Source organism: Brienomyrus brachyistius, chromosome 6, assembly GCF_023856365.1.
Source record: "Brienomyrus brachyistius isolate T26 chromosome 6, BBRACH_0.4, whole genome shotgun sequence".
NCBI lineage: Eukaryota > Metazoa > Chordata > Actinopteri > Osteoglossiformes > Mormyridae > Brienomyrus > Brienomyrus brachyistius.
This window is the reverse complement of record NC_064538.1, coordinates 12,327,752-12,389,946: the sequence shown is the minus strand read 5'-3', so window position 1 is coordinate 12,389,946 and position 62,195 is coordinate 12,327,752. Positions and strand designations below refer to the sequence as shown.

Genomic DNA, 62,195 nt, shown 5'->3' with positions numbered 1-62,195 from the left:
TCACAAACTTTCTGACAGCCAGGAAGCAGCCTGTGAGGCTGGAGAAAATCAGCCGATCAGCACTGGCACCTCCCAGGGGTGGGTCCTCTCCCCTCTGCTCTTCCCCCTCTACAAAAATGATCGCATCTCAGGGACCCATTTCCTAAAGTTTTCAGACGACATGACAGTCATCTGCCTCATCAGGGACGGTGGCAAGTCTGCATACAGACCAGAGGCCGAACAGCTGACCCTGGTGCAGTGGGAAGAACATGTTTGAAATGATGGAGATGATAGTAGGCATCTGGAAGTGCCCCCCAGCACTGCCCTGCCCTCATCTGACGCAATAGCACTGTGTCTACTGTGGAAACCTTCTGGTTAATGGGATCCACGATCTCCCAGGACCTAAAGTGGACAACCAACATAAATTGTTAAAAGGGCCCAACAGGGGGTGCGCTTCCTGCACCAGCTCAGGAAGTTCAACCTGCCTCAGAAGCTGCTGATCCCTTTCTACTCTGCAATAATCCAGTCTGTTGTCCATCTCGGTCTGGTTCCGGTCCAAACAGGACAGGAAGAGACTACAACAGACAGTCAGGACTACAGAAAAAATGATTGCCGTCGACCTGCTCTCCATTCGCCGTCGACCTGCTCTCCGTACATGGCCAGAGTGAGGAAACAGGCAGAATCACTGCAGATCCATCACACCCTGGTCACACCCTTTTCACACTACTCCCCTCTGGCAGGCGCTACAGAGCACTGTATGCCAAACAACCAGACACATGAACAGGTTTCTCTCCACAGCTCGTCATTCTGATGAGCACTTATAGCTGTCACACAATGTCAGAGGCAATATTTGTACAATAAATCTGTCAACCCTAACCATCCACTGTACCTACAAACTGGAATCTGAGTAAGCTGTATATATGCCGTATATTCTGTATGTGGTGCATATGTATAGACTGTGAAATTCACTGACCTCATGTATATATAGTAACCAGCATCTTTGCACACTGCACCATTGCAATATGGTCCTTTGGTTAAAGTCTTTACTGTACATATTGTACTTCATTTTAACACATGTATCTGTACATATGTTTTTTTTTGTAATCTCGTGTTTGCTGTATGTCTGTCCTGTGTAAGTAGATTGAGAGCAACAAAAAAAACGGAGACAAATTCCTTGTATATGGAAACATACTAAGCCAATAACGCTGATTCCATTATATTCAATTGTATGTATCACAATCCACCCATGTAAAGCACCCGGAGGGGACTGTTGCGAAAGGCGCTATATAAAAATTAATTTCATTGAATAGTAGCGTTATGCATTGCACACAGCACTGTCTTGAGAATTCGGTGCTGAGCACTGTATTTGATTTGTCCCGTTTCCATTTACAACAAATCTTGATCAAAATTAGGACGTCTTAACAACGACGTGGTTTGTCACTGTTATATTAACCCCAAATTTATACCTTTAAAGTCGTTATCGCCAAATTTAAACTATTATCTTATATAATGAGTTGCTTAAAATCTGAATTAATATTAAAGACTGGCCACGCACCCTTTTCTTGGCTATTGCACGTCTGTATTTTTGAGTGTATTCTCCTCAGAATTCCCTTAGGGGGAAACCTTGCTTCATCTATTCTTTTGTCTGAAGAGCCCTTTGCCTCGTACTCTTCCCGGGATGCACTCCAAGTTCACAGTGACCCAACACTGGATAAACGGTTATGGGAATGTATGACTTTCTGTATGTCTCCTTCTGAAAGCATCCAAGATTTAAAATTGTTTTACGTGATCCGACGCTGCAGGTAAAACACACATTTTTCACGGCCGGTTCTGTCTTCTGAGATCGCATGAAATGTAAATTTGCAGTCTGCCTCTGTATTACAGCCGAAAGAGCAAAGCTGCACTGCGATTAAAAATCATCCCCCCACTTTGGAATCCCTGACGGTAAATTTCGTCTGGGGGAGGGGGGTTCCCAGATTACGTTATATGCTCCATATATAAGACAGGACCCGAAAATATCCGGTATTCCAGATCATACCAAGTGCCTGCGGGCACCTGTAGGGGCCGCTGTTTGAACGCGCTTCTGGAAGACTGACCGATTTCTTTAACGGCGATAAGCGTCTTTTTTTCTTTTTCTGTCCTATAATCAACCGCAATTGTGCATCTCTGGAAAACCAATAGAAATAAAAATCATGTAAAATGGTTGTCAATAGTTAAAAAAATTTTAAGTGAAAATGATGGGGTCAAAGTTTGCAAATGAGTCAACATGTTTGCTATTCGGTCAATTATTTTAAAAATCTATTAAATCAGGTGTAGATATTTCTAAGAATATCTAAGAATATATAGCATCTACTGTATGTTATCCTGGGTGAAAAGTTAAGATAACAACCATTCTATTTGTTCTTAGATATTCTTCTTAAAAAAAATGTTATTTGAGGATTGTGTCTCTAGGATCATAACTCGCACTAACAACCTACCCTGTCATCACAAGGACAAGTGTTTTTCAAACATCCACAATCATTAAACTGGAGACAGACGGTTGAGCAAATCTCTGCAAAACATGGTGTTTTTGTCCTCTCCGTCAATCCCTGTCATAAAATGAGTGGCTCTTTCTTCATGATAGTCATTTCCCGTTTATTGCGTTGTGTTAGTTTTGGATTCAGCCTACAGTTTCCCCGCTGGGTTCTGTTAGCTTAACCCAGGGCTTGGCTGCTGGTTAAATTGGGTGGATGCGGCTTTAATAAATGACCTGGGATGCTTTTTCTTGCAATGTTGGCTGTATAAATACAAAATTTAGAGCCTTGGTGTGTTTCTCTTTTGTCACTGGCGAGAGAAGGGGGGCAGATGTCTTCCAAAATTGTCTTAAAATATGGTGAAGAGCTGTGTTGTGTTTTGTCTGTACTAATTTTCTCTTGCTACTGGAAATCTATTCTCTTTCTGTTGTCCTGCACACCTCTTTTCTGTGTGAAAGTGGGATTAGAAAAAAAGATTATATGTGAAAGAATTGTGTTATGCTCTTCTTTGCTATAAGCTGGATTCATTTTGGTAATGCTGTATCTACTCTTGTGCCATCCTGCACGCACTAACAAATAATCCTACACAACAAAGCATTAAGCATAAACATTTCATTTGAGCCATTTCCTTATATAATGGCAACATTTATTACAGCGTGAGCCATTACTTCCAAAAATTTCCAACAGGAAATATCCTCTCATTTTCTGTGTGCAGGTTTGGCCTGGGTGTCAAATATTTGCTCTGAAATGTAACACTGTTTTAGAGAATTATTTCTCGACGGAATGAAAGGCCGCGCTCCTAGCATTACAGGTGACTGTGTGCATTACAACTGTTTCTACATAAATAAGTTTGTTTACATACATTTGTTTGATCATTTATTGTGTTTCAGCAGTTATACCAGAAGGAACCCAGGAAAAAAATCTGACATCCACAGATCTTAGCATGGAAATGTGTCAATAAAAACTGAAACCTGTAGGCCTGCATCCCATCCGCAGATCGCAAATGATCAGCTTTTGTTCTCTGTGAAGTCTACAGCTCTCAGTGACAAAGCATCAGCACAAATGAGGGTGTGAGGGACAGGAGAAACTGCGCAGTGATTGATCAGCTGAGCTCTCCTGACATCACCGCATTACAGTGGAGTGGCACTATGAAAAGCTGTTTCCTCTCTGGACAGTCGGCTGTGCATTTGAAGCCCACCGGACCAAGGTTGGGGGTCACTAGTTCAGGGCTGGGCTGAGTCTCTGTGGACCATGTGGTCACCGCTGTCCTGCTTGGCTCACTTTTCTCCTTCCTGTCCTTCCTGTTGACTCTGGCTTGGCACACAACTACAATAAACTAGCCTTTCCTGCCTTGCTTCAGCCTGTTAAGGTCGTCTTTTGTCTCTGATTATCTTTTTCTGGGCAGAGTTTGAACAAACAGCCTTTCTTGTTGAAAACATTCCTCTGCTCTTTCCCTGTTCTTATGAAACAAAACAATAGAAGATGGGGTTTCTTATACCTAGGTAACTTTCTTAAGGTATTTCTGTCAGCTTGATCAGTTACCTGACCACTCTTCCCCATCTCTCCCCCTCTCTCTTTCCACATCCCCCACTCCAATGTTATACTAGGCATTAACACCAGTAGAAATAAAAAAATAGAAACTGACAAGTTGGCATTATTTTAAATTTTTTTTATTCACAACTATCCATCTTCTTACTGCTTTTCTAATACACATGTGATGTTATAGCCCTCTGTTCGTCCGTCCACCCATCCATCCACTCATCCATCCGTCCATCCATCCATCCATCGTGTGGATGGGTGGAGAGACACATGCTTCCGCAACAAAACACCTGGCTTGTTTATAACTTAATGCTTGGTCCTTAGCATACCCTCATTTTTTCCATTCAGTCACTGTACCATACAGATCACACTTGGCGAATGGGTTTTGGGCGCAAGGAAGAGCAGAAATCTGTTTGACACCCTCCAAAGATGGAATGCATCCTCTCCAGTATAACCAGTGCTGCTGCAGTTATTGAAAGCTGTTCCAAACTAGACTGTGCAGCTTGTTTTCATCTGGAAGCCTCCACATACACCATGTAGGCCCACAAATGCAAGTGGAGGTGCTGTCCTGCTTTTGGCTGTGGAAACCCCCCCCCCCCCCCCCCCCCCGGCAGAAATTCAAACCATTTAATGCGATAATTCCTCATTTTCTTCCAGTACTTCTTCACTAGTGCAGCGCCAGTGTAGCATCTAACAGTATCATATGTGGTTTTTTTAATGTGGACCTCAGATGAATCCACCTGGGAGTTGATCTCTGTCCCAAGCTGAACGATGGACCTGGTCCCCAAAGGTAATACAGTCCAGCCACCTACACATCAGAAAAACAAGGACCAATTTGTATCTTTGAAGGTACAATTACTTGTCATTGGGACTGTACCCTCAAGGGTCTGCCAGTTGTACCCTTAGCTGTAGGTAAATGTACCTTTTAAGGTAGAGAAATGAAGGGACATTTTTGTACCATTGAGGGTACTTTATTGTTGTTTGTACCCTGGCGATGTTCCTCAGAGTCCATTTCTGTACCTTAAATTAGACTAAATGGTACATTTACCTACAGCTAGGGTACAACTAGCAGACCCTGTATGGTACAGCCCAGTGACAAGTAATTGTACCTAAAGAGGTATAAATCGGTGCTCTTTCTTGTAGTCTGCCCCAGTTCGGAAGGTGCCTTGTGCTGACATGGGTGTGAATGCATTTGGTCGGCAGCGGATGAAGGCAGAGTGTGAGTCGCATTTTCCATTCAGATGAGAGCCCTAGATGAGAAGGTCAGGCTTTCGTCCGTTTGCCTCCTGCTTTTATTTCCTGTCTGTAGAATCAAATTCACTGCTGACTGTTTTCTTTTTTTGTGTGTGGAATGTAATGTTTTGCCCTGGAATGTTGAATAGGAGTAAAATAGCAGACAGGTAGGATGATTTATCTTTTTTCTTGTAGTCTACTTCAGGTTGGCCTTTATGAACTGCTGTTCTTAGTTTAAGCATAACATATTAGACACCTTCTAATTGCCACGACATTTTGTGCAATCAGTTGCATTTCATTGATTCCATCATAATCCATTCACTTGCAAGTAATATGGATGTGCAACATCTCATTATTAATTATAATGAACTTTTTAAAAATTGATTTTATATGTTATTGATGTAGATTTATTATTGATATATTTAGAGAAAAACCTGTCTTTGGAGTGTAATGGTTTCTGGTGTCCCAATACCAACATCTTATTGGAACCTGCCACACCTAGAACATAAGTAATACATGTAGTAATTAAGCGAGAAGGATGGACAAAATGAAAAGGACACCATGCTGTTTTTGGCGGGAATGGATCACAAATATTATGCCAGCCTGGGCGAGGTTGGAGGGGTAGAACATTTCCAAAACAGGAACCGTGTTTTTTGGTACAGCGGAAAATCATGCCTGCCACTTATGGTGATGGGATGAAAAATACTTTATTATTTTGACATTACATAAAATAAAAGGCCTGCAGACCCAAAGTAACCTATAACATATATTTTTTTTGTTTTTTTTTAATGCACATTGACTGAGGACTGGAAGTCCTGCAAAACGGGCCCGAGGAGGGGGGAGAGTGAGACAACGACTCTTTATATTGCTTGACTCTGACATTCAGCATCACCTCAGTAAAGCCCCCAAACACTGACAGATGTGTAATAACTACAGACACTGTAATGCACACGCGGGCATACAAAACCCCCATTTAAACATATAAAAATATTTTTAATTGTGGATCGTAATTGTTAATATATTTACGATCTTCACATTTAAATTGATTTTTAACGATGAAAAAATTACATTTAATAGTCTGGGGATAACTAGAAAGAAAGAACCACACGAAAGAAACGTATAAAAATAATGGTCACCACATTCACTTCACTGAAACTACAGCAAACGATACTTAAACATTCTGGGAAAAACTAAGAAATACTTCGTTTCCTGGCTTTTGGTTCACAGTTTGATGCAAGTCTCAGTGAGAAGTTTAGCATCATTTGAGCATCATTTTTCAGTGCACCAAGGATTCATGCAAGACTTAAAAAAACTGGGATCCGAGTTTGGCTGGTTGCTGTTGTGACTCCATGTCTGATTAAAGCTTGTATGATTAATATATCATAAATTATAACTGTTGTCCAGATATGCTGGACTCGTGTGACATGACAAACAGCACCACAATCAATTTACCTGAAATCATCATTTGGGATATGAAACACAAACAATCTCATTTCTCATGTTGGATCCGTTTTTTCCGTAAAATGTCAGTCACAGAAATGGGAGCACAGAACTGGTCACTATTAACTTTATAATTTGTTTGGCATCCTACACTTGTGAAGCGTCCTCAATAATCATATCTAACCATGGAATTCAGATCAAATGCCTTGATCCAGTGCATTCAGCACTTCTGTAATTAAAGGATCTCCACATGACAGAAAGCAAAAAACTTCACAGAATGCTGTCTACTGATAGCATTTAACATCTAACTGACCAATGAAAAGGCGTATGAAGTCATCTATTTTACTAGTATTTATGTTTGTATTCGTTTGTATAAATGATGAGTTTTTTATGGATTCTTCATTATATCACTCATTTTAACAACGTAACGTTAATAGCTAGATAACTAGCTAACTAAGAATTTTTAATTGAAATATAGAGCAAGATTAGTTTGTTTCTGTGTGATTATAATATCAGATGAAATGGACAACAGAGTTGGCAGCATGGGCACGTTGCTGATGTCCCATGTCAGTAGGTTCCCCCAGGCCTGGATACATGCAGTGATATAATGCTGAAGGGAGTCCTACAGCCATTGTATCCTCTCCTGTGGCAAGTCGGCCCACAGCTGTTGTAAATGGCCTGGCCCTCGAGATCCTGCAGACTGGCATTGAGTCTGCCTATGCATGGGGTGGTGAACCCAGAGTCCGGCTGATGCCAGGCACCGAGACACAGTGCAGGATGACGCGGGGTGTTGTAGAGAGTCCAATACCTGTGTCTGGATGGCAGACGCTGATGTCATGGGGTTCAGTCATGCTTGGCGACGATCCTCCCTTGGTGTGGTCTGTCTTGGGCGACCTGAACCATCACGACGTGTGTGGGTGCCTCACGTGCCCATTGGTTCCAACATCGGGTGACTGTGACATCTGCATCCCCCACATGCCGGGCAGTCGCATGATACGACCCCCCAGCCTCATGCAAATCCACAACACGACCCCTGTTAAACTCTGTCAAGTGCTGGTAATGCTGTCTACTTCATCTATGAGGGGTCATCTGTGTCTGGTCACTAGCCACTAGCAGTTCCAGTTCTTTGCAAATCAAGTAATTTGCATACCCATCGCTGGTCTGCACACGTACCAAATCACATTTCAATCACCAAATCAGACCATTTCTTCTGGGTGCTTAACTATTTTTGTCAGTGAGTATATTTGCCTCACTATCAATCATCCAAGTGAGTCCATTTAAAACATTGAAGAGTTCACTGATGGGTGTGTAATGATAATCTATTTCTGTCACTAAGTTGTGTTCTTTTAGGTTTATGTTGCAAAGTAATTTCTGTGAGAATGTGTTTTTTCTCCAGAAATAATGGATTATTGGAGATATGTGTCTCATTTGACAGTGACGAGTTGCTAGGTTGAGTGTTAAGGTAAAGCTAAAGTCTATCCATCCATCAATCCAATCAGTTATCCTTGTCAGGGTCACTGGGGGCCCCAAAAGCCTATCCCAGACAGCACAGGAACCCTGGATGAAACGTCACTCACAGGGTAAAATAATTAAATTATATTTAATAGTCTAGCAAAAATGAAATTTCATTTTTTTAATTATGTATTTTCGGGACCTGTGTAGCAATAGTTAATGTTCACGATGGGTCACAGCTAAGCTGGGAAGCAAATGGAGCAACACTCGAGACAGATCTCCAGACAGTCAGAGGACTCACAGCAGTCCTCCAATATCCCACAATCCAATGCATCGCAGCACGCATCCTCTCCACATGCCATGTCTCCTGTGGCTTCGCTCCCACAGCAGCACAGCGCTTCACAGCCTTGTCCACAGGCCAGGCACTGCACCATCACGGAGCACAGAGACCACAGCTCACAGAACAGGCAGGCCAGAACACAGTGCACGCAGCAATCTGCAGAGAGACACACACCGTCGTGACATAGCTTCCGGAGAATCCCACACACAGCCACACACTTATCTCATTCAGGACCTCACTCCAAAAATGTTACAAAAATCTGTTATAAATGTTTATTAGGTCTGACATATTTAGAGCTTAATTCCCTTTACTGAGTCTTGAATCTTAACATTAATTAATGACCTAAGTAGACTGTATGTAATTAAATAGGATAAACAAATTCAGTGTCTGTGTTAAAAGATCACTAGAAGAGCATAAGGCCCGGTCACCATACCATGTAGGTTCCCAAGCCATAATACTGTAATTTTATAATAATAATGATAATAATGATAACAATAATAATGATGCTAATAATAATAATAATAATTCTGTGTGTTACAGTATTGTGATAATATACTGTGCATATACTGTATATATAAATAAATGTAATATTGGCCAATATTGTACATGCTTGGTTAAAGTAACTGACGAAATTTCAGTTCTGGAGGGACACATTCACCCATCTGCCACCCACTATAATTGCTAATTCCGTGCCTTGCTGTTATTTCTGAGTGTACAGCCATGGCTGTTCCTGGAAGCCTCTCCTGTAAGTGCTCTCAGAGTCCGGCGGAAAGGAGCTTAATGGCTGCCTTCTGTTTATTTACCGTGAGAATGTAGAATGAGATTATCGAAATAACAGAACGAAGAGCAAATAGCGAATTCAGAGGAAGCGGCTTGCAAAGTAAAATGGGTGTTAGCTTCATGTTGACGCCAGGGGCGCCGCTAAGGGGGGGAAAGTTGGGACAATTCTAAGGGCCCACGCCCTTTAGGGGCCCCCAGAGATCTGAATGGGTGTGGTAGGGGGGCCCAACCTCATATTTTGTCATAGGGCCCAAAATTGCTAGCGGCGCCCCTGGTTGACGCGCACAGCAATTTGTGAAGCGTTAAGTAATACTAACCATTTTGACTGCATGAGCTGAATGACATTTGATCTGTTTAAAAACCTCTTTGTTCTGGCTTGAGCAGACAGACAGACAGACAGACAGACAGGTGTGTTAAGGGCAGGACGAAGCATCTGGGGAGTCAGTGGACAATAGGGTGACCATCGCCTGGATTCCGTCTGCACAGTCCAGTTTTCCAGCCCTCTGCCTGGACTGCTGCTGGTGTCCTCCTTTTAGCCTCCTGGTTCTCCTTCTTCCCTCCCTCCTACCTGCCTCCCCATCAGCAACTAGCACTCTCTGCAACCCCAGATCAACCCCCGACGGAAGGCAAGAACGGCCGTGCCTGTGATTATTTGTCTATGTTGTTCTCTTGACGTGGCAATATAATAATCACCACAATAGGTATACCGCTCTCTGCTTCCGTAGCATGCATGCTCAACAACATTTTATGGGTGTCCTTTTTCTTAATCCTTAATCCTCCTTTTTAAACACCCGCCACTCTAGCGTAGAAGCAGCTGTGAAATCTCCATTCCCAGCTCCAGGCACTCTATGGTGCAAAGACAGGGATCCCAGCTTGGGCAGGTGGGCTGTAAGGTGCAGGACGCACAGGGCGAGGCTTCCACCAGGAGGGGGTCCAGAGGCGGGGATTCACAGCAGCACATGCAGGAGCAGAAGGAGAAAACGCAGCGACGGCAGAACTCCCCAAGTGCTAGGAAGCAGTCCGACAGACGGCAGAAAAGGCAATTCAGCACGATAGAGGCACACGGCTCTGAGAGAAAGAGGGAGCGAGAGACAGAGAGAGAAAGAGGAAAAGACAACGAGGAACCAAGTTCAGGGCAAGGCGGTAAGTGCTGATTAGATGATGATGAAGGAACAGCTGAAGGAAGGAGCGTAACACTGTAAAAAGGGGAGGAGGATGCAGAGTATCAGAGGGTAAAGAAGTTCCGGAAGTGTGTAGGAGTGACTTTAATTAAAAGTAATAAGTAAATACATATGACAGATAAGTACAAACAAACATAAAATGTAACAAAGGTTTGGATGGCCGGGTGAGAAAGGGGATGCAAGGAGGATAAACGTGAGAATCAGAAGTCAGCAGAGGATGAAAAACAAAACATAGAATCAGGAAAAAACCACGGAAACGGGAAGCACAGAGCAGGTGGGGAGGATCAGACCGGGACGAAGGAAGAATCAAATGAATAGCGGAGGAATATTTACTTTGCAGGGAGGGGGGAGGGTGGAAGTGAACAAGACGGAAAAAATACGAACGGCAGAGGAGGAAGTGGCAGAAATGCAGGCTGTGTGTGTTATAACACATGGGCGTAAATTATGAGGGGGTGGGCGGGGCGTAACCCTCAAAGACCGGCTAATACAACCCCCCAATAATCCTGTCTCCCCCTAAATTAGCAGAAGCTTCAATGCCCCAATGTTCAAACCAAAGTTATGCCCTTGTAACACCAAATGTATAAAGATCCACTTCTCTTCATATTCATAGATTGGCTGTGATATTAGTGGATTGTAACTGATTATAATTGATTATTGATTATTTGTAGATCTGGTTTAAAGGATCTATAGAGGGGGAAACATTTTTTATAAATACCAATTAAATGGGTACTGCTTAATGTTAAAATAATTAAATAAAACATTTTAACACTTGAGGTACGATGGAAATCTTAATAGCACTTGATACCATTAAAATGTTAAAAACTGTACAACATGTAAAATAAGAAAATGAGAATGCATTAACGTTTAGCGATGACCCTGAAAGACATCAGCGCCTAAGGGGAAGAGTACTTCTGTGTTATACATTCTTGCACTTAAAATGAAAATAACGTGTCTAGGAGATGTGATGCATCTGAATTCACTCACATCCCCATTACTATATAGCCTGTTCTCTTTTTATATTAACTCACAGTATGAAGTGATTTGGCTTACAGGCATGAACTTATAAAAGCAGATTCTGTCTATTATCACTTTATTAGTATTTTCACTGTCATCCCCAATCCTAATAATTACATGGATATATACAGTTCAGCCCTTTAAATACAAACCTTAAATAAATCTTTTTTTTTTATTTAAAGAAGATTTATTCTAGCTAATAAACAGTGAGAAGTAGTGCAACATGTTGCCAAATTCCCTTGAATGAATAGATTCCTTCTGAGCTTGCAAAACGAAGTGTAATGAAGTGCATGAAGGCAAAGGTTATAATTCACTGCAGCCAGTGGGAATGTGCTCTGGATAGACACATGAATTTAATTACTGCAGTTTGCACGCTGTCATGTAGAAATGACACGAGTGTGAGTTCATGTATATGTCAAGGGTCCCTCTCTTACCATCTCCAGGCGCCTGCTGAATCTGGGATGTGGTCTTCAGGCTGTGCTGGCTGTTGGCTGTGGAGGTGGATGGCAAGTGCTTCTTGTCCAGATGGACCTGCCCGTTGTTTTTGGTGGACTGTGGTGGGGACCAGCTCAGCCGACCGGTTGACAGAGATGGTGAGGTGCGGATAGGTGGGGCCCCATTGGTTACCTGCCCGGACTGGATGCTGCTGTGCTTAAGGCGCTTCTCACAGGTGGTAAATTCTGGGTGAGAGAAGCCGGACAGGACATCATTACTGCTGGATCCTATTATCATAAATCTGCATACCAAAATCTGTATGAATTGGCACTAAGGATAAATGGCCATAATGCTGTGATTTCCAGCAAAGAGGATCAGTGACCAACTGAACTACAAAACATCCTGTGATGGACATTTTGCACCATAAATGCAGAGAAGGTATAGATCTTACTTGACATCTACAGCTTGAGCTGAAACATCTTTAGATGTTTATGAATACATAAGCACCGCATCGTAGCAGTAAATCAAATACTGGAGTACAAATCATGAAGACATATATTAGCTACTTCAGAAAAAGGATGCGTCACAATTCATTAAAGATGAACAAATGTGAGATCAGTGTTTCACTTGTGTTATTCATTTCCGGTTCCTTCAGTAGTTCCTTCAGTAGTTCCTTCAGTAGTTCACAAAGATTTCCAAAATGATCAGATATAATAACAAATATAGTAACTCCTTGGGATAAAACATGCGTTACAACTCATTAATGATGAACAAACATGAGATCAGAATGTAACTAAGACTTAGTTTGAGGGTAATTAATACAAACGTAATAACATAATATTACATTATTTGTGCCCCATCAAGTCAATTATTTACTTAAAGGAACATAAGTAACTTAGTAAATCAGTTACTACTCATGTATGAATCATGAACAAATATAGTACAATACTTGAAATACACATACCAATATGATTGATTAATGTACGTAGCTAACACTTACTTTCTGGTTAATTGATACATTAAGTAAGAGTGTACTACTATACACAGGAAGCTGCTCCCCAAACTCTGACAAAGATGAAGATCTCATGGAATCAGTAGAAGCTAAACGTGTAAACATTTAACACAATCCTGTTACCTGTTCTTTGTGTGAGGTCAGATGCACCATGAGGGATGGGACTGGTGTCCTCACTGGTGGTGACCTCACCAGTCAAATGGGAATCACAACTCATTTGATTTGTTCTATCCAAACTTGGGGCCTCCTCAGAAGTCGCCTCTGTTACACAGACATTGCACACCAGATATGGACCTTTTAAAACAGACAGCTCATTTGAATAGTTACAACAATGCAACAGCTACAGCATGAAAACCATATCAAAGTTTCAACCAAATGAAACAAAAATACATCATATTTGTCTGTTTCAGTTGAGAGAAAAGTACCTGGTAACCATAAACACAGGCAGAGAACAGCAAAGACTCACCTGAATGGTCCACCGTGGCGCTGCTGTGGTCTGCTTGTGTGTTGTGGTCCCCTCTGCTTGCATGGTCATTAAGCCCATCCAGGCCCATGTCTCCAGTATCTGCCTCCAGCTGCACATCCATGACTCCAGTCTCCTGCTGAGACAGCCGCTGTGCACTCTGACCAGAAAAGAACAGATGTATTATACATTCAAGTCTATGAACTTTCCTGAAATACAGTACTGGAGTACAGTACACAGAAGAGAAGAGAGTAATATTGAATTACGGGTAAGAGGTCACTTATCTGACACACTGAAAAAAAAAAAAGAAAATTGCATCCATTCTGCCAGTTCGCAGTCCTGAAAGTGATCGGATCACGAATAAAATTTGAAACAAAATAAATATGTTAAAATTTAAAAAGGCTGAATGCATTTTACCCAAATCCTTGAGAAATTAATGTCTATGGGGAATGAGCGAACTGTGATGGGAAATGAGATTAAATAAGGGAAAGGCTACATAACCCCTTCATGAAATAAAATGCTCACTTTCCACCCAGCATGCATAGCAGCTTGTCCAGCAGTAAGTTACAGTGAGCCTGAGTCCTACCCAGGAAAGCAGGGTGTGGGACACAAATATATTACAGACAACTTCTGCTGTTTGTAAACGCCTCCACTTTGTTATAATACCACTAATAGTTCACTTTGGAATATCTAGCAGGGAAGAAATTTCATGTACTGAATATTGCAAAGGGGGCATCCTATGACAGTACCATGTTTGAATTCACTCTTTGGAACAATCAAATTTTTCGCAAATGTTTGTAAACCAGATTGTGTGGTTAAGTGCTTGGTTTTATACACCTGTAGCAATAGGTTGGAATGAAACTCCTGAATTCAATAATTAAGAGGTGTGTCCCAGCACTTTTACCCATATAGTGTGTCTATCCATCTATCCATCTTCTAACCACTCATGCAAGTCAAGGTCATGTGGAGGCCTGGAGCCTAGAATTCTTTTCTTGGTACATTACTTTCTCATCAAACAGAATAAAATAACATATTTCAATAATATTGTGCTAGACATTTGTCCAACATTAGCTTGTCCAATAATATGATCCTGGGATGTCTAAAGGAAGGCTCTCTACACTACACTACACTCAGAAACACAGCCAATAAATTATCACCTACTACATACAGTAAACAGAGGAAGAGGCAATAAAATAATCACCTACTATATAAGCATTTCAATCACGGGCTGCTGATTAAGTTTCTACTGAGGTACTGGCTATAGTAAAAGTTTAATCGCTCATGGTTATCCTTTACCTTCGCTTAATTGGGTTTGTTGTTGGCTAACATGACGCTGACTGATTTAATGTGAATACGTGTGAATGAGCGATGAGCTATGATACCATTTCTCACTTTTCATCTAAACTGCTGTTTTTGGTGCCCGTCAAAAAGGTCCATGTCTCATCCTATTTTTAATAATGCAGCCCCTTCACAGTTGAATGAGTTTTATCGGTACAGATTTTACCGAAGTTAATAGAGATTATAGCATTCATCTTAGATGAACCTGTGAATGGTTGAGAAAATACATAGGACCTTTCCTTTATACCATTTGTATAAATGCACTCATTACTTTTGCCGATCTGCGAGAGACAAATGGTGTTTTTCCCATTTGGAAAAAGGTGGATACATCAAGCATCTCTAAAACTTCCTCTAATCTCATCAAACCATTTTCCCCCAGCATTTCAAAGCTAAATAATTTTATGTTATTCAGGGAAATTATAAACAACACACTTTAAGAAGGTCATCAAAACAATTAAACATACAATTTTATTCGTAGGAAGAATATATGGGGTATTCACATAACGTTCCGTGTAAATGTCCGAAATTGAATTAAGTGCTTTTATGTTGACAATGTGTTTCTCAGTAAATAAATTCACCAAAATATATGCCCTGATTTTTAAAACCATGCAAACAGCGCAAAGCAAATGCAAATATTACAAATTCATGGCACATGCAGACAAAACGATTCGCATGGGTTAGTAGTATTAACAGAAGAAAGTTATGAAGAGACACAAATCCAACACTAAAAACACTTGACTTCTCAGATGAAAAAAAACTCTACACTTCTTACCGTAGCGTAATTAAAGCCAGTCTTAGACCGTGGAAATGTGAAATTCAAGGGGAAGCGTTATAGAATAAACTGCGCCGAATTCCTGTCAGAGGCACACAGTTTCTAGCTGCGATCCAGCAGTAATTGCTTGGATGAACTTCTACGTTGTAACCATCTAGCTCATCAAAGGGGTAGCACCCCACACCCAACTGACATAAAAATGAAAGATAATTGCAGACACGTAGAAGCAAAAACCTTTGTAAAATGTTTTGCACACTACATGTAGGCTATTTCGTAGTTCTCTATAAAACATTTTTCATGTTTAATGACATCTAAAATGTATGGGAATACGTTTATTTAATCAAATTGCACGTTGTATGTCGAGTGTTTAGCTCCATCTACAGGACAATTTAGGAACGCCGCTTCACCTAAATTTAATCGCCTTGGTATCATGGGGATAGAACCGGAGCGCACACAAAAAGCCTCAAGCAACATAGAAGAACATGGAAACTTCACACACAGATCAGGGGCGGGATTTAAATCTGTATTTATTTTGTTGTTATATTTATATATAAATATTAGGATATCTCATGTTAATTGTATTCTTCAAATGGGGAAAACATATGGTTTTGGGACTGGTCCATTGCTGTCGCTATTAAGCATGTTAAAAAATATATGCATACTGTGTATGTCACCCAATACGAAACCGCACCCCCTAACAGAAAATATTAGAATTACTGTATAAGTAGAAAAATGTATGCCATATGTGTCTATCCATACATCTTTCAACATCTTAGGGCTGAGAAAGAGCTGAAACCAATTCCATGCAGCACAGGACAGGAGGCAGGGATATGCCTTGCACAGGATGCCAGTCAGTCACAGGGCACAGATTTTCACATTCACACACAATCTACTACACAATCTATATGCAGTACACAAATATTTTGTCAGATGAGGCAAAATAATGTCATAACAGCGCTGTCTGGTGGTAGATTTTTAAATACTTCGAAAGGGTGATGGATTATAAATTTACCACCTTTCCTGGGATGAAAAATAACAAATTTAACCACCAAAGAGTATTCTGCTATATAGACAAGATACCAAAAAATGACCAATATATTTCAAGTTCTATTATTTAACTTTTCATTGAAAACTCAATTGTGATACTTGGATGTTAAGAAATCATTACGGCGAAGTCACATATAAATATGTAACGAAACACCGTCGGGAGGGCGCCATTCCTTTTACAACAAACCAAAATGCTTTAGAAAAAATGTGGCCCGGAAACGGAAGTATAACCCTGTAAATGCTATTGTTGAACCGCTGATGTTTTTTCTTGAATTAAATTATTTAGGGTGCTTTTCCAGGTACCGTACTTTTCTTTCTTCAAGAAAGTACCGAAAGTATGCTGACGTTTCCGCTGACGTAACAACTGATACCGGCGTAGAATGACGTCACAACGCGAGGCGGGGTATTTTGGATATTTGAAACTGGGCGTTCGATGGACTTTAAAAAACCCCGAAAAGCTGTAAAAATTATTAAGGCCCTGAAAAATCTTTTTAAAATAACAAAGAATATGTACCTCTCTTAAAAATGTGATTTGTATTTGTTATGTTTTTTACATTATGTTTGTATACTGTTAAAAAAGGCAATAAAAATAAATAAATATTTGAAACAGGGCTGTAGCAGACGTCCCAACTCTCCAGGATGTTCCGTAGTCTCCTGCGTGTTGATAGCGGTCCCCTGTCTCCCGCAAATGATATACTTGGATACTTGTGTTTTTTAATGCGAAAGCGAGACCCTGGAGCTTATGTAGAATCTTTGGAGAAAGAGAGCGCGCGTTAGGGAGCCGATGTCAATATATGGGGGACTCCGGGAAATTCCGGAGAGGTACATTGGATGTCTGCTGTAGGTACCATACGGCTGGATGATGTGCGATGTTAGTACCGACATCGCATGTTATGAACTAGTCCACTACATTAAAAATGAAATGGAAAAAGGAAAGTACCCAAAAGTACGGTGCCTGGTGTGGTTATTGTCATCATGCTTATATTCGGTACTTTGTTAGAATTTCGCACACCAGGCAACGTGAAATATTTCTCGATGTACCCAGGCATGGTATGTATTTCGTAACATTAGTACTTAGATGTTCCTTTTATGTTTAAAATGTATGTGGTTGTAGCTAACGTCGTTGTGCAGTAACAGGCACGTCAATGACTTATGCATTGGTTGGGTGATATTAGCTCGTTCAGTTTTCTTTTATTGTCATTGAAACGCTGCACTGAAGAGCTTCAGTGTGAAATGACTGCCTAAACAATTAGCCCGACAGTTATATTTCGCCAGCTTAATAGATACGAATTACTTTATTTAACACCGCATTAGCTGGAAAAACAAAGTTTGTTAGCTTAATAGATTGTAATAACATTCTTAGCGACAACGGTGAGATGTTTTCAGTGTTTGTATGTGTTTGTGATTGATTTGTAATGGCTGGCGATGTTTCCTCACGAATTACATAATTGTGCGGTTAAATCCTTCTTCCTGTAAATGCCTTAAACTTATGCCCAAGCGTATGTTTTCTTCCTTATCCAAGTGAACCTAATTTTTGCTGTGTAATGTATATAATAAAAATATTGATGCTGTGGTTTTATTATGGTATTAAAGTGACCACCTTGAAGATTTCAGGTGGTAAAGTAATGCCCCTAAGATTTATCGTTAATAAACGATGTATATTTTTGAATGATTACATTATGTGTGTGTGGTTTATTTTAGTTTTAGTCTAATTAACTGCTCTTTCTTCGGTGCTGGTTTACTTCAAGGGCGGCATCTTTGCCCGTAGGTGTGCATGTGTGAGTGAATGGTGTGTGAGTGTGCCCGGCGATGGGCTGGCCCCCCATCCTGCGTTGTTCCATGCCTCTTGCCCATTGCTTCCGGGATAGGCTCCGGACCCCCCGCGACCCAGTAGGATAAGCGGTTTGGATGGATGGTTTACTTCATGACTGACTGACTAAGCAGCATTAGCCGTATGGAATTTAGGTTACACCTATATTTCATTATGCAACAAATTAACACTACGTGACGAATTTACAGTTGTTGTAGTATGCCATACTAACTTAACTTTCAATAGAATAATAATTTTGTGATTTATATGTGATATTGTGTAATTCTGAAATGAAAAAGGAGTTTTATAATTAACATTACAAACGTAAGGAGAGCTCAACCGGCTACACGTCTGGCGGTGGTTTTAGGTTTGGGGTGAGTGGATATTGCGGCTCTATCTTCTGGAAAACGATACAAATATTGGGTATGTTTGTGTCGTGATTTCAATCTCAGTTGCAGAACTGTTATACCACCTAATTGACCGTTTTAATTGCCCATTGTATGTGAGTGTGTGTGTGCGCCTTGAGATGCACTGGCATCTTGCACCCCAATGGGGCCCTGTGTTGCCTGGCTTAGGCTTCAGGTTCCCCCACCAGCCTGACCAAGATGAGCAGATTTAATAACTGATGGATAAAAATGGATGGAGTTTATGTGTGTCATTTGCAGAATGGATGCCATAATTGGCAGCTCATGTCTTGACATGTTAAACTACATGCCATTTTTGAAAGTCACCTGCCGGCTACTGCAGTTTCTCTGACTATATCTTCATCTTCAGGATAATGAGTTGTCGGACTTCGACCAGGGGCTGGGGGCGGAGAACGGCGAGAACGCCCCTGTGTACTGTGTCTGCCATAAGCCAGACATCAACTGCTTCATGATGTGAGTACTGCTAGTGACGTGCTGTCTTTGAGTGTTGCCATAACGATCAAGAACTGACACTCCCATTTTCTCAAGTCTTTCATTTTTCACTTTGTGTCATTACCCTTGAGTTTATGCTTAGTTGAAGTGGAAATACTGAATTAGTTGCTATCTCTTGTGTCCTGCAGCGATTGTGGCAACTGTAATGAGTGGTTTCACGGTAACTGCATTAATGTCACGGAGAAGATGGGAAAGACCATCCAGGAGTGGTACTGCGAGAAGTGTCGGAGTGAGTGTCCTTTAATGCAGCAAGTTGTTCTTTTTGGGCTTTGTGGGATATTTCTGCTGCTGCGTGATCACAGCTGTGTGCGGGTAATGCAGCAATCCCCTTTATAGGCAGAGATGGCTCTTTGGAGATCAAGTACCATCCCAAGGAGAATCATAAAGAGACCGACCAAGAAAAGATGGAGAAGCAACATGTTACACCAAATTTTAAGATCAACTGGCGGGTCAGAAATATACTACAATTAATTTTTTCCCTTTTTTACATGGAGGAAATGACATGCACATAGGAATACTTTAGAGTAGTCAAATTCTTCCTCTCAGTTAGTTAGCTGTGTCCATTAAAATGCTGTAGTTGGAATGGATGCGACCCCTGCCCTGCATGGCAGCATTTGTCCCAGGACTCCGAGGTCACTTCCTCTTCATGTCCCGCAGATGAAGCGTCATATGTGCGGTAAGTGTGAACCGTGCCGGCGCACAGAGGACTGCGCGCAGTGCGACTTCTGCAAGGACATGAGGAGGTTTGGGGGTCCCAACAAGATCCGACAGAAGTGCCGCCTGAGGCAGTGTGTGGTCCGGGCCAAGGTGAGTGTCTCCCACAGCAACCTGTTCTTCTCAAACCACCGAGTCCTCATAGATGCGTTAATCACGACGTCAGAAGCCTGTAAGAGCCATCACACCCCTTTCTGTATCTGTGCTGTTTTTTTTGTCCTGGTGGCTGCCTTGGCGACCGTCTCCATTTACAGAAAGTACTGCGGGTTCGAGCAGTGGACAGGCTTGCTACTGGTAATGGTAAGTGCACTTAAAATGGGCGGCTGACTGTGTAAGGACTTTTTATTCAAAGACGCTAATGTATCGAACAAACATGGCTAAGAGTAAATGAAAGCAAATGGTACACCGATAGTAACATGATCATATTCGGGTAGTTAACGTTTCATTTGGATTACTGTATCAAGCAATACATTTTGTACAACACTTAGTTCATAAAAGCAGTTCACAGTCCTGGACACGGTTCTCCATACTAGAGGGGCGATAGAGTGCAGCGCAGGACAAAGTTTCATCTTTGAATGTGAGTGCGGGTGGGAAGTGACTGACGTGTTTGTGGGAGCGGCAGAATAGAAATGACTTGCGGATTCCACAAAAGGGTAAACATTGCCCAAATATGGTTATGGTTAGGGTTCAACCCAATGACAGGCACACACCCAGGGATGCTTGTACTAGTAATGCAAAAATGATGCTTCATGAACCATCTGGTGTATTTTTTTCCCTCACTAGATGGCGCTCTTGGTTTGCTTTGAGGCATGCTTTGTGTCCTTTTTTTGAACAGAAAGCACTATCTAGTGGGGTAAAAAAAAACAGTAAATAGTTCATCAAGTGTCATTTTGCCATCACTATCTTGTACTGTCACCATGGAGATCCCACTGAACAAATGAAATTGGTACTTTAATATGTATGTCAATGGCCTCCCCTGAAGTTAGTAGGCTTTAGATTTGTCTTGTACTAAGCCTTGTTTTCATTTTCTGTTTTAACCTTCTAGCATTTGATGCCATGGACCAGGAAAAAGTGCCTCCCAGTCCAACACTTTCCCCATGTGCCAAATCTAGGGCAATTGCAGCCGAGTGGCATCATGGCACTCTGGACGGTACTGTCCTGGATCAAGGTATGCTGCTGCTCTTTTTCTCTCAAAATATCAGTCACCTGGTGTATTCTATGACTTTCAAATAATTGTTTTATTTATTATTATTTTTTTTAATGTTTTTGCTGTTTCAGGGTCTGAGGATGTCATCTCTCCAGATGATCCTGAAACAGGGGTTGGATGCCAGACTGATCTGACTCTGTTTGATTTGGGCGTCATGGAAACGTGTATCAGCTTTTTGACGTGTGGGCTAGACAGTGTGGAGGATACCAATCAAAGATATGGAGGAAACCAGATACCTTGTAAATCTCCATATTCTCGTAGAGAGAGTCTTCAGGATTGTCTGGAGGAAATATTCAATCTTGCCTGTTAGTTCACCTTTGGAAATGTTAAAAAGAAAGAAGGCAAGAACATGCCTTGCTTTAAATCTGTTAGTCTGTCGTTCTATTTGAGTGAGAATTTTCTAGAAGTTAAAATATAAAGCAGCTTGTACTGGCAAACCAAATAATGGCCCACTTTATTCATGGTCCCGTTCTGAGGTTTGTTTCATATTCTGCTATTAAATATAAGTCAGTGAGAAATGCACTGCGTTTACTAAATCAAAGGCTCCAAGAATACATCCATCCATTTCCTGGAACCGCTTATCCTTCTCTGGGTTGCGGGGGTTCCAGAGTGTTTCTTAAAAGCTATGGGTGCAAAGCAGGGAATAATCCAAGATGGGGCACCCACCCATCACAGGGCACACTCACCCAGGGGCAATTTGGTAACACCAATAACCTCAACATGTTTTTGGAAGGGGGGCTAGGGGAGGGATCAGAGCAACCGGGGGAAATCCACATGACAGCACAGGGAGAACATGCAAACTCCACACACATGTGACCCAGGCGGAGACTCGAACCTGGGTCCCAGAGGTGTGAGGCAACAGTGCTAACCACTGCACCACCATGCCGCCTTGAGAGGAAAATATGAAACTTATTTTAAACATTAAATAACATACATTTCAAGTAACAGAACAATACTAGTAATAATATCTGAGAAATCTAAAGTTATGGTCTGTGTGTATGGTTGCTTGTAATTGCAGAGCCAATAGCTATGTGACCAAAACCTTTTCAATTTTTACTATTTTCTTACTAAAATGAAATGCTGAAAACATTCATCCTCCTCACCCTAGTATGTAAATATGTATATATTTCCACTGCTATATCATATTTCACATTCTTATATCTATTTATATTAATACCTGTATATACCCTTATGCTTGTGTGTGTTTATATAAATCCACCTTATCTCTCGATGTCTGGAACCAACCACCAGAGCAAATTCATTGTATGCACAATGCCCTCTACAGGATTCTCTGGAAACAGCACCCCCCCCCCCCCCCCCCCCATTTAAGGGTGGCGTGGATCCTGTCAATAGTAAGAAGCTGATAGGAGCTCGAGCCGGGGGCGGAGGGTAAATTTTGCAAACGGGGGGGCACGTAACCTCAATCCGTCGGGGAAAGGGGGCATGTTCTCAGGCACCTCCCCCCTGCCCCTGCATTTGCCACTTCGATTTTAATAGAAAAAATCACTACGAAATAAATATGTACATTTCTAACTAATAAGTGAAAAAATGTGATATAATAATGTTGCAGTTTGTGAAATTAATATATTGACCATGTTGAATATATTCGTATACTACGTATATATCACTAGATACCACAACCGCACCCCCTAACAGAAATGATTAGAATTACTGTATCAGTAGAAAGATGTATGCTATATGTATCCATCCATCCATCTTCCAACTTCTTAAGGCTGAGAAAGAGCTGAAGCCAATTTTATGCAGCACAGGGCAGAAGGCAGGGATATGCCTTGGACAGGATGCCAGTCAGTCACAGGGCACAGATTTTCACATTCACACACAATATACTACACAATCTATATGCAGTACACAAATATTTTGTCAGATGACTAACAATTGTAATGGCAGCTGCAAATGCCTATACTTATTCTGGTAAATATTTTAAGTTCTATTATTTAACTATTCATGATACAGGATGTTAAGAAATCATTACAGCTAAGTCACATATAAATATGTAACGAAACATAATCGTGGGGGCGCTATTCCTTTTACAACAAACCAAAATGCTTTAGAAGAAATGTGACCCGGAAGAGGAAGTGAAACCTCAGAATCTGTTGTCGAACCTTAATGTTCTCTGTTTTTCTTGAATGAAATAATTTCTTTTCATTTTAATTAGATTCGGTTCTTTGTTGGAATTTCAGACATCTAGCTGTATAAAATATTTCCTGAAGTTCCCAGTCATGGTATGTATTTCGTAACATTAGTACTTAGATGTTCCTTTTATGTTTAAAATGTATGTGGTTGTAGCTAACGTCGTTGTGCAGTAACAGGCACGTCATATACTTATGCATTGGTTGGGTGATATTAGCTCGTTCAGTTTTCTTTTATTGTTATCGAAACGCTGCACTGAAGAGCTTCAGTGTGAAATGACTGCCTAAATAATGAGCCCGACAGTTATATTTCGCCAGCTTAATAGATACGAATTACTTTATTTCGCACCGCATTAGCTGGAAAAACAAAGTTTGTTAGCTTAATAGCTTGTAATAACATTCTCAGCGACAACGGTGAAATGTTTTCAGTGTTTGTATGTGATAGATTTATAATTGCTTGGGATAATTTCTTACAAATAATATGATTGTGCGGTTAAATCCTTCTTGTAAATGCCTTCAACTTATGCCCAAGTGTTTGTTGCTGACGAGCTTTTGATGCTTCCCTGTGCCATAGTTATTTAGCCCATGACGCTCACGTTCAGTTTAATAAGTGAAAAGCCAAAATTGTTTTATGTGGTATCATATAGACCTATATGGTGGTACAATTTTTGAATGGGTTCAAGGGGCAAATTTTGGGAAGAAAATGTAACTAAAGGAATGTAACTTAAATAGTATTTTGTAATATGATTTATATATCTAACTATTAACATTCATTATTACCATGAACTTGTTTTCTTCTGTATCGAAGTGAACATAATTTTTGTTGTGTAATGTGTGTAATAAAAAATATTGATAGGGTTGCTCTGGTTTTATTATGGCATTAAAGCTCCTTAAGTAACCACCTTCTTAAAGATTTCAGGTGGTAAAGTTATGCCCCTAAGATTTATCTTAAGTTAATAAACGATATATATTTTAGAATGATTACATAATAAATGTTTACATTTGGTGTGTGTGGTTTATTTTAGTTTTGGTCTAACTGCTCTTTCTTCAGTGCTAGTTTACTTCATGATTGACTGACTAAGCAGCATTAGCTGTAATCAGCTTAATGTTTTGCGTGTTGAACATGAAATTTAGGTTCCATCTGTATTAATACAAGTACTCATTTGATTCATTATGCATACCGAACAGTACGCAACGAATACATTACCATTACAGTCCTAGTAGTGTGTAATATTTACTAAATATACGGCTCGCCCTAACTTTCAATAGAATAATTATTTTTTGATTTACATGTGTTATTACTTTAACTGTAAACAATTTTCAGTTGTAATTGAAACAAACAATGAATTTTGTACCCTTGGTAACACAGTGAGAGCTCAACAGGCTACACCTGTGGCAGTGGGTTGGGTTTGGGGTGGGTGGATATTGCTGATCTATATTCCAGAACGCGATACAAACATGGTTAATGTTTCCATCGTGGTTTCAGTCTGAGTTGCAGAACTACTAGCTAATTGGCTGTCTTAATTGCCCATTGTATGTGAGTGTGTGTGTGCGCCTTGAGATGCACTGGCATCTTGCACCCCATCGTGGGGCCCTGTGTTGCCTGGCTTTGGCTCCAGGTTCCCCCACCAGCCTGACCAAGATGAGCAAATTTAAGAACTGATGTATGTGTGTCATTTGCAGAATGGGTGCCATAATCTGCAGCTCTTGTCTTGACATGTTAAACTACATGGGATTTTTGAAAGTCAGCTGCCGGCTACTGCAGTTTCTCTGACTATATCTTCAGGATAGTGAGGTGTCGGACTTCGACCAGGGGCTGGGGGGGGAGAGCGGCATGGATGGAGAGAATGGCGAGAACAGCGAGAATGCTCCTGTCTACTGCGTCTGCCGTAAGCCAGACATCAACTGCTTCATGATGTGAGTACTGCTAGTGACGTGCTGTCTTTATGAGTGTTGCCATAACGATCAAGAACTGACACGCCCATTTTCCCAAGTCTTTCATGGCTTTGTGTCATTACCCTTAAGTATATGCTTTGTTGAAGTGGAAATACTGAACTAGTTACTATCTCTTGTGTCCTGCAGTGGTTGTGACAACTGTAATGAGTGGTTTCACGGTAACTGCATTAATGTCACGGAGAAGATGGCGAAGGCCATCCGGGAGTGGTACTGCGAGAAGTGTCGGAGTGAGTGTCCTTTAATGCAGCAAGTTGTTCTTTTTGGGCTTTGTGGGATATTTCTGCGGTTGCGTGATCACAGCTGTGTGTGGGTAATGCAGCAATCCCCTTTATAGGCAAAGATGGCTCTTTGGAGATCAAGTACCGTCCCAAGAAGAGCCGTGAGAAGGAGACTGACCAAGAGAGGATGGAGAAGCAACGTGGTACACCAGATTTCAAGACAGACAGGCGGCGTGGATCTCGGGTCAGAAATATTACGATTTATTTCTTACTATTTATTGTCTTTCCATTTATTTATTTATTAATTTTCTCCATGAAGCAAATTATATGCACATAATGGTAACTTAGAGTAGTCAAATTCTTCCTCTCAGTTAGTTAGCTGTGTCCATTAAAATGCTGTAGTTGGAATGGATGCGACCCCTGCCCTGCATGGCAGCATTTGTCCCAGGGCTCTGAGGTCACTTCCTCTCCATGTCCCACAGATCAAGCGCTCGGCCCGTATGTGCGGTGAGTGTGAACCGTGCCGGCGCACAGAGGACTGCGCGCAGTGTGACTTCTGCAAGGACATGAAGAAGTTTGGGGGTCCCAACAAGATCCGACAGAAGTGCCGCCTGAGGCAGTGTGAGGTCCGGGCCAGGGTGAGTGTCTCCCACAGCAACCTGTTCTTCTCAAACCACCGAGTCCTCATAGATGCGTTAAGCACGACGTGAAAAGCCTGTAAGAGCCATCACACCCCCTTCTGTGTCTGTGCTGTTTTTTTGCCCGGGTGGCTGCCTTAGTGACCGTTTTATTTGCAGAAAATGCTACGGGTTCGAGATGAGGAGTTCTCCATGATGAAGGAGCAGGACTGCTCCCTGCCTAGAGAGCGTCACTTGTCGGATGATTATGACGAACAGGAGCTAGAACTGTACCAACAGTACCGGGCTGCGGGATACGAGGACCACAATATGGTAATAGTGCACGGGAGATATCTGCAGATTCACTGCCATGCTAGTTACTGTTGTCAATCTCAATTTTTCAGCTGGCTTTTAACAATGAAAAACCTTTCCGTTCAAAACAAATAATGAAACTGTTAAGTTCATAATCAGAACTCACTTCTCTGTAGGTTTTTTGAGTTAGGTTTGACTTTTATCTTCCCCTGTTCATCTGGGATTGGTAATTTCCATTTTCAGGTTCTCTCTTTAATCTATAACTACTGTGCGGAATATCAGTGTAAATGTTGCGTTCTCTTTCTGAACCTCCGGCAGCCTTGGCTTAGTGATGAGGATGACGGACCTTTCCTCGATCCCGTGCTGCGCAAGAGGGCCGTGAAGGTTAAACACGTAAAGCGGCGAGAGAAGAAGTCAGAGAAGAAGGTATGTGGCCGTCTCTCCTGCAGACGTCTTCTCCTGGACCCTGGGCTGCGATGGCAGACATGGGCCGTTTGCATGACGCTGGAGAGGAAGAGCAAACGGTCGGTGCTGAAGGGTCCTGTCTGTCTGCCTGCCCTCTCGCAGAAGGAGGAGTATAAGTCACGGCGCCACAAACAGAAGCAGAAACACAGGGACAGAGTGAAGCACAGCGAGAGGGGCGAGCCACGAGACAGCGGAGGCCTACGCCAGTGCCTGGGGCCCGGCTGCGTGGAGGCTGCCAGGACCAACTCCAAGTACTGCTCCGAGGACTGCGGCATGAAGCTGGCTGCCAAGTAAGGGAGGGAATCGGAGGTCGCGTTTGATCAGCTTCCTAATACTTAAGTGCAGATGGAGAGAGGGAGGAAGGCAGTGTAATAAAGGGGTGTATTGTAGCATTTTAACTTTTGGTGTAGGTTTTGTGTATGGAAAGCCAGGATGAGAGCGGTGGCAGGGTTGAGGAGGTGTTCCGGAGAGAAGGGCAGAGGGAGCCCAATAAGGCGTGGGCTGGTGCCGTGACTTGGCGGTGTCCCCTCCCCATAGCCGCATCTACGAGATCCTGCCGCAGCGAATCCAGCAGTGGCAGCAGAGCCCCTGCATCGCTGAGGAGCAGGGAAAGAAGCTGCTGGAGCGCATCCGGCGCGAGCAGCAGTCAGCCCGCCTGCGCCTCACCGACATGGAGCGGCGCTTCCACGAGCTGGAGAGCACCATAGTCAAGGCCAAGCAGCAGGTGGTGCAGCAGGACGAGGAGGTGAGGGCCCCTTGCTGACCCTTAGGGGGCGCTAACTATATGTCCTTTGCCTCTGATTGGATTTCACCAGATTTAGCACAAAATTATGTAGTGTGCATTTAATGTATGTTGTTACATAGATTTTTTTCTTTTTAATTTAACTAAAGAGTTAGAAAATATACTACCGGGTGATGTCAAATCATCGGAAAGAAAGGATAGGATGAAAATATTATAATAAAAGAATACATTGACTGAAGCATTAGGCGATATTATGCAGTAAGTATGCGTAGGCTGTTGAGGTTGCATAATAAACTTCCCTCTTAATGGAGGGCAGGAGTTGTACATGAGCATATGTCTGCTTGTGTCTGCTTGTGTGCTGGGGAAGATGAAAGCAAAACGTTGCGAGGTAGAGATAGGAGAAACGGGTGTGGGAAGGTTATTTTTGGACCAACCACAGCAGGCCGGGCCCATCGTGCACCGTTGTTATGGTTGTTTTGATTCCCAAAGAAGTTATTTATAGTTGATTTTCATTATTTACTTACTTTTACCAAAGGCAGAATTTTCTAATGAGAATTCCAGTCAGGTATCATGCTTAAAAACCTTCTGGGAGGTGAACCAGCATCTTCCCAGTTCATCAGCCCTGCCACTGTGCGGCTCATTCTGGAAAGCGGGTCGCTCTGGATTTAAAGCGACCATGTAGCCCAAGTGAACTGACCAGCTTTGCCGTCCTGCAGGTGAACGAGGGAGACAGCGACGACACTGACCTGCAGATCTTCTGCGTCTCCTGCAGCCACCCCATAAACCCCAAAGTGGCACTTCGCCATATGGAGAGATGCTACGCCAAGGTGAGGACCTCGGGGTCCGAGGGCTCCCGTCAGCGTGTACATCTGCTCTGTCATCGCCACCATTCCATTTTGCTGGTTAAAGTGAATAGTGAGCACGTTTCTGTGGAGCTCCGGGAAGGTGCATGTTCTCACGTTCGCCCTGTCTTTCTGTTTTCCTTGGGCAGTATGAGAGCCAGACATCTTTCGGGTCCATGTATCCAACGCGGATTGAAGGGTGAGTTTATGCCTGTAGCTACCAGTGAAGGTCATTCCTTCCTGGGGAAGCTCTAGCTGAACTGCATCAGGTTGCGTCTGATAACGGGGCAAGAGGATGGAGAAATACTCAGGGTGTCATTAGAACACAGAACGTGCTTATGCAAATTTATTGGAATATTCTCCCATTTCGAGATACTTTCCTTGTCGTAATAGTTGTTTCTGAATGTCTTTGCAGCGCAACAAGGCTTTTCTGCGATGTTTACAACCCTCAGAGCAAAACCTACTGCAAGCGACTGCAGGTCTTGTGCCCAGAACACTCGAGAGACCCCAAGGTAGGCCAGCAGGCCATCTGCCGCCTCGCAGCACGGGGACCTCGTCTCCAGCTCCCACGCTGCCTGCCGTCTTTCCCGTTTTTAGCTAACCTTTGTGCCCCCCTCCCGCCCCTCCCTGCAGGTGCCTGCTGATGAGGTATGCGGGTGTCCCCTTGTCCGCAATGTTTTCGAGCCCACCAGCGAGTTCTGCAGAGTGTCCAAGCGAAAGTGCAACAAGCACTACTGCTGGGAGAAGCTGAGGAGGGCCGAGGTGGACTTGGAGCGAGTTCGAGTGGTCAGTGCAGCAGTCACGCATCGCGCACACTTGTCACTTGGAATCTTCCTTAATGCAAAGAAAGAAACTCATATTATCTAGCTGTTACTTAATTGCAATTGTCTTCCCTGCCAAATAGGAAGGACTATACAGTGTGAGTAATTATGTTGCAGGCCCTGTTAACTGATCTTGTTTAATCTTTAGCCCAGGAAGTGTTTTTTTTTTTTTTTGCACCCTCTGTGTAAAAAGTGCCCTTTTAACCCTCTGTTTCTTTGCTCTTTTTCCTGAAACTGTCTGGTTAATTTATCTTTCTGTGATTTCAATGCAGAGTACCGATATTGCTTTACATTTTCATTTATATTTCATAAAGATAAGATTCCTTAAAGCACAGTGTACGCAGTTTAAGTGGCAATAAGCTGCATCAGCGCATGATCCCCAACCTGACCAGACCAGAAAGTCTCAAGCCATTTTTCTCTCCCAAATAAATAATGACCAAGGGGCTTGTGATATTCCATTAAATATTGACAAACTAAACCCTAAATGTCACACAATGAACATGTGTTTAGTGTTTTACATTAAGCAATAACAGTTTTATGAAAATCACATAGGATCTAGGGCACAGTTTTGAGGATCAGTAATTGTAAATACTACTGTAGGACATTTCGTGCGGACACAGATTTATGAAATTAAAATAGAATTATCCTGAAAAAGGAAATGCGGTTGAAATATGCAATAATCATTTAGTAAACACTGCTTAAAACGTTAAATTATCATTTTTGCATTCATTCCAGCAGTTTACATAGGCGGCCTATTTTATGCAAAGAAATACTCTTATGCAAAGGTTAATTTAATCTTTAATGTAGGGGTCCTCGTCCGTGGCCAGTATTCCAGTGGGTCATGGATGCTTTCCAGAAATAAACTATTTTAAATCTTGTAAGACTCCCCCCCCCCCCCCCCCCCCCCGTTGTTTTTGTTTGCCATAAACCAGCCAGCAAACATGAGGTGCTGCTCCTCCCTGGTGGCTGTAATGGTATTGCAGGGCAAAGACCGCATTAGCATTTCTCTGATTTCTCTGTGACGGACATGTGCCGTGTTACCTTAACGTCACCCTCCCATGCGTGTTGACGTCTTTCCCGGCTGACAGTGGTACAAGCTGGACGAGCTCTTCGAGCAGGAGCGTAACGTGAGGACAGCCATGACCAACCGGGCTGGACTCCTGGCTCTCATGTTGCACCAGACCATTCAGCACGACCCCCTCACAACTGACCTCCGCAGCAACAAAGACAGATAGTCCTCCACTAAGGTCTGCGTCTGCCCTGGCTGGTTCTCATCAGTATTCCTTGTCGGTATAATTCCCTGTATTGGCTAACCTGTGTTCCTTTTCTCCCCGTTTTATATTTAGAAAGGTCGCTGGAAGAGACCGATGCTGGGGAGGAACTTTGTTTTTTTAATGTACCCAGATCCACACACTGTTTTGTGTCGTCTGTTATCCTGACCATTCACCTAAACACGTGCTGCTTTGACATTAATGATTTTACTTTCATAGAAAACAAGCTGGGAGTTCAAAAGTCATTAATTTTGTCAGTGAAAAGATAATAAACCCATAATAACCTCCCAGCTGTCACATGACTGTGAATCATTATGTCACTGCAAAACACTGCCCAACAATAAATAAGGAGTTTTAAAGCTACTGTCTTTTCTATGACCTTTTGTGTCCAGTGCACATTTTTTTTTAAAAGGATAACTTTGTAATCATATTTTTCTGATTTCTTTTAATCTCCCCAATGTATACTACATTAAAGAAAAACATACAGGGTGCAAAAATCAATGTTTTGTATAAGCAATGTACTATTTGGTAGACATTTTGGATTATTTTACTATTACGTTTAATTGCCAGGTTGAAAAGACATGCTGTAATGAATATTGGGGCCTTACAGTAATGCACAGACATGCCAGTAATGATTTGTTAAGAGTCGAGGTTTTAAAGGAGAGCGTACATTCCCGGTTTTGTATGGCCAAGTTTCAACAAACAGTAAACTCTGCAGCTTGGTTAACAAATCTTTTTGAAGGTGCTTTTTTTTGTATGTGTCACGTAACAAATAAGGAAAAGGAAATGCATTCTTTTAGGGTAGTGAGGGATTGGAGTGTGAATGAGGTCTTCAAGCAAACCAGAGTCACTTTTTTTTTTTGGTTAAACAGTGATGGCAAATGTAATCTTGTGTTACTGTTTTATCTCTGATAGCACAAGTGAAACACTTAGCTTGTACATTTCTAACAGCTCCCTAGATCATAAAGTAACTACCACTACTGCCTTTCATGATCCCTTTTTATGTTCAATGTTTATGACTGATGAGACAAGAATGCAAGTTATTTTAAGGCTTTTTGTGCAACATAATATGCGAGAGTCATAAATTTATTTGGTTTAAAAAATGCAACATGGAACAATATCCCAAAGGCCATTCTTAAAACAGTAGCTATGTGTGACAACATAAACTGATCACCAACAGTGCATTTAGGACACAGACTTTATTTTCCTTTTTCCCTCCAAGTGAAAACTGTCGTGGTTTTTTTCTCCTTCCCCGCCAAATCAGAAGTCAGAAGTCCGCTTGTGTAGTATCCAGAATTCAGTCTTTATTGCAACAATGAAGTTACAACCAAGGCTGGACACGTAAAAGTGTGTCCAGTACTGTTTTACACCAATTTTTATATAAGTTCTTATCATTTAACAATATCTCATCACTTAAGCGTCATCATTCCTTCAGCCATTCACAATCATTGTTTTTTCCCTTAATCCACACCCCTAGGTGATAAGTTTGTCCATCATTTCTGATTATAATGCTGAATGGGGGAGCCGTCACTTTTGCGAAACCCCCTTTGCTTCCAGACTGCTCCAAACAGATGGCATACACTGTGTGCGTAGGCAGAGTCTGTGTAGATTGTAACTGTCTTATGTTGTCCTCGCCGGCACGCTTCAGTCAAAGCCTTTAGCTCCGCTAATTGAGCGGAACACGGTTGTGCCGCTGGCTCTGAAACGAGAGTGTGAAAATCATCACCCTGTGCCTGAACTACAGCAAACCCAGCCTTCAAGGCATCCCCATCTCCAACATGAGCCATCCACAAACAACACCATCTCGCTATTTTCAATGGGCGAGCTCTCCAAGTCTGCTCTCAGTTTAGTGTAAACCAAAGACTCTGCCACACACTCATGTGACTGCCCCTCATCCTCCAGGGGAATGCTGTCTGCAGGGTTTACTGTAGTGCAGCGCTTTATTGTGACATCCGGGTAAGTGAGAAATGCAAAGTATGCTAGCTGCCTTGCTGAGGTCAACACAAATTTGCCTTTGTCAGTCCACCACCTTATGTGAGGTATAAATTGTCACTGGATAACCCATTGTGATGGCAGTGGCCTTTTCATAGCCTAAATAGGCAGCCACCACTCCCTGGAAACAGGGTGGGTATCCCTGAGCCACATTGTCCAGCTTCATGCTGTAGTATGCCAATGGCTGCTTCCATCTCCCAGGACACAAGTCCTGAGTGAGCAGGGCTGTCCCAAAGCCGTCCTTCCTGTTCCCGACATACAGATAAAATGGCTTGGAGTAGTCTGGGAGGCCCAGAGCAGGTGCATTCTGTAGCTCCTGCTTGATAGATTCAAATGCTACTGAGGCTCATTTGTCCAAATTAAGGAGGCCTTCAAATTAGTGTGGCCCTCCTCCTTTATCAGTGCCTGCAACGGTGCCACCTTCACAGCACAGTCCTCAATCCATTCCATGCTGAATCCTGTCATCCCTAAAAAAGTCAGCATCTGTGACACAGTCAAGGGCTTCGGAGCCTTAGTGATCCCCTTTAGCTGTTCTGCTGCTATAGCTTTCCTCCCATGGCTGATCTCACACCCCAAGTACGTAACCTGCTCTTGGCAGTACTGCAGCTTGGCCTTGGACACCTTGTGCCCCCCTTTCGCCAAAACCTTCAGCAACTGCACTGAGTCCTGGTGGCAGTCTGCCAGCGTATCAGCTCACAACAATAGATCATCCACATACTGTATTACTGTACTTTTTAAATTCAGTCCATCTAAGTCTGCCTTAAGCACCTGATTAAAAACATGTGGCGAATGCTTAAATCCCTGTGGCATCCTCGTGTAGGTATACTGCTGACCCCTGTAGGTGAAAGCAAACAGAAACTGTGACTGTTCTGCAAGGGGCACACTGAAAAAAGCTGAACACAAATCCACAACTGTAAACCATTTTGCATTGGGGGGCACATTTGTCAACAGAGTGTGTGGATTGGGAACTTCTGCTGTCTGATCCTCCACTACCTCATTTACTGCACGCAAATCATGTACCAGCCTCCACTTTTCACCTCCTGCCTTTGGCACAGGCAAGAGTGGGGTGTTGCAGCAGCTAATGGTAGGCACCAACACCCCTGCATCCAGTAATCCCTCTATGGTTTCCCTTATACCTTCCTCAGCCTCAGGTTTCAAGGGGTACTGGTTTTTCCAGGGTGGTGTGCACCCTGATTTAAGATAAATTTCCACTGGGCTAGCTGAATTTACTAGACCTACATCTGTATCGTGAGCAGTCCACACCTCCTCAGGCACTTTTCTTTCCATTTCCTGCCAACATTCCTCTGTACTTTCTTTTGCATCACACTGTACTCCTATCATGCTCCACAGCCACGAATCTCTGTTGTCTAACTTCAAATCACTTACAACCTTTGCACTCCACTGAATCCTTAACATCTTCTCTCCTGCCGCTGCCTGCACGCCTTCACACACCGTCGGCACCCAAACCACCTGCTTTGCTCGCTGCATCATTTCTCCCAGATCCAGCATGGACTGATTAAAAGCCACCGCTATGTGGGGCTCCGTGTCTGGTATGTTGTACCATTCTCCCACTATTCCCGTTTTCCGTATCGGAATGGCTACTCCCTCAGGGCCTAATATTATCCCGTCTGTTATCATGCGCATCCTTTCTTTCTCCCTGCCAGGCAGAGACTCTATCAGCTGATCCCACTCACCCTTTACTTCAGGATCACTGAATTTTCCCCATCGCAACAAACAAATATGTTTGTCCTGTGTCCAATTTAACCTATTGCTATATTGTTCCTGTATAAATGGGCTCCACTGTTCTAAAATTTCCCAAATTTTTCCAGTAACATCTTCAACCCCATATAAACTATACTGCCCTCTATGGAACAACAAATTTTGTCGCATAAGGCTGTACTGTCCACTGAGCACCTCTACACCCCCCTCTGTACATTTTATGCCTATCTGCAGCTGACACATAGCATCTCTGCCTAACAAATTCACTGGGGTGTGCTCTGATATTAGTATGGGCATATTTACATTTTTGTCCCCTATCTTGATTTCCACTGGAGCAGATTTAGGAATATGCTGCACTTGTCCGGGGGATATGACTGGCATCTTTTAGTCCTACACAAGTGTAGGTGGCTCCAGTGTCTATCATCATTGGTATTACTTTGCCATTTATTTGAACCTGCAGCATCGGCTCAGCCTCAGACCCCTTACTCAACACTGGCATCTGAGGTCCCCCTTTAGGATTCTCTGGGCACCCCTAGAATAAACATCCCTGGGCCCATGGGTTGATCTGACCCCGTGATCTGTTATTCTGCAACTGCGAATTGCCACCCCTGCCTCTATTTGGCATTGGACCTACAGAGCCTCCTGGATTAACCGGGCCCATAGGGCGTCTCGGGCTCACCCCCTGAAAGGGTAGATTTGGGCAGACTCTAGAGGTGTGTCCGGGCTGGTTACAGTTCCAGCACACCAGCTGGGGTGGCCTGTTCCCCAGTCTTCCCATAGACTGGGATTGTCTAATTTGTGGGAAATCAGGTGCTCTCTGGTCACCCCTCCCCACCTATCATATCTATTCTCTCTATTCCAATCAGGGACCGAAGGCCAATTAGTGTTCTGAGGGGCCCCAGCGACAGGAGACTGTCGGCTGTTCACAGGCTGCCCCCGGGGGCTGGGGTCCGGAGAGACCACTGGTGCCTGGACTTTTTTCTTTTTAGCGGTCAGCTCCTCCAGCTGCATCTGATTCAGTTTCTTTGTCAGCTCCCTCTCACGCTCTTTAGCAGAGTCCTCCTCCTCTCTGTACAAGTCAATAGCGTGAATCCGCTGCTCACGGTACTGCTCCTCAGGCATAGTAATAAGTCCCACAACTTGCCTTAGCCTGCTTCTCACTGGCTTAGGGAGCGCGTCCTGCAGTGCCCTCCGGTACAGACCTCTGAATGCCGGATTCTGCAGGTCCTGCTCTGTCTCAGTGCGCCACCGTTTTTCTTGAGCTTGCAGATAGGCAGCTGGGCTCTCCCCCTCCTTTATGGGCTCCACCTTCATTTCAACCACACTCAGCCGTGGAGGAAACATTAATTGCAGCTGGTGCCAGAGGTTAGCACGGTAACCGTCAAAGGGACATGCATCATTCACAGGAGTCCCTGTTGCCGCTGCCAGGCCACTGCTTCGCAGCAGTCTCTCCATTGCATCCACCCCCAAAGCGCGAGCCATAACTGCCTTTATGTCTCCTATCGCCAGGAGCCAACCCATAGTTTCCTCCTCTAATGCTTTTATCCACTTTCCGGCCCCTTCTGCCAGGACAGGGAGTCTGAGAAGCAGGCCCTCCAGATCCTGTCCTGCCCACGGCACATACTGTGTCTGTGCTCCTTTCACCATTAACGGAAGCATCGGAGTGTACCTGGTGGGGGGCCTTACAGCCCTCCTGCTTTTCACTACTCTATCCTCTACTCCTTCCTTACTTTCTGTTTCTGCCTCCTTCTCCTGAAACTGACTCCATCCTTTAAATGGAGGGTTAGGGGTGTCCAGCAGGTGCATCAGCCCTTCTGCATCACTACCACTTACTCCGTACCCCACCTTTTTAGCACTTCCCATTTTCTCAGACCCACATACCTGGCCTTCTGTTATTAGCTCACTCCCTCGCAGTCCTTCCTCCACGGCCTGCCGCAGCAATGCACTCACTTCCCTATATCCATCTAGACAACTTGCTGTTCCTTTCTGCCCACTTCCTGCTTGATCCTTCTGTGTCACCTCACCTTTGAATTCTACCTTCCCCTCTATTACTGGAAACTGACCCTTGTATGAAGGAGGTGGGGCTTCCACTAACGGGTACTGACTTTGATAAGACGGGGGCCATATTTCTTCCTGCCTCATCTCTTCTTTCTCACTTAATGCCTTTCTCATTGCTTTCTGGTCCCTTCTCCAGGTCTCTCCCTTTACTTTATACAACCTCAAAACTTCCAGTTCCTTACGCCTTTTCTTTTTACGCCTTTCTGTGTTCTTATTAGCCTTATGATACTTTATCAGAGTCTCCATCTCCCCACACAGTGCTACATCCCATGTGCTCCCTTTAGGCCACTTAGTTACCAGGGCCTTTGTTCTATTCTCCCACTTTTTAGACATCTTTTCTATCTTTGTTTTAAGCAGGGGGTGCTCCCTCCCCAGCTGCTGTACTGGTGTGTCTGCTGCCTTTACTGGGCCCTTCATTTTACTGCTTTCCTCCACTCTACTGTCACTTGGGCTGTTTTCCTGTCTGGTATAAAAATTAACAAATTTCCTCACAGCCAACCCGTGTTCTATTGTTTTCCTTTCTTTTCCTTAATAAGAATTCTCTCCCTGACTGAACCTACTTCACCTTAAAGTGTCACTGACTCTAAATTATTTTCTACTTACTCCCAACGTTGCACCCAATTATCTATGGGCACACATATACCAAAGCCTCCCTTCTTTCCTTTTTATCAGCCTGATTTACGTTTGTCTGTCCACCGTGCACACAAGCCTCCTCCCGCTTTCTCTGTTAAACTCCCTAATTCCATGGAAAGTCACGAAACCTCTTGTCTATGACCTGTTGTTTTCTCACAAAGATGTGCTTTAATACCCCTTATCTCTAAACTTAGTCTCTATAGTCTATAGAATCTAACATAACATTTTATTCAAAAAACTTTATTTTGAGATTTGTCAAAATTCTAAACTCACCTACCTGCACTTCCACTTCTATAATTGATTTTTTATAGAAATGCACAAATGCTCTATCCAGTCCCCCTGCTAGATTGATCCCCTAATTTTAGTCTCCTAAGCGGTTTTACCTCTGGGGTACTTATTTCTGCTTTATGCACCTTATCACTCAACTTATCCGTCAAAAATATATGTGCTTTTTCTGTGATTCAACCCAAAATTGCATATATGATCATTTTCCCCATTTCTGCATAACAAAACCAGTCTGATCCAGCAGACCTTTAAAATCCCCACAACTTCTAATACTTAGGCTCTCTCTGGCCTTATTACTTTACCAATATTTTATTTGCAACACAACATAACCTTTGCTTGAAACAATTCCTTAGCAACTTAGCAATATCTTTGCATCACGACATAACAGCATTTTTCCCCCACAACTTGAAACACACGGGCCCCTCCCTTAGGGCAACCCAAGCTTTACTTTATCAGAACAGGGAGACCCCCCTCTCTTAGGGCGATGTCTCTGACTCACACTAATTCAAGAATCTGCAGCACAAACACTGGCCCTCTCTCAGGGCAATACCTTTAAATCACTTATTAAACCTTCAAGGCCTCTACGCCTCGCAACAGTATATCAAGCCCTCAGGGTCAACTTTCCCCTCCTTCAAGGCGCTTATCTCTGAGGGAATATCCACACGTGACCCTTCCTTTAGGGATTTCTCTCACATCACACACACACTGGGCCCACTGGACACTGCACAAACAGCTCCCTTATCTTTAGTTCTTTTAATCGGCGAGTGCCCTTACCGGGAGGCCCTGCCTGGCGGCGTATGTCCCCGAGACACCCCCGTCTCCGTCTCCTTATTCTATTTCCCTATTCTATTAAACAATAATAAAAGCCTTTCCTTACCTATGTTTGGGCGCGCCGCTCAAATGCAGACGGGTGTCTCCCGGTTCTAAACCAGGTGCTCGCCTCCCCAGGTCTCTTCTCCGATCCTGTTCGTGACGCCAATTTATGTCGTGGTTTTTTCTCCTTCCCCGCCAAATCAGAAGTCAGGGGTCCACTTGTGCAGTATCCAGAATTCAGTCTTTATTGCAACAAAGAAGTTACAACCAAGGCTGGACACGTAAAAGTGTGTCCAGTACTGTTTTACAGCAATTTTTATATAAGTTCTTATCATTTAACAATATCTTGTCACTTAAGCGTCATCATTCCTTCAGCCATTCACAATCATTGTTTTTTCCCTTAATCCACACCCCTAGGTGATAAGTTTGCCCATCATTTGTTTTACTGTTTGGTCTCTCGGCTGAACATAATGGTGGCACGAGCAACTCCACTTGGTTTTTTTAAAAATGCTCAGCTGTGAACTTCTGGTGAACTCAGGCGAATCCCTTCCTTCAGTAGTAAACCTAGGCAGTTTCAGCCTTTTACACATTGTCTGACTAAAAGGTTGATAATATATTTGTCCTTTAACATAGTGATAAATATATACGTTAATAAAAGTGAATATTCATAGATTCAGGACTAACATAAAGTAGCTAACAGAATCTCAGACTAACAAGGTGCAAATACATACTCAGTTGATTACATTGTGTTGATTACATTATAATGTTTACATTGTAATGATTACATCATGGATATTTGACATACTTTTTAATAATATCATAATACTTGTATTCTACGTTATATAGTGCTAAATAATATTCCATAAAACCTTCATAACGTAACGATTTTAAGTATCTACAATGCATCAGTCACAGATTTTTTTTTAGACTGAGTTTCCCCTTGTGGGGACCGAAAAGGCGTGCCCCAAGGGGAGTGGTGGACAGGACAAGATCGGGAAAATAGGACCTGAAAAACAAGACGAGAGCATCACCAAGGCACAGGGAACAGAACTGAAACACAGAGGAAACACAAGGGCAGAAGCCAGAACAAAACCTGACACAAAACGGGAAACGCAGGCAGGCAGACATGGAAGGAAGACACAGGTGGAACACCAACAAGCGGAATGGCGTAGCCGCAGCAGGCAAAGGTGCTGTCCACCAATGCGCCTGAGTGGGAGGACCCGCAGGCGACCAAGGAGGTGTCGTAGGCAGGACCAAGGACAGGTGACTAGGCGTCGGAGGGGGACCCGCAGGCGACCGCCGAACCAGAGGCAAAGGACCCACAGGCGCCCCTCGAGCCCCAGCCAAAGCAAGTGAGGGTGAGCCAGGGGGTAGGGTGGGCAGGACCCTGGCCCTGCGCCTGTGTCCTCTCCCCTTTCGGGACACTGAAAGGCGGGGTCCAGGCTGGGGTGGACTTTGCTGGGTCGAGAGCAGAGGAGTCATTAGGGAGGTCCCCGAGGGGTCCCACTTGAGCTCCTCCTCCTCCAAGGGGGAAGGAGCGGTGGTTGAGATGTCTGGGACCTCCTTGGGGACATGGACAGGGGTCACAGGCACCAGGGCATGAGCCACAGGGACAGTAGTCACAGGCATGGGCGGAGCCGCAGGCGCTGCCTGGATCTTGGGCACTGCAGGCGGCAGAGCAGCAGCCGGAGGCAGGGCTTCAGGTAGAGCAACAGCCTCGGGTGACGCAGCAGGAGCCTTGGGTGTGGATGGAGCTGCAGACAGCACAGCAGGAGCCTCGGGTGTAGCAGCAAGAACCGTGGGCGGAGACAGAGGGGCCACGGGCGTAGCGGCTGGGCCCTCGGGCGGTGCAGGTGCCTCAGAAACGGGCGGAGCAGGAACCTGGGGTTGCGGTGGCCGGAGCCTTGCTGGGTGGTGCGGCAGCCGCCAGGACAGACAGATCAGGCACAGGCAGGACAGGCAGATCAGGCACAGGCAGGACAGGGACATCCATGAGAAACGCCAGAGTTGGCGCCATAAGAGCGGGCGTTACCCCTTTAAAAGCCTCCACGACCCACGGGATAGCATCCCATACAGTCATGGCCCCCCTATTAGCCAGGCGCGCCACCCAGAAGTAATACCCTGCTAACGATGGTGGCTGCTCCGTGGCAGCTAGGCGGGCTTTGGAAACTTGCGGCGGTGATGTCCATGGTGATTGGGGATGCCCCAAAGGGGCCGAGCAAACAGGCTGAGGGACAGGCGGAGGAGGCGAGGTGGGGACATCTCCTCCAGGAGTTTGTTTAGGGAAAACAGGGCAGACGGCGACGAACTAATATCAATGACAGACCTGGGCAAACAGACTTGAACGTGGACTAAATACAGGACATGACATCAGAACAACGCAAGACAGCTGATACGATGGGAATTCACAAGTGGGTAAGGAGATGGGCGTGGCACACACGAAGACAAGTAGCTGGACAAGCAGCTCATGACAGGTGAGGCCAGTCCATACCTGTCATATCAGAATGATTGGAGGAAACTGGGGCAGGTCGGAATTTAAAACAAAAGGGGTTTTAATGAACAAAAGTAACAAAAACTGAAAAAAAATCAACAGGATCTTGATGGATACAAACTGGTGAGAAAGGGGAAGGCAGGGAATCATCAACACAGGGCTACAATGTCAATGACAGACCTGGGATACACAGGACTGGGAAGCACTTAAATATAGGACTAATGAGATAGCAAACAGCAGGCAGCTGGGAGCTCCAGCTCAGCAGACTTTTTATACAGTTTAATTTGTGTTACTGTATTGTAGCCATCTTCACTAAAAACATTCTTTTCATTGTGTCCAAATAAATGGCCACAAAGATACATCACTCAATCTTTTGTTTCACTGTTAAATAGTCAAGACTTGTCTATTGACTCTTTTTTTTGCATGTAGGAATGACTCTAGAAAACCTTCAACTTGCCTTTTGACCTGCACTCTTCACTATTGAGCATTATTCACTTTAGGTAAACAGCTTTGGCCAGAGCAATTACACATCTTACAGGAAATCTTGACTAGGTTAGCCAAAGTTCACCACCATCATCAGAATTGTCCGAGGAAACATCATCAATGTCTGTAATGTTCATTCAAAACACCGAAAAACCGCCAAATTGTGGAGAAAAAAAAATAAATTGGCTGTAATCATTTTAATAACATTTCTATATATGTCGTTCTTGATGAATCAGTGATAATTAGGAACGAATTAGCTCATAAAGTTGAGAACTACCTGTATTTAAAACTTATGAGTGAACTGAACGCCGAATACCGCCAAAACGGTCCACTGTTCGCAATTACAATCGGTGCATTATCGCCACCTTCTGGTTCAAAGTATGGTACAAAGATTAAATGCTATACTTAAGCTCGTAGGTCTAAAAAACAACTGGCAAAACTGTACTGTTCAACTCACTTGGCAGGTTCGTATTTTTTATGATGAGCTCTTGAATTCTAGCTTTCATAAGCTTTTCCTGTATTGCTCTCTTCATCATACATAGATTGCATATTAGTCTTATTGGCTTGACAATGCTCACCTAAAACAGTTGATGCTTTATCTCTCACCACACAGACTACTGATATCTGGCCCATACACTAGTGTTACAACAAGATAACTAAGTATGGTGAAATTACACTTAAATGTTGCTTATTCATTTCGCTCAAATGAATTTAACTCAAAATGGAGGAAAATGTACCATGAACTCAATTTAAATGAGAAGATTATTAAGTTTAGAGTACTTGATCTATTTATTTACTTTGAGAATTTGGGTTTACAGTGTACTATGTAATGTCAAACAGAGAAACAGTGCTAGTACAGGAGGCCACACTTTCATGATTACTAATGAAAACGCATCGACTGAAATTTTCCTAATCGATTACATGGCACTGTGGCGGAAGGAAGGGGACGCATAGAGGACGAGGGTTCAAAATAAAGAGCAAATGCATAATTTGTGTGGAAGCACTTCACATTAAAAGTGAATACAAATATAGTCATCAGTCAGTATCGCAAAGCAAAAATTAAATATCACCACACGACTGCAATGCAAATACATATTAAAAGATAGAAGTCTTGCCTTTGTCGTCATTTTGATTTAATTTACTTTCCACGATTCCTGTATGTCAAAATAATCGCTGAAAACTAATGTTAGCACCGTAACTTAGCCACATTATTTTAGGCCTACCTAACATGGCATACATAACCAAATAATATTGTAGCCCCAAGCGCACCAGAGCGTCTAAAAGACGCAACTGCACTGTAAATAGTTTAAGGACTACCCCGCTTTATTTACATTTCCCCCCTATGTGTCTTTAAGTCACAAAGCAGCTCAAGTGCTTCATTTGGGACGCCAGAGGAACCGCTCGTTCCACACTGGAGTCGAAACAATGGGTGACTTTCTTTTGACTTCCGGTCTAATACCAGTACCAAAAGTGCCAAACTAGCTGGAGAACTTCTTGGGCACTTCGGGGTGGGACTTCTTTATTGATTGGTCATGAAAATAGCCTCCCGCTGAAACAATACAAACGCCGCAATCAAAACAAAAACAATAAAAAAGTAATACATATTCATATATACATTATGAATGGAGCAGCACGAAATTATTCCTTTTAATGTAGATTTGAGAAAGATCACACTTAAGCAACAGTACAGCGACAATAAGGGTTTTCCTCCTATGGTAAAGAGGCACAAGTATCATCAAGGCCTTACCCTATGTGCTCGCATAGTTTTCCTTCTTTGGTAAAGAGACAGAAAGCAATAAAAAGCTGAAAAACACCAGGGCGGGTATTATGGAGAAGCAATGTGAATTAGCAGGGAAAGATAATATACTTTTATTCTGTGGAAGGGAAAAAAAGGACCAGAGCATGGAAATGAAAAGTAAGAAAAGAGTCTGTGTAAAATCATAACCATGCCAATGTAAAACAGAATTGCAAGAACTTCCTACAGCTTAAAAAATATTTACTTAACTATACAGACTAAAAACATAAGTTGTCAATCTACATCCCTGATCAAAATGTTGAACATCATTCACTTTTAAAGACTCAGAATGTAAAAACATTCCAAATTTTATTTTTGAATAAAAAAAAACATTTGGCTGAAAAAAAATGAATCCGTCACAAGCAACACAACTCAAAGTATGACGTCGCTGAGGATTCGCTTGTACGACTTCGTAACAGCTTTTTACGGCATAACTTTGGGTTGGGCAGGGGGGGTGGGTTTGACTGCTCCATCTATTTAGAGGCGTGCAGGGGGTTGTATTGGCGGGGTTTGATTATGGGGGGGTTGTACAACACATGGTTCTGGTGCTGATCCTTAATACCACATTGCCATATTGTGGAAAAAATGCAACTAGCTTTCAGCTACCATTAGGATATTTCAGTACTGTACATTCTTACATAAATTAATTGACAAAATGTATTTTCTGAAGGGTGGAGAAGAGCACTCAGCAGAATGTCACGTAGGGCGTAGAGGAACACCTGGGGCTGGCCCTGTACATTACCAAATTGAAATGAGTGAATTAGGTCTAAAAGGAAAATGAGTTATTAAACAGCGCAACAACACACAGCTACTTAGCACAATAACTGACTCAGGACAAGGGCAGGCATTTAAATACACTGAACACAATGACAAGGGTCAGATGTGGCTATACGAACTAGGGGCAACGAGGAACAGGTGAGGACTATCCAATCAATTATGGCACAAGACATTGTCTTCCACTATATATATACATTTTTTATTCTAGGTTGTTCAACTGGGAATAGTAGGCCCTTACAATCAACCACTTAAGTTTACAACCCCCTGCAGCCAGCATGAAAGTCATGCAAGTCTGGTTCTGCCACCTGTGCCTGCTTTAAGTCATGCTGGCTCAGGTCTGGAAGCTCAATCCGTTGCTGGGTTGTACCAGTTCCGGGAGGAGAGATGCCTCTCACCACTGCAGGGTTGTCCTGGGTTGTGTCAGGATGGGGACTTTGCAGTGGATCTGCAGTCATGGTAGGTGCTCCAGGCTGATACTGCTCAAGCCATTGACAGTGGCCACACTCGCCCCCACACGAATGTTGGCGTGATGCATCAATGTTGCCTTGGAGCCAGCCCTCCTGGTGTTGGATGTTAGACCCGAAGGCTTGTATTTTCTACAGCCACCTTGCCACCTGGCCCTCAGAATCCTGGTAATTCAGGAGCCAGGTTAACAAGGCGTGGTCAGTCCACAGGATGAACTGGCTCGCATAAAAGTAGAGGTGCAAGAGCATCAGTCTAGCGACCACAGAGAGGGATAGAATGCCGGTTCTTTAACGTAAACATAAAGGTCACGGGTCAAAAGTTCACTGGGGGGAGTTTGGGGCGTGGTTGTGGTGGTACGATGTGACGTCATGGGAGAGGGATTTAATTATTTATTATTATTTTAAATTATTTATTTATTATTATTTTAAAAATTATAATTTTATATTGAGGAGAGTGCTTATTTATTTATTTATTATAAATTTATATTGAGGAGAGTGTGGGGTTTTGTCGGCCGCCGCCGCCGGGGTGTGGGAGCTGAGCAGGTGGGTTACCTGATGGAGTGTGAGCGTACGTTGTGCGGTACTGCGGTAAGGTCCCCATGGCTTTGGATAATCCGCAAAGGACTCAGAGAGAGCGATGCCGGAGAGCTGAGAGCCGTGCTGCTGCGCGAGTCTGATGCCGGAGAGCTGAGAGCCGTGCTGCGCGAGTCTGAGAGAAACTCTGAGAGAATGAGACTCTGGGAGAAAATGATAAAGTTGGAGCAAAGAATGAGAGGTGGGGGGTCTTGGGCCGTACATCAAGTTGGACAACCATCCGCAGATATTTTTATTACGTCGACCGGGGTTTTCCTCCTATGGTAAAGAGGCACAAGTATCATCAAGGCCTTACCCTATGTGCTCGCATAGTTTTCCTTCTTTGGTAAAGAGACAGAAAGCAATAAAAAGCTGAAAAACACCAGGCCGGATATTATGGAGAAGCAAGGTGAATTAGCAGGGAAAGGTAATATACTTTTATTCTGTGGAAGGGGGAAAAAGGACCAGAGCATGGAAATGAAAAGTAAGAAAAGAAAAGAGTCTGTGTAAAATCATAACCATGCCAATGTAAAACAGAATTGCAAGAACTTCCTACAGCTTAAATATTTACTTAACTATACAGACTAAAAACATAAGTTGTCAATCTACATCCCTGATCAAAATATTGAACATCATTCACTTTTAAAGACTCAGAATGTAAAACATTCAAAATTTTATTTTAAGTACCAAATGTTTAACAAACAAAGCAATATTAGAATGTTGTATGGAACCAATAAGTTCTGCAGATTAATAAGTGCAAGTCAATTTAAGACACTGTATGGTAAGAGTGTAATCACTCTGGAGCTTAATAGGTAACCAGTGAAGCAGCACCAAGTGAGGGGTAATACGAATCAGTATTCCTTTCTGTAATGTTCCTAGCCACAGTATTTTTCACAAATTGCAAAGCGTTTGTGGCAGTATGCAAACAGTCTGATAGCTTGGCATTATATTATACAAATCTTGGTGTTATAAAAATGTGCATTTTTACCCATATTTCTAATGCAGGAAATGCATTTTCCTAGTAATACACCTTCAGTTGGAAACTGTTGGAGAATATTTTTAAATGGCTTTCACATGAAAGACCTGAATTAGATGTTTTACTCCTTGGTCATTGTCATGACCTCTGGTCTAGGTCAGATCAAATAAACATGTTGTATAGGTCAGAAGAAACAAAATACAGCCAGATCAGGTTTTAATGCTCAAGGAATATACAATGATGTATGGTAGTTCAACATGTCACAATAAGTAAAACTGTATGTAATATTGGAAAGATTAAACATTTTACATTGCAATCGGAGTCTATTATTATCAGTTTCAACAGAAATGGCCTGCTTAAAACTAATGGTTAATTTAGTTCTGTTGTGGTGAAAACATGTATTTGATTACGAGGGCATAACATTGAAGTGTTTCTGCTAAGCGACGCATTATGTGACCCTGTTGTTTTTCGCAATCTAAAAAAACACTGTTGCGCATTAGAAAACACTATATCATGGCTGGATTGAGTCCATATTATTTCCTGATTTCATTAAATTAAGAATACAAAATCCAGTATTACTTTGTTCACCAAGGTAGTCTCAGAATATTTGCCTAATAGAAACAATGCTAAACAAACTCTAATAATTATTATTACCATAGGACAAATCACACAGAGCTCTCTGGTTGCAGGTGTCAGTACTAATTAGATTTTAATGACAAATTCTCCTGTAGAGCACATCCATCCATCCATTTTCCAAACCGCTTATTCTACTGGGTCGCGGGGGGTCCGGAGCCTATCCCGGAAGCAATGGGCATGAGGCAGGGAACAACCCAGGACAGGGGGGGGGGGGCAGCCTATCGCAGGGCACACTCACACACCATTCACTCACACATGCACTCCTATGGGCAATTTAGCAACTCCAATTTTTGGACTGTGGGGGGAAACCGGAGTCTGTAGAGCACATACTTAGACAAATTCCCTTTTATAGACTCTGGCGAAGGAAAAACACCATTCTGAAAAGTACATTCAGTACTGTGCAAAAGTCGTAGGCAGTCACAGAAACTTGTTTAAATGATCTCCATGTTGATGTAAACCTATGATATTATGTCTGTCAAGCTGCATTTTCCCTTAACCATTTCAAAATCTCTCCTAAAGTCACCCCAGTATTGGCAGTATTTTCAATATACCCATGTATTTTTTGACATGACCACTAGCACACCTCATATAGCTAATAAATACCTCAGTGACTTTTTAAAACTAGCTTCATTAATTGATTAAGTGAGCTAGTGGTAAAATTTAATAAATACATGAAATGGCTGAGGTGAACCTGAGGAGATGTTTAGGAACCATATTGGTGTTCATCTAGCCATCCAACAAGATATCAGTAACCTTTTGAAGAACATAAGAAATTCATTTTAGTTTTTATTGTTATACTCATAATTTGCATATGTTCTAATATTAATTTTTGTTTTTCATACTGAGAAAATATAAATTTACTACCCAGATAAATAGCTTTAAACATTTCCTATGACTGCCTAAGACTTTTGCACAGTACTGTATATACATCCATACAAAGCAATTCCTACGGGCTGCTTATGTTTGTAAAAACATACCCTTTCCCTTCTTCCACAGTAGTTTACTTACCCAAGGTGATTGCTGCTGATAGCCTAAGCATTGTAAAATGCATACTAACAAACACTTTTAAATACATATCAGATATATTTCAGTATAATTGTAATACAGTGTTATATTACCACAGCTTGCTGCCTTTGGTCATAACTGCATCCTGCTGAACATGTTGACCTTTCAGTTTAGCAGTTTTAATCACAGTTTTTTGTTAAATTTATTATTTAAAAAATCATCTTGATATGTTGAATCCATCCATCCATCCATTTTCCAAACCGCTTATCCTATAGGGTCGCGGGGGGTCCGGAGCCTATCCCGGAAGCAATGGGCACGAGGCAGGGAACAACCCAGGATGGGGGGCCAGCCCATCGCAGGGCACACTCACACACCATTCACTCACACATGCACACCTATGGGCAATTTAGCAACTCCAATTAGCCTCAGCATGTTTTTGGACCGTGGGGGGAAACCGGAGTACCCGGAGGAAACCCCACGACGACATGGGGAGAACATGCAAACTCCGCACACATGTGACCCAGGCGGAGACTCGAACCCGGGTCCCAGAGGTGTGAGGCGACAGTGCTAACCACTGCACCACCATGCCGCCCCCATATGTTGAATCTTGTTTATATATTTTATAGTTAATCAAAATTATTTATTGGGTTATCCAACAGAATTCCCGGTATATAATGTGATATGTCCAACGAACCAAAACTTTAAAAAGCCGTTTTTTTGTGTTAATCTCTATGTTTTATGCCTGCATAATTATAGAACAGTTATTTTCATTCCTACTTGCTTATTGGTCAGTTCAGCATTACAGCTGTACCCAGTAGGATGTGTGTCAGCTAAATCAATGAAGAACATCTGCAAGAATAGCATCATTACACTCACTGCTTTGCCATATGAACATCTTATGACAGCACTGTTGGAGAAAGCGCCAAAGCCTTACACTCCAGATCATATGTGTTGGAGAAAGCGCCAAAGCTTTACACTCCAGATCATATATGTGTTGGAGAAAGCGCCAAAGCTTTACACTCCAGATCATATATGTGTTGGAGAAAGCGCCAAAGCCTTACACTCCAGATCATATATGTGTTGGAGAAAGTGCCAAAGCCTTACACTCCAGATCATATATCTGTTGGAGAAAGCGCCAAAGCTTTACACTCCAGATCATATATGTGTTGGAGAAAGTGCCAAAGCCTTACACTCCAGATCATATATCTGTTGGAGAAAGCGCCAAAGCTTTACACTCCAGATCATATATGTGTTGGAGAAAGTGCCAAAGCCTTACACTCCAGATCATATATCTGTTGGAGAAAGCGCCAAAGCTTTACACTCCAGATCATATATGTGTTGGAGAAAGTGCCAAAGCCTTACACTCCAGGTCATATATGTGTTGGAGAAAGCGCCAAAGCCTTACACTCCAGATCATATATGTGTTGGAGAAAGTGCCAAAGCCTTACACTCCAGATCATATATCTGTTGGAGAAAGCGCCAAAGCTTTACACTCCAGATCATATATGTGTTGGAGAAAGTGCCAAAGCCTTACACTCCAGGTCATATATGTGTTGGAGAAAGCGCCAAAGCTTTACACTCCAGATCATATATGTGTTGGAGAAAGCGCCAAAGCTTTACACTCCAGATCATATATGTGTTGGAGAAAGCGCCAAAGCCTTACACTCCAGATCATATATGTGTTGGAGAAAGTGCCAAAGCTTTACACTCCAAATCATATATGTGTTGGAGAAAGCGCCAAAGCCTTACACTCCAGATCATATATGTGTTGGAGAAAGCGCCAAAGCTTTACACTCCAGATCATATATGTGTTGGAGAAAGTGCCAAAGCCTTACACTCCAGGTCATATATGTGTTGGAGAAAGCGCCAAAGCCTTACACTCCAGATCATATATGTGTTGGAGAAAGCGCCAAAGCCTTACACTCCAGATCATATATATGTTGGAGAAAGCGCCAAAGCCTTACACTCCAGATCATATATGTGTTGGAGAAAGCGCCAAAGCTTTACACTCCAGATCATATATGTGTTGGAGAAAGCGCCAAAGCCTTACACTCCAGATCATATATGTGTTGGAGAAAGCGCCAAAGCCTTACACTCCAGATCATATATGTGTTGGAGAAAGCGCCAAAGCCTTACACTCCAGATCATATATATGTTGGAGAAAGCGCCAAAGCCTTACACTCCAGATCATATATGTGTTGGAGAAAGCGCCAAAGCTTTACACTCCAGATCATATATGTGTTGGAGAAAGCGCCAAAGCTTTACACTCCAACTCTGCACACACTATTAATTACAAGACAACACACTTTAAAGTTTTACTTGCGCAAGGGTACCCACACTCTCTGCAGGATGAGCTACAAAGGAATGTGTTACAAAGGGTGGTTCCCCTCGGCTCCTTTTATTTATAGTCAATGGGAGGCGCAGGGGTCAGGTGAGAGCAAGAAGAGAAAGTTCTGGTTTTGCTTAGGTGGGCAGCTGTTGAGCACATACTCAGGGTACGTGCAAGCTGAATGCTATTATTAATATAATCTAAAATATGAAAGTATGAGGCTAGAGGAAAACAAAATAATGTATATACATATTTACACTCATTGCTGATTATACAGAAATGATAACAAATGATTAATAACAGTTTCTTCAACCTAACAAGCGCTCTGGTAAAAAATTATGGTAGCTAGGTAATTATGCCTCTGAGTAAGACTGAAAAATGAACAGCTTGGGGTACTATAGGCGGAAGTGACGTGACACAGGATGTCTCATTGAAATCTGGTTACTCTACTCTAACGTTCTTGCTGCTTTTAAAAACAAGTATGTGATTAGACTGCTTCATTAATTTCACCTCCACTGCCTGTCATGTCTCCTTGAGCTTTTGCCATATTCACACATACTGTGGCCACTGTTATGTTATTGCTATATCTTTTGTTATTTAACATTTTTCTTGGTTAGTTGTGTTGATGCAGTGCGATGCACACAGTGTCAAGTATATGTTAAGGCAATTGGCAAGAGACACTGTATTACTGAGGCAAGGTGACAACAGAGAGATGGAGAATGCCGCTTCCATCAAATTGACAGGTCGGGTCAAAAGGTCACTTGGGGGCGGGGCTTGTGGAGGCGGGGCTTAGTTGTGGTGGTACGATGTGACGTCACGGGAGTTGGATTTATTTATTTATTTATTTATTATTTATTTTTAATTATTATTTAATAATTTTTTTATTATTATATTGAGGAGAGTGCTTATGAGTGTGTGTTATTTTTAAGTTATGTTAAAAATTATATTGAGGAGAGTGCTTATGAGTGTGTGTGTGTGTTATTTTAATAAGTTATTATTTTGTCAGGCGCCGCCGGGACTGAGCGGGGTGGGTTACCTGATGGAGCGTGAGCGTACGCTGTGTCTGGTGTTGCGGTACTGCGGTAAGGTCCCGGGCTTTGGAGAATCACCAAAGGACTTAGAACGCTGTGTCTGGTGCAGTACTGCGGTAAGGTCCCCACGGCTTTGGATAATCCTCGGAGAGAGCAATGCCGGAGAGCTGAGAGCCATGCCGCGCGAGTCTGAGAGAAACTCTGAGAGACTGAGACTCTGGGAGAAAATGATAAAGTTGGAGCAAAGAATGAGAGGAGGAGGCGGAGGGTCTGTCGTCCAATAAAAACGCTTGGCGGTAGTTTTGACAGTGTATGTGTGTTTCTTCCTCACGCAAGTGTTTGTATTACATCAGCGTATGGAGCCACACTTTTGAAGGCCATCTCTAATAACTTGGGCCATACATGCACCCCCCAGTAAAATCTGTTTGAAGTTTTGTTTTTCATATACGACCTCGCACAAGTACAGATATGGGTTAATAGAGAAACGATATGAGTGCACCTGGTTAATAGCAATTAAATAATCTAGTAAAGATACGCGAGTGTTGTATTACAGCATCGTATGGGGCCACACTTTTGAAGGTCATCTCTAATGACTCGGGCCATACATCAAGTTGGACACTTTGTCCCCCAGTAAATCCTGTTTTTCATACATGACAGTACAGATATGGGTTAATAGAGACACGATATGAGTGCACCTGGTTAATATTACGTCGAGCGGGGGGCTTTTTCCTCCTAGGGTAGAGGCGCGAGGCCTTATCACCCGTACCCCCAGCAGGCCGTGGAGAATATAGGGAACTTTGCGCTGTAGGGCCAACACAAATTTTTTTAAAAATACAGTCATGTCCGGCACTCCCGAAATGAAAGATTCAACCTCACCTTCTAAGACTCAGCAGGAGCAGGAGGCCGTTATGCAGGCTCCCAGGAAGATTCGTACGCCATGTAGACGGGTACCTATGATGCGACCGTCGGAAGACCCGAGGGTTACCTGGGAACTGCCCAACGGGGATAAACTGGTCTGCCTCTTTGACAACGTTTCGGAGGATCTGCGTGTCTTTCAGGTCACCGGAGACGGCCCAGACCCCACGAAAGACGACCCGCATATGGTGACTTTTTCTGAAACGGAATGGGGAAACTTGAAGACTGTCGTTACCCCGATGATGGAGGAGAGCACCGACCCCGACTTCCACCTACATGCCAGTTAAAATCAGGCTCAGATGACGCTTCTAGCTGCAGACGAAAAATGCATTTGTGACCAACTTAAATTCGGCCTCAATGTCTGCCTCTTAAAACGCGACGCTTCATTCCCAATATATTTGTCTAAATACAAATAGATTTCAAAATGCTGTCGATTTGCTGAGCAATACATGATCTGTCTATACATATCCAGGCGACGGCTTTTTGTTCCGCTGATACAATCATGTTACCTTGTTAGCTTTGACATGTGGTGACATTTCAGTGACATTGTTTTAAAATACTCTACAGTAAAATAGAACAAGTGTAAGGTGATTAGAGGCTACTTGAATAAAATTAAGAATGTCGACAAAACAGAATGAGCCTTTAAATGTTTTACATTAAAGAAAGCGTCTATGTTTGTATGTTAAACACCTGTTGGCATAAGCGCATGCAGTTTACGACCGTATGCTTCTCCATCACCTATCAAACACTAGGCCCGACGGTGCTTAGACAACCACACATAACATGCAAACCAGAAAAATATGCACATGCTTCTGGTGGATTTCAATAGTTTTGTACATTTATTTTTTATTTATTTAAATGTCGATTAGGTTTTCTTCTAAACCGTGTATGTACTGAATGAAAAATACAGCAAGCTTTAAGACCAGCTAAAAATGTTATTGCTAGCCAGCTCCCTCCTGGCGTTGACAGCAGCATTAAGAGCAAATATACACGAACCTGGCTAAAGTGTCTCGGGGATAGTTAGCCGCATCTTAAAAACGTAAGAGCCCCACTGTTCGCAGCGTTACATCAGCTAGCAGCTCGCGCCACACCGCACACTCCCTCGCGCTCAGTGCCATTGACGTGTCCGACATATTACCGCCTCCATTTCCCTTACTAACCGATAGGTGGTAAAGTAAGAAAATGAAACTTCGCTCACTTTTCGCTCAGAAATCTCACTGCAAAGTGGATGATGACTGGTTTTATTGAATTAGGACTAAGTTTCATTAAGTGTGACACATGGTACAGCTCAGTTACCGGTGTTAACATGGCATCCTCAGTAAGCATCTCAAATCAGGCACCCGGATGCTATAAGCATAGGCCTCGGGGGTCACCTTGTAGGAAAGTCAACATTTACTGAAAAGCCATCTTTATTAAAAAATAACTAAGGCTTTATTCTTTAAAGTCTTTAACGTGTTTTAATGCGACTGCTAAATGCAGTTTACTAGCTTTGACTGTTATAAATTAAATGCTGTTAACCAGGTGCACTCGTAGTTACAGCTTTCTCTGGACCTGACCCTACACTGGGTACATGCATGGGGAGCATTGCTGACATAAGGATCTAATGCCTAGGTGTCGAGTCTTACGGTTAAAACCCCCAGTCCCCGTGTGGCTCAGGGTTCATCAGCTGGTAAAGATTGGTAGATTCCATTAGAGGTACCCCTTTAAATACGCTTTATTCCCACCACCTCACAAAATTAGTACATTTTAAAAACACAACCGTGCTGCATACATATAACAAAACATATGTACAACTCTTATTTTGAATAATAAAACACCCGGTCATGGTACATTTTAAAACACTTGTGCAACTTTGAAAATAAAAAAACTTCATGTTACATTAACAAAATCTCCTTAAAAACCCTACAAAATTTTTACAACTTTGCTTTTGTATAATAAAAGCCATGTTCATATTAGATTTCAAAACTAATTCACAAAATGAATGCATAAAACTTTGTACATTTTAAAAATACGTTTGGGCTGCAAACACATAACAAAATGTTTTTGTAAAACACCCCAAACATCTTACATCTTAAAACATCTGTACACCTTACTTTGAAAAACTTTCATGTTACGTCTTAAAACATTTGTACATCTTACTTTGAAAAACTTTCATGTTACATTTTAAAACATTTGTACATCTTACTTTGAAAAACTTTCATGTTACATTTTAAAACATTTGTACATCTTACTTTGAAAAACTTTCATGTTACATTTTAAAACATCTGTACATCTTACTTTGAAAAACTTTCATGTTACGTCTTAAAATATTTGTGTAACTAAAAACTATGGTGAAGTTATATTACCATTCTTTAAAGTTTTTAATGTGTTTTTGCATTTAATGTGTAAATGCAGCTTACTGGTTGCTATTAAATGTAATTAAATAATCATGTACACTTTCTTCAAAATAACAAGACTATATCCTAAATTCTTACACCCTTGCCTGATTCCACAGTTCCTACCCCCCACTTATATGGCCCCCCTCCCACCCTTCCATGACTTGTGAGATAAGGAAAAGCACACTTCCCAACCTTTGGTTGTGCGCTTGTGCGCATGCTTGGGGTTTTACTGTGCGTGTGTGTGTATGTGTGTCTGTGTGTGTAGGTTGTTCATCTTGCGTGCAAAGTTAAGGTTATATTTTATACTACTTTAAAATAACACATTTTTGTTTCACTGTTTAACAAACACATCTAAAGTTTTCATACATTTAAACATTAACAAAAGCTGTTAATGTCTTTTCTTTAAAATTTACAAGTCTATTTTGTGTGGTTTTTCACAATAAGACTCATGAACGACTAAGTTAGTATGTTTTGGGGTCTGTATACACATCGCGGTCCTATACTTTCACAGACCTAAAGTTAAACTCTAAAGCCCCTGACCACGGGTGGGTGTGTGTGTGTGTGTGTGTGTGTTTGTGCACATGAGCATGAATATACATTTACTGAAAAAACATATTTATTAAAATAACTAAGGCTTTATTCTGTCAAATTTTTTTTTTAAATAATTCCAGCAGATAAATGGGGTCGTTATAGTGAATCTGTAGTCTCCCTGCATAGTGGATGACTGCTGACACTGTTGAATTTGAACTATGTTTCATTAACTATCAAACAGTCTGCAGCTCCGTTACCGTTGTCAACTTAGCATTGTACTCCAGCAAGCATCTCAGATCAAGCTTGTAGATTATATAAGCTGGGCACGTGGGCACCTTGTAGGATGTCTTTATTAAAATAACTAAGACCTTATTCTTTAAAGTTTTTAATGTGTATTTGCAGCATGGTGCTAAATGCAGCTTACCGGTTCCTATTAAATATAATTAAATAATCATGTACACCTTCTTTAAAATAACAAGACTATATCCTAAATTCTTACACCCCTGCTTGATTCCACAGTTCCTACCACACACTTATGTGGCCCCCTCCCACCCTTCCATGACTTGTGAGATAAGAAAAGCAGACTTCTGCCTGCCTGGTCGGTCATTTCTAGCCGCTATTTATTAACAAAATCTCCTTTGATAAAAACCCTACAAAATTTTTACAACTTTGCTTTTGTAAAATAAAAGCCATGTTCATATTAGATTTCAAAACTAATTCACAAAATGAATGCATAAAACTTTTTACATTTTAAAAATACGCTTGGGCTGCATACACATAACAAAATGTTTTTGTAAAACACCCAAACATCTTACATCTTAAAACATCTGTACATCTTACTTTGAAAAACTTTCATGTCACATTTTAAAACATTTGTACATCTTACTTTGAAAAACTTTCATGTTACTTCTTAAAACATTTGTGCGCCTAAAAAAACTATGGTCAAGTTATATTACCAAAAAAATAACCTCATCTGATAAATGTATACAATTTGTGTAACATGTTTGAAAAATAAACAATGTACAACTATGTTCAAGTTAAATTAACAACAACACATTTGATAAATGCATACATCTGGTGTAACATCTGTAAAATGTTACACTACTTGATAATGGTTGTCCGTTCTTCCCCATTGCTAGCATTCCGATCTTTTGCTCACCCCAGACATGGATATTACATTATAAGTTTTCAACTTTTGCATCTCCTTACACCCGCGACTCTCCTTAAACAGCGCTTGGAAGTAACCGGACTTTTCTTTAATCATCCGCATCCAAATCACGAACGGTATTCTCAGCCCAAAACAGTCGCATTTAGGCCGCTGCCATATATTCAGCATTCTCTTGTCCAGCTCCCCGGTCACGTCCCACTTCATAAAGGTGCTACGTTGTTTACCATTGCCAGCATCTCTATAGTGCATCTCCATTCTACCAATGTCCAGCTGAAAGTCGGGGTCGGTGCTCTCCTCCATCATCGGGGTAACGACAGTCTTCAAGTTTCCCCATTCCGTTTCAGAAAAAGTCACCAGATGCGGGTCGTCTTTCGTGGGGTCTGGGCCGTCTCCGGTGACCTGAAAGACGCGCAGATCCTCCACAACATTGTCAAAGAGGCAGACCAGTTTATCCCAGTTTATTTGGCCAGCTTCCAGGTAGCCCTCGAGTCTTCCGACGGTCGCATCATAGGTACCCGTCTACATGGCGTACGAATCTTCCTGAGAGCCCCCGGAGGCCGCATAACAGCCTCCTGCTCCTGCTGAGTCTTAGAAGGTGCGGTTGAATCTTTCATTTCGGGAGTGCCGGACATGACTGTATTTTTTTAAAAATTAGTGTTGGCCCTACAGCGCAAAGCTCCCTATATTCTCCATGGCCTGCTGGGGGTACGGGTGATAAGGCCTCGCGCCTCTACCCTAGGAGGAAAAAGCCCCCCGCTTGACGTAATATTAACCAGGTGCACTCATATCGTGTCTCTATTAACCCATATCTGTACTGTCATGTATGAAAAACAGGATTTACTGGGGGACAAAGTGTCCAACTTGATGTATGGCCTGAGTCATTAGAGATGACCTTCAAAAGTGTGGCCCCATACGCTGATGTAATACAAACACTTGCGTGAGGAAGAAACACACATACACTGTCAAAACTACCGCCAAGCGTTTTTATTGGACGACAGACCCTCCGCCTCCTCCTCTCATTCTTTGCTCCAACTTTATCATTTTCTCCCAGAGTCTCAGTCTCTCAGAGTTTCTCTCAGACTCGCGCGGCACGGCTCTCAGCTCTCCGGCATCGCTCTCTCCGAGGATTATCCAAAGCCGTGGGGACCTTACCGCAGTACTGCACCAGACACAGCGTTCTAAGTCCTTTGGTGATTCTCCAAAGCCCGGGACCTTACCGCAGTACCGCAACACCAGACACAGCGTACGCTCACGCTCCATCAGGTAACCCACCCCGCTCAGTCCCGACAAAATAATAACTTATTAAAATAACACAATAACAAGCGGCATTCTCCATCTCTCTGACAACTCTAACCTAACAATGCATAAGGCTATGTTATACTTTCAATACTGTATTACCAGACAATTGTTTGTTGTATATTATATAAGCATGCAACTTATCATAGTACTTGGTTTAAAAAAGAATAACATTTATATAAAATCTGTGTACATATACACATATTGGCATTCCATTATTTTAGACTGCAGTAGACCTTTGTTTTGCATATATAAATATGGAAAAGTGCCATGGTCATACATTCACAGAAAGCTCGTGATTCGTAATGAGGTTAAATTATTATAGATTCCGAAACAGGATGAGATATTACTATCCTTTGTGCAGTGATGAGATGTTACTATCCTTTGTGCAGTGATGAGATGTTACTATCCTTTGTGCAAGCACGTACAATAGGTTCAATGATAAGCTTGTCGGTGAATGATGAATGTTAGGCTTGGAGAAGTTTGGTGTAGGTTGAAATTTTGGGATGCATCATCAGTAGTGCTCCTCTGGCTCATGGGGTGTTTTGGCCTTTAACACTGTACATCCTCACCAGAGGTGGCCAGCTATAAGGTGATCAACCCTAAGCTTGCATCCCATGCCCAATTAGTCATGAGAGTTGCCTTGGTGTCATATGATGGACATCTCATGAAACTATATATGGCAGCCTAAGCTTGTTACTTGGGGGTCCAGCAGGGGGCATTATTTTCCAACCAGAGCCACAGGCTGCTTCTCTCTGCTGCCTCTGATGCAGCTTTGACAGCTGCATGCTGGCTCTGGCCCCTGATTCCCAGGTCTCTCAGCAGTTTTGTTTGTTAACCTAAGCATTGTAAAATACATACTATGCTTAGGTTATCAGCAGATAGCAAACTATCACCTTGGGTAAACAGGCTCCAGAATGTTTGGTGTATGTTATAATAATTGCTAATTAGCAGCACTGGGGAACTGTTGCTCAGCTAATAGCCAAACTTAGGTTGAGAACTAACTATGCTACATGTTGAACCTGGTGATTGACAAAACCTAATGAAATGGTGCAGAGAGATTAAACTTTCATTTTGCAAACTTTCAGACATACAAACAAATATGACTGTAAGTCCAAATTGTGTTCATTGGGCTCCCGTTTCCTGTCTGCAACATCTATTTTTTTTCTGCGTGCCAGTTCTGGGTAGTACGACTTCTGGCCGCTACTCCTGCCGCGCAGCAGCGTAGCGTGCATACTCCCGGCATCCTAGTTCTTTGTACTTGCGTATACCCTTAAAATGATGTTGAATAATGACTTATGAACATTTCAAGTTATGAACGGCCGTTCGGAACGTATCTCAGTCGTAAGTAGAGGAGCGTCTGTATATGTTTTTAGCAAGAAAGTCAACTCAGAATTTAAGAGATGCTTTCACAAGTGTGTCTAGTCTTCCAGTTAAGCAGTTGACAGCACATTGAGATTTTGTAGCTCTGTACAATTACAATATTTGATAATTTTGTTTCTTCAGTTGACAGACTGCGATACAATGGTAGAGCCAAGACTCTATGGTGCTTGTTTGAAATAACACACCCCAAGCAACATTTACATGCAAGAGATGATGCATCACTTATTATTTCACACTATTGTTTAGTTTATTGCAGAGGCCTTTGCATCTGAAAAAATCAGGTGCATATTTCACAAAGACCCAATAATGCATCAACAGGGTAAGATAAAACATGTGGTAAGAGTATAAAAAGGGATTAGGAGCCAAGAAAAATAGCAGTTAGTTTAATGTAATTGCTGACATTCCTACAGTGTCTCTTTATTCTGTTCTAATAAATCAATCCTACTTTTTCAGATCTGTTTGACTTCACTTATTGAATCACGAGGAGGAAAGTTCCCAAGATGGCTGTTTGCCTTTTTGAAGACTACAGCTAGTGCAACTGCAGAAGCACTAATGTGCCATCATTGTGACAATTCTCATTATTTATTAAGGTAATGTAACATATTTGCTACTAATTTATGCTACTTACAGGACAGCATGAACAGTGTAATGTCTGCTAATACATGACACAAATATGACTAGTAAATAAAAATGATTCAATAGTATCTAATTAGGTCAGAAGCATCTTCCTCAGATTGTTTCATTAAACAGTCACTTCCGTAAGTAAACTACTGTGGAAGAAGGGAAAGGGTATGTCTTTACAAACATAAGCAGCCCGTAGGAATTGCTTTGTATGGATGTATATACAGTACTGTGCAAAAGTCTTAGACAGTCATAGGAAATGTTTTAAAGCTATTTATCTGGGTAGTAAATTTATATTTTCTCAGTATGAAAAACAAAAATTAATATTAGAACATATGCAAATTATGAGTAAAACAATAAAAACTAAAATGAATTTATGTTCTTCAAAAGGTTACTGATATCTTGTTGGATGGCTAGATGAACACCAATATGGTTCCTAAACCTCTCCTCAGGTTCACCTCAGCCATTTCATGTATGTATTAAATTTTACCACTAGCTCACTTAATCAATTAATGAAGCTAGTTTTAAAAAGTCACTGAGGTATTTATTAGCTATATGAGGTGTGCTAGTGGTCATGTCAAAAAATACATGGGTATATTGAAAATACTGCCAATACTGGGGTGACTTTAGGAGAGATTTTGAAATGGTTAAAGGAAAACGCAGCTTGACAGACATAATATCATAGGTTTACATCAACATGGAGATCATTTAAACAAGTTTCTGTGACTGCCTACGACTTTTGCACAGTACTGAATGTACTTTTCAGAATGGTGTTTTTCCTTCGCTAGAGTCTATAAAAGGGAATTTGTCTAAGTATGTGCTCTACAGACTCCGGTTTCCCCCCACAGTCCAAAAACATGCTGAAGCTAATTGGAGTTGCTAAATTGCCCATAGGAGTGCATGTGTGAGTGAATGGTGTGTGAGTGTGCCCTGCGATAGGCTGCCCCCCCCCCCCCCCCCCCCGTCCTGGGTTGTTCCCTGCCGCATGCCCATTGCTTCCGGGATAGGCTCCGGACCCCCCGCGACCCAGTAGGATAAGCGGTTTGGAAAATGGATGGATGGATGGATGTGCTCTACAGGAGAATTTGTCATTAAAATCTAATTAGTACTGACACCTGCAACCAGAGAGCTCTGTGTGATTTGTCCTATGGTAATAATAATTATTAGAGTTTGTTTAGCATTGTTTCTATTAGGCAAATATTCTGAGACTACCTTGGTGAACAAAGTAATACTTGATTTTGTATTCTTAATTTAATGAAATCAGGAAGTAATATGGATTCAATCCAGCCATGATATGGTGTTTTCTAATGCGCAACAGTGTTGTTTTAGATTGCGAAAGACAACAGGGTCACATAATGCGTCGCTTAGCAGAAACACTTCAATGTTATGCCCTCGTAATCAAATACATGTTTTCACCACAACAGAACTAAATTAACCATTAGTTTTAAGCAGGTCATTTCTGTTGAAACTGATAATAATAGACTCCGATTGCAATGTAAAATGTTTAATCTTTCCAATATTACATACAGTTTTACTTATTGTGACATGTTGAACTACCATACATCATTGTATATTCCTTGAGCATTAAAACCTGATCTGGCTGTATTTTGTTTCTTCTGACCTATACAACATGTTTATTTGATCTGACCTAGACCAGAGGTCATGACAATGACCAAGGAGTAAAACATCTAATTCAGGTCTTTCATGTGAAAGCCATTTAAAAATATTCTCCAACAGTTTCCAACTGAAGGTGTATTACTAGGAAAATGCATTTCCTGCATTAGAAATGTGGGTAAAAATGCACATTTTTATAACACTAAGATTTGTATAATATAATGCCAAGCTATCAGACTGTTTGCATACTGCCACAAACGCTTTGCAATTTGTGAAAAATACTGTGGCTAGGAACATTACAGAAAGGAATACTGATTCGTATTACCCCTCACTTGGTGCTGCTTCACTGGTTACCTATTAAGCACCAGAGTGATTACACTCTTACCATACAGTGTCTTAAATTGACTTGCACTTATTAATCTGCAGACCTTATTGGTTCCATACAACATTCTAATATTGCTTTGTTTGTTAAACATTTGGTACTTAAAATAAAATTTTGAATGTTTTACATTCTGAGTCTTTAAAAGTGAATGATGTTCAATATTTTGATCAGGGATGTAGATTGACAACTTATGTTTTTAGTCTGTATAGTTAAGTAAATATTTAAGCTGTAGGAAGTTCTTGCAATTCTGTTTTACATTGGCATGGTTATGATTTTACACAGACTCTTTTCTTTTCTTACTTTTCATTTCCATGCTCTGGTCCTTTTTCCCCCTTCCACAGAATAAAAGTATATTACCTTTCCCTGCTAATTCACCTTGCTTCTCCATAATACCCGGCCTGGTGTTTTTCAGCTTTTTATTGCTTTCTGTCTCTTTACCAAAGAAGGAAAACTATGCGAGCACATAGGGTAAGGCCTTGATGATACTTGTGCCTCTTTACCATAGGAGGAAAACCCCGGTCGACGTAATAAAAATATCTGCGGATGGTTGTCCAACTTGATGTACGGCCCAAGACCCCCCACCTCTCATTCTTTGCTCCAACTTTATCATTTTCTCCCAGAGTCTCATTCTCTCAGAGTTTCTCTCAGACTCGCGCAGCACGGCTCTCAGCTCTCCGGCATCAGACTCGCGCAGCAGCACGGCTCTCAGCTCTCCGGCATCGCTCTCTCTGAGTCCTTTGCGGATTATCCAAAGCCATGGGGACCTTACCGCAGTGCCGCACAACGTACGCTCACACTCCATCAGGTATCCCACCTGCTCAGCTCCCACACCCCGGCGGCGGCGGCCGACAAAACCCCACACTCTCCTCAATATAAACTTATAATAAATAAATAAATAAGCACTCTCCTCAATATAAAATTATAATTTTTAAAATAATAATAAATAAATAATTTTAAATAATAATAATTAAATCCCTCTCCCATGACGTCACATCGTACCACCACAACCACACCCCAAACTCCCCCCAGTGAACTTTTGACCCGTAACCTTTATGTTTACGTTAAAGAACCGGCATTCTATCCCTCTCTGTGGTCGCTAGACTGATGCTCTTGCACCTCTACTTCTATGCGAGCCAGTTCATCCTGTGGACTGACCACGCCTTGTTAACCTGGCTCCTGAATTACCAAGATTCTGAGGGCCAGGTGGCAAGGTGGCTGTAGAAAATACAAGCCTTCGGGTCTAACATCCAACACCAGGAGGGCTGGC

General features: G+C 42.3%; 3 protein-coding genes across 3 annotated transcripts; 2 read left to right on the top strand and 1 right to left on the bottom strand.

The window, feature by feature from the left end:
• Window positions 1-5,952: 5,952 nt before the first annotated feature.
• Window positions 5,953-15,771, bottom strand: zgc:113363 (uncharacterized protein LOC791449 homolog). Its single transcript, XM_049018117.1, has 5 exons — window positions 15,492-15,771; window positions 13,385-13,541; window positions 13,042-13,179; window positions 11,906-12,151; window positions 5,953-8,652 (listed from the first exon to the last, which is right to left on the bottom strand). The coding sequence occupies exons 2-5, from the start codon at window positions 13,503-13,505 to the stop codon at window positions 8,396-8,398; spliced, it is 762 nt and encodes a 253-aa protein (XP_048874074.1). The 5' UTR covers window positions 13,506-13,541; window positions 15,492-15,771; the 3' UTR covers window positions 5,953-8,395.
• Window positions 15,772-16,767: 996 nt separating this feature from the next.
• Window positions 16,768-22,317, top strand: LOC125745082 (CXXC-type zinc finger protein 1-like). Its single transcript, XM_049017566.1, has 8 exons — window positions 16,768-17,588; window positions 19,123-19,226; window positions 19,394-19,494; window positions 19,602-19,714; window positions 19,923-20,072; window positions 20,234-20,279; window positions 21,025-21,147; window positions 21,258-22,317. Exons 1-8 carry the CDS (start codon window positions 17,514-17,516, stop codon window positions 21,494-21,496), a joined length of 951 nt encoding a protein of 316 aa, XP_048873523.1. The 5' UTR covers window positions 16,768-17,513; the 3' UTR covers window positions 21,497-22,317.
• An 843-nt stretch (window positions 22,318-23,160) lies between these two features.
• On the top strand, window positions 23,161-31,311 carry cxxc1a (CXXC finger protein 1a). Its single transcript, XM_049017565.1, has 15 exons — window positions 23,161-23,429; window positions 25,123-25,253; window positions 25,419-25,519; window positions 25,627-25,754; window positions 25,993-26,148; window positions 26,308-26,460; window positions 26,758-26,865; window positions 27,007-27,194; window positions 27,442-27,649; window positions 28,363-28,473; window positions 28,638-28,687; window positions 28,904-29,000; window positions 29,122-29,274; window positions 30,398-30,556; window positions 30,656-31,311. Exons 1-14 carry the CDS (start codon window positions 23,427-23,429, stop codon window positions 30,542-30,544), a joined length of 1,734 nt encoding a protein of 577 aa, XP_048873522.1. The 5' UTR covers window positions 23,161-23,426; the 3' UTR covers window positions 30,545-30,556; window positions 30,656-31,311.
• Window positions 31,312-62,195: the final 30,884 nt, after the last annotated feature.

Coding starts and splice junctions, on each gene's coding strand:
- zgc:113363 (XM_049018117.1), bottom strand. CDS start 13,505: ATGGATGTGCAGCTGGAGGCAGATACTGGAGACATGGGCCTGGATGGG. Junction 13,180..13,384: donor CGCCACGGTGGACCATTCAG/GTGAGTCTTTGC, acceptor TCTGTGTAACAG/AGGCGACTTCTGAGGAGGCC. Junction 12,152..13,041: donor TGACCTCACACAAAGAACAG/GTAACAGGATTG, acceptor TCTCTCACCCAG/AATTTACCACCTGTGAGAAG.
- LOC125745082 (XM_049017566.1), top strand. CDS start 17,514: ATGCTTATATTCGGTACTTTGTTAGAATTTCGCACACCAGGCAACGTG. Junction 19,715..19,922: donor ATTTTAAGATCAACTGGCGG/GTCAGAAATATA, acceptor CATGTCCCGCAG/ATGAAGCGTCATATGTGCGG. Junction 20,280..21,024: donor CAGGCTTGCTACTGGTAATG/GTAAGTGCACTT, acceptor TTAACCTTCTAG/CATTTGATGCCATGGACCAG.
- cxxc1a (XM_049017565.1), top strand. Junction 27,650..28,362: donor TGGTGCAGCAGGACGAGGAG/GTGAGGGCCCCT, acceptor GCCGTCCTGCAG/GTGAACGAGGGAGACAGCGA. Junction 28,474..28,637: donor TGGAGAGATGCTACGCCAAG/GTGAGGACCTCG, acceptor TTCCTTGGGCAG/TATGAGAGCCAGACATCTTT.